At 44.7% G+C, this 72,089-nt stretch overlaps 2 protein-coding genes across 5 annotated transcripts; both read right to left on the bottom strand.

The window, feature by feature from the left end:
* Window positions 1-11,853: 11,853 nt before the first annotated feature.
* Window positions 11,854-47,838, bottom strand: LOC148139367 (uncharacterized). Of its 4 annotated transcripts, XR_015753535.1 has the most exons (6): window positions 47,609-47,838; window positions 46,922-47,071; window positions 29,699-29,933; window positions 26,075-26,272; window positions 14,275-14,436; window positions 11,854-12,554 (listed from the first exon to the last, which is right to left on the bottom strand). XR_015753535.1 is itself a non-coding variant. In XM_087980736.1 (4 exons), exons 1-3 carry the CDS (start codon window positions 47,832-47,834, stop codon window positions 29,701-29,703), a joined length of 609 nt encoding a protein of 202 aa, XP_087836862.1. In that variant the 5' UTR covers window positions 47,835-47,838; the 3' UTR covers window positions 13,050-14,436; window positions 29,678-29,700. The 4 variants fall into 4 exon arrangements, 2 of the variants coding, with proteins under 2 accessions (XP_087836862.1, XP_087836861.1); XR_015753534.1 differs by lacking the exon at window positions 11,854-12,554 and having other exon boundaries at window positions 13,050-14,436; XM_087980736.1 differs by lacking the exons at window positions 11,854-12,554; window positions 26,075-26,272 and having other exon boundaries at window positions 13,050-14,436; window positions 29,678-29,933.
* Window positions 47,839-62,902: 15,064 nt separating this feature from the next.
* LOC122544264 (uncharacterized) lies at window positions 62,903-68,547 on the bottom strand. Its single transcript, XM_087980728.1, has 3 exons — window positions 68,263-68,547; window positions 66,492-66,647; window positions 62,903-63,351 (listed from the first exon to the last, which is right to left on the bottom strand). Exons 1-3 carry the CDS (start codon window positions 68,504-68,506, stop codon window positions 62,903-62,905), a joined length of 849 nt encoding a protein of 282 aa, XP_087836854.1. The 5' UTR covers window positions 68,507-68,547.
* Between the last annotated feature and the right edge of the window lie 3,542 nt (window positions 68,548-72,089).

Raw genomic sequence — 72,089 nt, 5'->3', positions numbered from 1 at the left:
TAGCCCAAACCTTCTGTCACAAAATCTAACACACCATTTGTCTCTTGGGAATGTAAATTGAAGTGTTTGGAAAGCTGTGAATAGCTCAAGCCTGACTAATTTTTACATGTTATGAAGCATGTAAAAACTGAGGCAGTGAAAAAAATACCCTTATTTAGCATACTCCACAAGTTATTACTTTTAGAACCACACTTCAAATAAAATTTGGAGCTGTGTACTGGCTCTCACAAAATCAGCTCATTAGTCAAGACCACAAAGGTAATCAGGGATTTTCATCATGGAAAAATTCCTTAAACGAGCCTTAGAGAGGTTAATAAAATCAGAGGGCCCTGGATATGGTGAATGGCCAGGTCCTTTTCCCATGATAGAGGAGTCCAAAACAAGAAGACTTAGGTCTAAGATGGGTGGTGAAAGATATGAAAAGGATCTGATAGTTAACCGTTACACACCGCAGATGGTAAGTGTAAGGAATGAGCTGCCAGAGGAAGTGGTGGAAGCTTGTACAATTACAGCACTTAAAAGGCACCTGGATGGGGACATGATTCGGAAGAGTTTAAAGGGATATGGGCCGATTGTTGGCAAATGGGACTAGATTAGGTTAGGATGTTTGGTCGGCACAGACGAGTTGCAGTCAAGTGTTTGTTTCTGTGCTGTATGACTCCATGATACTAAAACATCTTTTTTTGTTCATTCATACCAAGTGGGTATTGTTGCCAGACTAGTATTCATTGTGCATCACTATTTGCCCTTGGAAAGCCAATTGTGAGCTACCTTCTTGAACTCTGCAGTAAATAAACTGTAGGTACATTCTCAGTGTAATTGGTGAAGAAGTTACAGGATTTTGACAGTGACAGGATGGCAATATATTTCCAAACCAGACTGGTGAGTGAATTGGAGGATTTTGCAAGTGGTGGTATTTCCGGCCATGTGGCACCACTGTCCTGCTGGATGGTTGTTATGGGTTTGGAAGGTATGGCTAAGGAAAAGAATTGGAATTGGAACTCCAGAAGGAGGGAAAGAAGGGATTGCTAAAGTAAGTTGGAACTTAAAATAACCGGAATTCCAAAGGGAAGAAAGAAAGGGAAGAAAAACAAAGGTCAGAAAGAGAGATGTGGAATTTTAGTTTGAAAATGTTACAGCTTAAGCTGAAGCAGAGGTTTGGGTAAATGTGAAAGAGGAACGTTCTAATCATAATCAGTCACAATATGTTTAAGGTAATATAGGCTTTGAAGAGAAGGATATAAGAAGGATATATATGGCAAAAGCAGATTGGAGTATGCAAAGTAAATTAACTGAGAAAGCAAAATAAATTTCTGCATCTCTGTCAGCAGAATACTCTGAGGATTCTGGTAAGGTGAAAAGGGCCATTTTACACACATATGAAAGGACTCCAGAAGCATACAGGCAGAGTGTTAAGAACTTACAGAAACAGCTGAGAAAACAAAATCCATCAGTAAGGGTTGATGTGACACTATAAGCAAGTGAACAGACAGCTGAAACTTTCCTGATAGGTGAAGATAATCCAGGTAGAATGTTTGGTATGATGTCCCCAGTTATAGCTCAAAGAGCAGATCCTGAATTCCATCCCTGACACGAGGTGCCACGGTGCACGGATTCTGCATCGTGCTTCCTGGTGAAGGGCGTCGTGAATGGTACAGTGCTGTAATTGGTGATTTTAGTGTTAAACCTACTGTATTATTTCATTAAAATACATGTTTTAAAATTTACTTTGACTGTACAATTGCTTTTGTGAGGCTAACTACTTGATTTTTACTGCTATTTTTGGCGATTTACCCCAACCTTGTATTTGCCATAGGTCTCGTCATTTCTGTTGTGTGATTTTCTATAACATGTGTCACACAGAAATGCAACCAACACATTATTGTAGACTACCTATACTCATGGGCTGAGGAGGACTATTACTTAAAACAAAAGGTACAAATGAACATATCTTTGCCACTATGTAAATGCCTACTCGGTTTCCAGAAGCTATTCATTAAAAACAATCTAAGTTAAAATGGTATTTGAAAGGGTCAGGCACCTTTTCACTCATTATGAATTTCACAATTTTTTCAAAATATCACAAACAGTTTAGAATTAAACAATTTAAATCTACTGCACATCAAAGTGCTTTGGAGGAGTATCGCCAGATTATCAAAGCCTTGATTAAAGCTTATTGTTATGAGTGTGCAAAGGATTAAGACAAAGTATTAGATTTTTTTTTCTTATTTGCAACCAGATTCTTTAAATAAGTCCACTGTCTTCAGGCCATTTGAGTGAATTTACAGCCATGAAATAAGAGGACAATTAAAACTGATTAGAGATAAATTGCCAAGTCAAGAAAATACGTCTTCAATGTTCTAGTACGTGGCTACATTTTTCATAAGATTAAAGGAGCATGTAGAGTTGCAGAAGAACATTTAATAATGTTCCAGAACAAAGTGAAAACGTGTGTGCAGGTAAACATGTAACAGCCAGAAATTTTAAAGCAGGAGATGAAGTTTTAGTATTGTTGCCTTTACAAGGTTAACCACTGAGAGCAAAGTTTAGTGGTCTCGACAAAGTTAAAAGGGTTAGTAAGGTGACATATTTAATTGATACTCCTAATGATAGGAAAAATAACTGATTGTATCATTTGAAAATGTTAAAACAGTACTATTGTGAAGACAATGAGAATGTGTAGGTGTGTCAAGTTGTAAATATAGCAGAGGAGGATATGAGAAAAAAACATGAGTGCCAAAGAGAACTGATAATTCCTCAAATCAATTTTTTTTACGGTTAGAATAACAAATTCAGAAATTTTTGAGAATTGAGACACTATTTTCATAACTGGAGAGAGAGACATTATAATTGCTCAAAAAAAAACAAAGAAGTTTGCAAAGATACACTTGGATATACCTCCCTTTCCGAACATAACATCAATAGATGTCACTTGGGCCTGATAAAACAAAGATCTTATTGGTTAGGCCCAAAGGGTTAGGCTAAAGTGATGAAGGGCTTGTGCCCGGAATGTCGACTCTCCTGCTCCGCGGACTCTCCCTGACCTGCTGTGCTTTTCCAGTGCCACACTTTTCAGCTCTGATTCTCCAGCAACTGCAGTCTTCACTTTCTCCAAAATTAAAAAGGGAAATTCAATACATATTGAAGAACCAATTGATTGAAACAAATCAGTGTTCTTATTTATTCATTTGTGGGACTAGGGCATCGCTGGCTGGCCAGCATTGATAGCCCACGCCTATTTGTCCTTGAGAAGGTAGTGGAGAGCTGCCTTCTTGAATAACTGCAGTCCATTTGCTGTGGGTTGACCCACAATGCCAAGAGGGGACATTCCAGGATTTTGATCCAATAACTGACAGTGGTGGTATATTTCCAAGTCAGGGTGGTGAGTGGCTTGGAGGGGAACTTGCAGGTGGTGGTGTTCCCAAGTACCTGCTGCTCTTGTCCTTCTAGGTGTAAGTGGTCATGGGTTTGGAAGGTGCTGTCTAAGGATCTTTGGTGAATTTCTGCAGTACGTCTTGTAGATAGTACACACTGCTGCTACTGAGTGTCAGTGGTGGAGGGATTGTATGTTTGTAGATGTGGTGCCAATCAAGCAATTTGCTTTGTCCTGGATGGTGTCAAGCTTCTTGAGTGATGTTGGAGCTGCACCCATCCAAGCAAGTGGGGAATACAGAGGAAGGAACCTCGATTATCGGATTATCTGAAGGACATTTCAAGGTCCCGATAGAAACATTACGTCAACCCTGATCTTATCTTTCGTTTCCAGGTACAATGATTAAAAACAAACTCAGCTCACTGAAATGTTGCTGAGAACAGTCCTGGACAGTCCAGGCACCGTCTCCAAATGACTGACCTCCCGCCCTCTCTCTCTTCCCCACACATTCCCTGGAGTTCTATACAGTGCAGAGGTGGAACTTGTCAAAAGATTGTGTGTGCATATGTGTGCTACTTGGAGACTTACCCCACAAAGGCAGCAGCAGTCTTATTGTTGGCGTCCAGTCCGGCTGCCCCAGAGGTTGGGAGGTGGGGGTGGGCAGGCAGAGTTAGGGCTGCATGGAGCGGATGGGGGTGGGGTCTCACGTGCCACGTGCTTTTGCCTAGTCTCCTGAATGGGGGGCAGACTTCACAGAAAACTCTGAGCCCCAGAGGAAATCAGGAAACCCCAGAGGTTTGAGCTATTGGGAGAGGCTGAATAGGCTGGGGCTGTTTTCCCAGGAGCGTCGGAGGCTGAGGGGCGACCTTGTAGAGGTTTGCAAAAGTGTGGGGGCATGTATAGGATAAATGGACCCCCCTGGGGTTGGGGAGTCCGGAACTGGAGGGTATGGGTTTGGGGTGAGAAGGGGAAAAAATATGAAGGAGACCTGGGAAGCTTTTTCACGCGGAGGGTGGTGTGTGTGTGTGGTGGGCTGCCGGGGGTGTGGGTGGAGACTGGTGCAATTGCAGCGTTTGGGGGGCATTTGGGTGGGGGGAGGTTGGAGGGCGGTGGGCTGGGTGCTGGCGGGTGGGTCTGGGTTGGGTTGGGATGTCTGGTCGGCGTGGACGGGTTGGACCCAGGGGTCAGTTTACATACTGTACATCTCTATGACTCTATCTACCTTGCTGGTTACATTCTCAAAGAATTCCAGCAAATTTGTCAATCATGACTTGCCCATCATGAAATTTTACTGACACTGGTGTTCAGTTCTTTCCTCCTTTATGATTTGACCCCAGCAGCATCCCTACTACAGAGGTGTAGTCTGTATATTCCCACTTTTTGCTTTATAGAATAAGGTGCCATATCAGGATGTTTGCAATCACTTGGTAATTTTTCATAATCCAGGAAATGTTAGAAAATCTTGAATAACGTATCCACAAGCTCTGCTGCCACCAATTTTAATACCCTTGGCTGCAGGCCGTCAAGCCTCGGAGACTGTCTGCCTTTAATATCATCAGTTTACTTAATACCTTCCCCCAAGTTCTTTTATTTTATCAGGTTCCTCTGCAGTGTTTGGAAAGAAATTATTATTTTCACTGTGAAACAGATACAAAATATTAGTTTAGTTCCTCTGCGTTTTCAATCATTATCTCACCATTTTCGACTGCTAAAGGGCCGACATTTACTTTCACTATTCTCTTCCTCATTATATATTTATAGAAGTTTATCATATTAGTGCTTATATTTCCTGCTACATTCCTTTTGAAGTTCACCTTAGCTCTTTGATTTTGTTTTTAGTAACCCTTTGCTAATGTTTAAAGTTCTCCTGAACCTCCAAAGTGTTACTAACTTTTACAATGTGAAATGCCTTGGTTTTTGCCTTTATGTTAACCTTGACTACTTTGTTAAGTCATGGATGATTTTTCACCTTTTTACAATTCCTCTTCCTTTCAGGAATATACTTTGATTGAGATGCATCAAATATTTCTCGAAGCATTTGCCATTGCTCTTCAACTCTCCTACTCTTTTGTAGAACATGGAACATAGATTTTTGCCCAGTCCACTCAGGCCACTTCCTTCCTCAGGCCTATAGAATTACTTTGCCTAAAACTGAAACTCACTTATGCAACTTTCCTTTCACTCTTTCAATCTGAATTTTAAACACTAGAATATTGTGGTCATCTTCCAAGAGGAAGACTACAAGACTGTCCTGATGAGAACTAGGGCAAGGTGGATCTCATTGACAATGAGATCCTTGATTGGGGTTGTTAACCTGACCCTATCAGGGAACCCTGGCTGACAGATCTAAATGGGACATTAGCACGATTGCTGTTTGCCAGTAGTCTGGGGGCTTCTAATTAAAAAAGTATCATCTTCTGAGTTCAGGGAACTGATTGCGGGTTGACTGGTCACAGCCAGTGAGTTACTGTTGTATTTGATAACTGATTCCTAAGCTAGCTGGTCACACAGACAGACAGTGAATACTGTTATATTTCAGTTCTCATTAGACAACTTGTATTTTTTCCTGTATTTTACTGGATGGTTGCAGCCTATGTTACTCTTTTTGCTCTTTGAGCAAGGACGATGATGGTTTTTATGGCAGGGCTTTGCCCTTGCACTATGGTTTGTAGTGTTTTCACCTTTTTGTGTGTGGACTGAGCTCCTGTGGGTTTAAAAAAAAAGCAAAACAAAATATATAAACAGGGGATACAGAAGGTCTTCTCAGTCGAGGGACTGACCTTGAGCTGTCTGGTCAGAGCCCATGTACTGTACGCATATAAATAAAAGGTTACTTGATGATGGGATACTTACCTCTGTGCAATTATTCCAAAGACCACTTATCAATTCTTCCTTGTTACATAATACCACATTTAAAGTAGCCAGTTCCCTGGTTGGCTCCATGACAAGTTGCTCCGGGAACAGTCCCTCATACATTCAATGGACCTTGCTCTGAGCCTTCCCTCGCCAAGTTGAATAATCTAATCAATGTTCATGTTCAAATCACCTATAATTACTGCTGAGCCCTTCTCACAATCCCTCATTATTGAAGAACATAGGAACATAAAAACTAGGAGCAGGTGTAGGCTATCTGGCCCTTCAAGCCTGCTACGCCATTCAATAAGACCACGAGGGATTAGCAGAGGGATTGAATTCAAGTGTTGTGAGGTGATGTTGCAGCTGTACAGGAACTTGGTAAGGCCACATTTGGAGTACTGTGTGCAGTTATGGTCGCCTCACTTTAGGAAAGATGTGGAAGCTTGGGAGAGGGTGCAGAGGAGATTTACCAGGATGTTGCCTGCAATGGAGAATAGGTCATACGAGGATAGGTTGAGTGTGCTAGGCCTTTTCTCATTGGAACGGCGAAGGATGAAGGGTGACTTGATAGAGGTTTATAAGATGATCAGGGGAATAGATAGAGTGGACAGTCAGAGACTTTTTCCCCGGTACAACAGAGTGTTACAAGGGGACATAAATTTAAGGTGGGGGGGGGGGGGGGAGGAGAGGAATGTCAGGGGTAGGTTCTTTACCCAGAGAGTGGTGGGGGCATGCAATGCGCTGCCTGTGGGAGTGGCAGCATAAGAATCATTGGTGACCTTTAAGCGGCAATTGGATAGGTACATGGATAGGTGCTTAAGCTAGGACAAATGTTCGGCACAACATCGTGGGCCGAAGGGCCTGTTCTGTGCTGTATTGTTCTATATTCTATGTTCTTATGAGGGGCATGGATAGGGTAAATAGACAAGATCTTTTCCCTGGGGTGGGGGAGTCCAGAACTAGAGGGTATAGGTTTAGGGTGAGAGGGAAAAGATACAAAAGGGAGCCGGAGGCAACCTTCTCACACAGAGGGTGGTGTGTGTATGGAATGAGCTGCCGGAGGAAGTGGTGGAGACTGGTACAATTACAGCATTTAAAAGGTATTTCGGTGGGTTTTTCAATAGTCTAAGAGGGATATGGGCCAAATGCTGGGAAATGGAACTAGATTAGGTTGGGATATTTGGTCAGCATGGACGAGTTGGACTGAAGGGTCTGTTTCCATGCTGTATATCTCGGACTACTTTCACAGGATGATGAGGCTGGAATGGAGAAGCCCATGGTTTCGTTTCCAATGAAGATACCACACACGATTAAGAAAAAAAAAATTGGCATTGTTAACAGCTGTTTGACACTTTGTCTGAAAGTGTCCACTTCAGATAAAAACATCAGTCATTTTTATAGACCATAGTCCTGAGATTTATTGATAAAACTAAAAATAAAACTCGAGATTGCTCAAATGAACCTTAGATTTGCCTCACTTGAGATTAAAATTACGCACCTTTCCAGGAAAGAAAATGTAATTACTGATGACTTATCCTGGATGTTAACTGTCATAAATTTACCAAGAAGGTTGAATAATGAATAAACATCTGGTGGGAAGAGAAATAAATATGAGTTTTGTATTTTTATTTGTCGTGTAAGTGTTACTAACCTTGTCATGAAATGCATTTTCTTTAAAAATGTTTTTGAGGGTGGAGGCACATTAGAACCAGAGCTAATTTTCCATTTTTATTTGATTATTTTAAAAAGTTTGAATTAAGAGCTGGAAATGACTGATGGACTTTGGGATACCTTGGTTTAAACAGAAAAAAGACCACAAAGTTTGTTTGTGAAGCCAGATCTGGAGGCTAATTGCAGACTGGGCTTTGATTTAAAAGCTTTGAACAGACACAGGTGACCCCCAACTGGGAAGAGGATGTGTTTCAACAAATCACAGAAATTGGCTACTAATGAGGTCAGCACCAGAGAGTTGGTTCCTGTACACGTGAAGGAGACTCCATGTTCATGTAAATGGCAGTTGTTGAATGGTGACTGAGGCCTTGGGGAGATTCAATCAGTCTATCAAGTTGAAACCAGAATTAAAAGTTGTTTTTAAACTATATTTTTTGAGAAATGGTTCTGATTGCTGTTGAGACAGCATGAAGATTTGAAAGTCTCCCTGGTTAATTGATACACCAGCTTTCAGAAGCTCAGAGGAAAGCGGAATTAATTTAATTTTGATTTATGTTACAATTACCTGAGTACAGCAAAGTTTTGTTTTGTGAGCAGTATAGGCAGATCATAACAAACAAGGACATACAGGTCATAGGGTGCTTAGTCAGAGCAAAGTTAAAAATCACACAACACCAGGTTACAGTCCAACAGGTTTATTTAGAGGCACTAGCTTTCGAAACACTGCTTCTTCATCAGGTGGTTGTGAAGCAGAATCCCAAGACAGAATTTATAGCAACAGCACTGTAGTGCTATGGAATTTAATATTGAACAAATGTAGGTTAGATTAGATTCCCAACAGTGTGGAAACATGCCCTTTGGCCCAACAACTCCACATCGACCCTCCGAAGAGTAACCCACCCAGACCTATTTCCCTCTGACTAATTCGCCTAACACTATGGGACAATTTAGCATGGCCAATCCACCCAAACCTGCACACCTTTGGACTGTGGGAGGAAACCCACGCATACCCGGGGAGAATGTGCAAACTCCACACAGTCGCCAGAGGCTGGAATCAAACCCGGTCCCTGGTGCTGGGAAGCAGCAGTACTAACCATTGAGCCACAATGCTGCCCTGTTAAGCTAAATTTGTTTAAGTCATTCATCTTTTAGAATGATGTTAGTTTCAGTTCCTTCATAGTAAATCCCAGAACTTCTTTTAAAATTACATTCTCAAGATAGCTTTTAACAATAGGTGCCATCTCACCTCAAATAATGCATTGAAGGTGAGAGGTTAAAGTCTGTCTGTGTCCCAGTGTTAGGTCAGACTGATTCTATTGCTAAAGTGGGATTTAGAGAATCTTAAAGAGATTTAAGCAGTTTTTGAGCAATATTAAACTAACCGATCTGACCAAAGAGCATACCCGTGAACTAACAACATTGATCAAGACTTTTGATCCAGTCCTTCAGAGTTCCCTACGCACCCTCATCCCATGTACTTCTCGCATAGGTGACTTCTACTGCCACACACCATGAAGTCCCATCATATCAGGCAACAAGACCCTGTGTGAGAACCTCTCTGACTGTGTCAAAGAAATCTTGAAACCTATTGTATAGGGGACCCCCAGCTTCTGTCACGGTACAACAGATTTCTTACAGAAACTCAGCACCCAGGGATCAGTTGAACCGGGAATATTCCTCATCACAATGGACGTTTCAGTACTCTACACCAGCATCCCCATGGCATCAGGGCAACAGCCTCAGTACACAACAACAACTGCCAATCTCTGAGCACCGTGCTAAAACTCATTCGTTTTATCCGCAACCACAACATTTTCACCTTTGACAACCAGTTCTTCATCCAAATGCACGGAACAGCCATGGGGACCAAATTTGCACTCCAATATGCCAACACTTCCACGCACAAGTTCGAAGAAGACTTGTTCTCTACATAGGACTTCCAACCAACACTGTACACCAGATATACTGATGACATTTTCTTCCTCTGGACCCATGGCAAGGAGTCACTGAAACGACTACACATTGATATTGTGGGAAAAGATCTGCCACCCAGCCTACCCACAGTAGGCCCACACAGAACTTGGGAAAGCAAACTTGGCTAAACCAAACCATAAACACCCAGAATGCCTCAGCAGGGACCAAACAGGCTGACAAGCGAAACCAGACAGAACTATAGTCACTCGCAGACAAGGGAATACACTTCCCAAAACTCACTAACAATACCCAGTCAACACAGCTGTCCCAAACCCCCAAAGGCAGTCTCATAACACAGCCACACCAAAGCCACACAAAGGACAGGTCAGACGAAGAGACATCAAAAGGACCTCGCTCCCAGGACAGGAACAATGGAAGCACCATACTGTTTCAAAAGAGACACTCTCACTGACCTGCAAAGAGAATTGGAATCTCCTGATCCCATCAAAACTCATCTATACTGTCAGAATGTTACATTGTATCGACAATCAGGACATTCTTCTGATAACTGGTTTTCAATCATCATTGTAACTGGATTACTTAATTTCCAAATACATTGTATTTTTCCCCACTTTAATTAACCTCATTGTACAAGATTCCTATAAAACCTGGCTTCTTTCTCAGCTCGAGGAAGAGAATTCTCGGCTATCTGGATAGACCGTCTGTGCTGTTTCAGCTTAATCAATTTCTCTTCCGCGATATCACTGTACTAATAAACTGTTTGTTAATTTCACTTTGAACTGTGCTTTGTGATCTCTAATTTATTGGGCTAATTTCTCTAACAAGTAGGGTTTCATCCCACCAAACTCACCATGGACTGCTCTTTAGTGAGGAATGTGACAGACATTTGGAAGTACTCAAGGATGCCCTCATAAGAACAGGATACTATGCTCAACTCATCCATCGCTAGTTCCAGTGTGCCACAGCAAGGAACCGTAATGACCTCCTCAGGAGACAGACACAAGCTGCAATCAATAGAGTGCCCTTTGTTGTCCAGTACTTCCCGGGAGCCGAAAACATATACCATGTTCTTTGCAGCCTGCAACACATTATCAATGAGGAGGAACACTTCGCCAAGATCTTCCCCATGACTCCACTTCTTGCCTTTAAAACAACCACCCAACCTCAAACAGATCATTGTTCACAGCAACCTGCCTGGCTTTCAGGACAATACCATACAACCTTGTCATAGCAGACGCTGCAATAAAGGTCAGAGTGTCGATACGGACACCACCATTACACGTGGGGACACCTCCCACCATGTACGTGGCAAGTACTCATGTGACTCAGCGAATGTTGACTATCTCATACACTGCTGTCATGGATGCCCTGAAGTATGGTACATTGTTTTGCGGTGTCCATTCATCCGTTGCCATAGCCTCTGCTCGGTCTCGCCAATCACCAATCAATCAGGTGTGCTCCCTCCCAGTCAGGGAACACTTCAGTGGCCAGGGGCATTCAACCTTGGACTTTCGGGTGACCATTCTCCAAGGTGGAGTTTGGGACAGGCAACAATGCAAAGTGGCCATTGCAGAGGCTGATAGCCACGTTCAGTACCAGTAAGGATGCCTCAACAAGGACCTTGGGTTCATGTCACACTACAGGTGCACCACTGCACTATACACTCTCACACACACTCACATAAATCCTCTCTCATATGCTCACAGATACATCTCCCACACACGCACGCTCTCACAGACTTATACCTCACATACACACTCACTCAGTCTCCCCTGCACACGTGTGCGCGTGCACACACACACACCTTTGTGGGGTAATTATGTACTTGCAGAATTAAATTTTATTTTGCTCAAAAATTGCATAAATTCATGTAAGATTCTTTAAATCCCACTATAAAAATAGAATCGGTCTGACCTAACACTGACACAGAAAGACTTTAACCTCACACCTTCAATGCATTATCTGAGCTAAGATGGTACCTATTGTTAAAGCTATCTTGAGAATGTAACTTTAAAAAATAATTTACATACGAAGGAGCTGAAACTAACATGATCATTCAAAAAGATGAACAGCTTAAGCTAGATTTGTTTAATATTACATTCCATGGTACTACAATCCTGTTGCTATAAAGTGTGCTATGATTCTGCTCCACAACCACCTGAGGAAGGAGCAGTGGTCCGAAAGCTAGTGCTTCCAGATAAACTTGTTGGACTATAACCTGGTGTTTTGCGATTTTTAACTTTGTCCACCCCAGTCCAACACCAGCACTTCCAAATCTAATCAGAGCAAGGAATTCAAAGTTACGGCTGCACATGAGGTGCGCAATGCAAGACCAACATTAATTTGAAATTAGAGAGGTCCATTCAGCAATCTAATAATAGCTGGGAAGAAGCTGTTCTTGAACCTGTTAGCGTGTGTTCAAGTTTCTGATCTTCTGCCTGATGGAAGAGTTTAGGAGAGAATATTGCCGGGTTGCGATGGGTCCTCGATGAGGATGGCAGCTTTTCTGCAGCAGCAGACCATGTAAGTGGAGTCCATGGATGACAGGTTGGTTTCCGTGATGGTCTAGGCTATGCACACCATCTTCTGTAGTTTCTTGTGGTCCTGAGCAGAGCAGTTGCCATACTAGTCTGTTATGCCCCCAGAAAGAATGTGGTGTATGGTGCATCTGTAAAAATTGGCGAGGGTCCTCCTGGACATGCTGAATTTCCTAGGCCGCCTGAGGAAGAAAAGGCGTTGTTGTGCTAAGCTGAGTTGAATATTTTTGCCTTTGCCTGGGTGAACTGAAGGGGACGCTGATCATTTTTCAGGCAAAACAAAGTCAGAAGTCACACAACACCAGGTTATAGTCCAACAGGTTTATGTGAAAGCACAAGTCAGGTGAAGTCACTTCACCTGACATAAAGAGCAGCGTTCCAAAAGCTTGTGATGTCAAATAAACCTTTTGAATGATAACCTGGTATTGTGTGACTTTTGATTTTCTCCACCCCCTTCCCCCCCCCCAAACTTCCAGTCCAACACCATTACCTCCACATCAGGGAAAACAGCCAAGGTGTCCACATTTAAGTTTATGAAATAACACATCATGAAAGCCATTTATATAATCTGAACAGTTTCATTATTTTCTTTTATTTATCTCTTAACTGTATTTGTTTGTCAGTCTTGTGTGATTGGGCTGAAAGCAAATTGCTCAGAATAAAAACACAGACATTAATCAACTTACTGTGCTGTTTAATTTTCTGCAATGTTAGTTTGTATTTAATAAATCGTTAAGTCTTATGTTTACAATACAAAACTGGCATCTGGAAATGAATTATTCATGGGCGGCACGGTGGCACAGTGGTTAGCACTGCTGCCTCGCAGCGCCAGAGACCCGGGTTCAATTCCCGACTCAGGCGACTGACTGTGTGGAGTTTGCACGTTCTCCCCGTGTCTGCGTGGGTTTCCTCCGGGTGCTCCGGTTTCCTCCCACAGTCCAAAGATGTGCAGGTTAGGTAAATTGGCCATACTAAATTGCCCGTAGTGTTAGGTAAGGGGTAAATGTAGGGGTATGGGTGGGTTTCGCTTCGGCGGGTCGGTGTGGACTTGTTGGGCCGAAGGGCCTGTTTCCACACTGTAATCTAATCTAATCTAAATCTAATCTAATCTAATCTAATCTAATCTAATCTAATCTAATCTAATCTAATCTATTCACAAAGCCTGGGATTGATTATTCAAAGGTCTGGTTGGGAAGCGTTGCAGTGACTATCTGGGAGTCTTCAACAGTTTAATGTTACAGAGGTAGGAAGGTTGCTTTGGTTCAGCTGCATGTCTCCTTGTCCTGACAGTAGCTGAGGAAGGCAGCTCACCACTACCTCTCCAGGGTATTTATGCACATTTAATAATTGAAGAGTGTGGTATTGAAAAAGCACATCAGGTCAGGCAGCATTCAAGGAACAGGAGTGTCGACATCAGGAATGATGAAAAGTTTATGCTTGAAACATCGACTCTCCTGTACCTTGGATGCTGCCTGACCTGATGTGCTTTTCCAGCACCACACTTTTTGACTCTGATCTCCAGCATCTGCAGTCCTCACTTTCTCCCATTTAAATAATGCTGGTCTTGTATAAAAGTATTTAAAATTCTTGAAGAGAATCAGAGCGACATCTAGAGCAACCTTTCAGAAAAATCCAATTTTTAACAGTTTTGCTGCTGGACGAGAGAAGACCGATCACGATCTGACAGTGAACAATAGGACAGCAGATGCTACAAGAATTACGTCATATCTAAATGAGCAAAATCAAAATATAAGCAATCGAATACAAGTTATCTTCAGTGCAGTATTTATGCTGAGGTATGGCTTGGATCATTAATGATTCTGATTTCCAATGGGATCCAACATACAAGTTTAAAGATCCATTTGCAATCATGTATACATTTATTAGATCTTAAAAAGTTACCTATATAAATTCCAAATCCCTTCCAGCATTGCAGCGATTGTCCTAATCAATGACAGACCAATGCGTGATGGTATACAATTAGTGAGCAAGAGGCAGTGTTGCAAACTTTCCAACAGGGGAAATTGCGTATCCTGTCAGGAGTCTCTTCTTGCATGGCATTTCCTGCATTGTGAAACACAGAAGAGTTCAGCTGCTTTTGCACATAGGACATTTGTTCCTTTAACAAGTAACAGTTCAGTGCAGAAAGATCATTGGAATTTGTGAAAGCTAATAAAATAACGTTCTAGGGAGACCATTTCCCCATTTCACCTCCAGACGGACCTTTCTTCACCAATTTCTATGCACACTGTTCCACACTGACTTTCGGCCCAGTAAACCCTCCAATATAACATTCTCTTCAAGTGTTGAAATTCATTTTGGCCTCTTCATTCCTAAATGTCTGTCATTCCACCATTAATTCCCTCTTTACCTCTCTCCTCCTTTAAGATGCTTCGTGCAATCTCTTTGATAAAAATGTTTTGTTCACTTTTCAGACTTCCTTAGGTGTCGAGAGCCTATTTGTGATTACAGCTCCAGTGAAATGTCTCAAAATGGTTTTACTATTACTAGCAGTGATTTATAAGCACAACTTGGTGCTTGCAGGGCCAATGCAAAGGTCTCTGCTCCCTCAAGTGGACCTTCAGCTTTCTCTCCAGCACAAGTATTTGGGAGATGGATGTTTTAAAGTAGCCCCTTACAATAGCTAAAAAAAAAAGACCCCAATTTACACACAGTCTGCAGCCTGCCCTGCACTTGGCTCTGGTCTCAGGAGCCTCCAGTCTGATGTCAGTGCTCAAACTGCTTCTTTCAAGATCTGTGTGCTCCAAAACCTGTTCACACCTCTTGCAAGATTTCCTCTCCAAAACAAAATCATCATGCAGGAACTTGCTTGCCTAGTCTTAGAGGATAACAAACTTCAAAAAGTATATGTCTCCAGAACTCTTACATAACATCACTGCCAATGCAGTTTTTAAAACAAGCATCAGCCTTCTTGATGCACATTGAGATGAAATTAACTGCACCTATCAATATTATTCTGCATCTAAATATTCTGGAAAGAGTCAGTTCCACACTCACTCATAACTATCCAAATGAAATTGTCAGACGACTAACTCACAGTGGGTATCTGAGCTACTTGTGGCTGGAGTTTTGGAAACAGTCCTCCACCAAAGCTTAGCACACTCTGATTCCACAGATCTCTTGCAGAGCCTTGACCAACAATACAAATGCTGATTGCCAGAGCTGGTGTCATCCATTCCATTTCCAACATCTACTAGCAAGACATTAATCGATACTTACTTCAGTCTACATAGTTTAATAACAACTTTGAAGAATGTTGAAATTTTGGAATTTTAAAATAAATTACAGATTGTTGTGAAATTGGTGTGTAAGACTAAAATGGGGAAAGAGTGTGTGGCCCCTTTAAGAGATGATGATCCCACCCCGCATGCTTAGCAATTTGAAAAAAAGGATGATTGAGCAGCAAAGTGTAGGTACACAGAGCACTCGAATTGAAATAGTATGGATCAAACAGCCAAGTAGCATTTTTACCAAGACAATAATGATTTCAAATTTAGCCAACCAACTTAAACCAAACCCATAGATACTAAAAACCGTTCAAATTTAAATCTGATGGTGTTGACAATCTTCAAACAATTCAATTGTAAAGAAAGTAATTGGTCATCAAGGGAATGGAGATGGGGCATTTTGGAAAATCGGTGCGAGCCAACTGCCAACTGAAGAGACAGCAACTTCCCGCTCTCAGAAAAAAGCATAAAAGCTACCATGGCACATTTAGCTTCTATTCCAGACTGCAGAAGTCACACAGAGAACAGTCCTGTCACAAAAATTTGTCAGAGACAGGCATTTCAGAAAGATCAGCAGAGACAGCGAGGAGCATTTCAGAAGACACATTCTGTGTGAAATTTGACAGACTGAGTTTTAATTTACTGTTTTCTAATTATTTGGATTTATGTAAAAGTGGGACTTGTGTTATTGAAATAGCATGCTTGTAGAATTTAGTTCAATTAGGGAATCTGTCGTCGTTAGGAGGAATTGTTCAGTTTGTTAGTAATTCTGTTAATTTGTTCACTATTGGAGTTAGATAAATAAATTGTTACTTGTTAATTGTAGAATGGGTGAAAGGAGTCCATTAAATTAAACACTCCTTTTTAATAGATTGAAGGATGAGAGGTAGATTACTGTATACCCCTTGTCACAGTTCTTTATCAGATTATGAAACAAGGTGAGCTTTGCTGTCTGTTTTAATTAGATTAGATTAGATTACATTACAGTGTGGAAACAGGCCCTTCGGCCCAACAAGTCCACACCGACCCGAAGCGCAACCCACCCGTACCCCTACATTTACCCCTTACCTAACACTACGGGCAATTTAGCATGGCCAATTCACCTGACCCTGCACATCTTTGGACTGTGGGAGGAAACCGGAGCACCCGGAGGAAACCCACGCAGACACGGGGAGAATGTCTGTGTGGAGTTTGCACAGTCGCCTGAGGTGGGAATTGAACCCGGGTCTCTGGCGCTGTGAGACAGCAGTGCTAACCACTGTGCCACCGTGCCGCCCGAAAGCAACGAACAGCTATTCCAAAAGGCACTTTCTTCCTTTTGTTGAAGAGGCAAATAATATTTTCCCTCCCTCATACTTTTATCACATGTCTCACTCAGAAGCGCAGAGTGAGCACAGACTGTGACACAAGTCAATATTGCCCCTCCCTGCCACCATCTCTGGCCGTTACATAGAAACACAATCCACCCCTTTCCCAGTTGCTATATAATGCAGCAAGATAGTGCCTGAAACCTCAGTACAGAGAGTCCCGACTGACGGACAGTACAAGGTGGTCAGAATACCTGTAGGGTATTCTCTAACCTCGGTGCCTGTCATTGGAACTTCCATCGTTAACATTCCCAAGGTCTGGTCCGAGCATGGAAAAGAAAGAAACTGGATAAAAGGTCTTACCAGACTGTATTTCCCATCATATCGCGGGGGGGGGGGGAGGGGGGGTGGGGGGGGCTGACCTCCCCTTCATAACAAGATTTACAGGGACAAACAATATATTGTAGCCAATCTGTACATAACAATCTCAATCTACACAATTTCCCAGTCAGAATATTACAACAACACACATGCATTAATGTGCAAATAGACAGCTCACTTTGGAACTCGTGTAAGAGGAGGTGATGGCCCAGTGCTATTATTCCTAGACTGTGAATCCAGAGACCCAGGTAAGGTTCTGGGGACCCAACTTTAAAATCCAGCAGATGGTTCAATTTGAATTCAATAAATATCTGGAATTTAGAGTCTAATGATGACTATGAAACCAATATTGACTGGTTTTTCCAACAATGTCCTTGTAGGAAAGGAAACTGCCATCCTTACCTGGTTTGCCCTAAGTGTGACCCCAGACCCGCAGCAATGTAGTTGATTCTTAACTGTCCTCTGAGCAATTAGGGATGAGCAACAAATGCTGTTCTAGCCAGTGATGCCCTCATCCCATTAATGAATTTAAAAAGGCACATCATTCACTGCACGAATGTAGATACTTCAGAGTCTTTTGTCTAAGCTTATTATAGTTTCAAACAATGCTGTGTTCTTGTCAAACTGTGAAACCAAACACATCAATCATTTCATGCATCTGTGTGAATCTTTCTTCAGTCATTTGTATTGCTTTGTCAAGATTGCAAATATAATTTCACTTTGAATTTCTCGTTCTGAGCTCTGAATGGAATCACAATGAATGTGATTCCAATGTAAAATGCTCCTTCTTTTCCCCAATATAAAAAATGGATCTAGTTCAAAGTGTGCTGATATTTTTAAATTCTCAACAAATTCATAGGCATACAAGTGTTTTCACATACCTGCCTCCACTCCTGCTTTCTCAATTTCATTCCAGTTGCTTATCCCAACACAACAAGAGAAACTATAACTTGAAATCAGAAACTCCTTCTTTTAAGGGCTCATTCATCTTTCATGAAGTATTGCCATATGCTCCTGTCAGAGCAATGTCATTGCTGACTTAAATTAGTGAATCACAGATATCATTGAGCTGATAATAAAGTTTCAAAGCATTAATACAATTTCTCTTTACACCTCCATCCCACACCAAGACGGCTTGAAAGCTCTTTGCTTCTTTCTCGAAAAGAGGCCCGAACAATCTCCATCCACCACCACTCTCCTCCGCCTGGCTGAACTTGTACTCTCTCTCTCAACAACTTCTCCTTCAACTCATCCTATTTTCTCCAAATCAAAGGTGTAGCAATGGATACCCGTATGGGTCCTAGCTATGCCTGCCTTTTCATGGGGTATGTGGAACATTTCTTGTTCCAGGCCTACCCGGGTCCCATCCCACAACTGCTTTATCGGGTCATTGATGACTATTTCCATGCGTCTTCATGCTCTCGTCCTGACCTGGAAAAATTCATAAACTTCGCTTCCAGTTTCCATCCCTCCATCACCTTCACCTGGTCCATCTCCAACACCCAATCCTGCTCCCATGCCCACATGTCTGTCCTTGGCTTGCTGCAATGTTCCAGTGAAGCTGAAGGCAAACTGGAGGAACAGCATCTCATCTTCTGACTAGGCATGTTACAGCCTGCTGGTCTCAACATTGAACTCAACAACTTCAGATGATTATCCTATCTTGACCCCTCTGTTTTCATCCTACTCCGTAATTTTATTTCATTATTTTATTTATCTTTTTAAAATTGTTTTTCACTATTCTGTACCTCTTATTTCTCGATTGTCTCTCTTTCTCTCACTCCCCACTCTCTCATCACCTTTTTCCTCTCCTCTTCCCCCTTTGCTACCCTTCTCCCCTGTTTTCCAATTTGCCTCTGCTTCACCCATCCCCCACATATTTTGTCACATAGCACTGGCTTCAGCCTTGGTCATTCCCAGCTCCTAATCTCCCTGTAATCTCTCTATGCACTGTCATTACCACCTCTTTATTGCTACCTTGGTTCTGGAGCCATGACTCACCTTTTATAAATACTATTTCTCCCTTTTTTTAGTTTTGACAAAGGGTCAGTTAGACTTGAAACGTCAGCTCTTTTCTCTCCTTACAGACGCTACCAACCTGCTGAGGTTTTCCAGCATTCTCTCTTTTGGTTTCAGATTCCAGCATCTGCAGTAATTTGCTTTTTTTTTTAATATGATTTCCTATCTTGTTTTATGTAATAACTTGATGCATTAGAACTTTTTAATGAAGCTCAGAAATGCATAAATACGTAGTAGATCAAAAAAACCCAGCAATGCCTCCAAGTGACACTGGAGCAAAGAATGTGCATTAAAAATAACATTTGATTAGTAACCAGTGGGTTGTCTGAAGCACATAATTAACTTGTAAGTATTTCTGTAGCTATGGTGACTGCTTTTAAAACAGTTTGGAGGGGTTTTTGTGCACCACTAATGGACTTTTGAACCATGAAGAGCAATTAAGCAAGGAACAGGATCTTTAGCCCTCGAAGCCTGCACTGACACATTTTGCTTTTCCATACTAAACTTATATGTTTATTTAGTTTTGTAACCTACCAAGATAATTATTCTAGCCTCAAAATTTGTGAATAGCTTCTGGAACATATTTTTTTCAAAGCTCAAGGGCAACACCCAAAGCTGAGAGAAGAAGTTAGTTTCATTTTTCTCTTTCAGTGGATCAGTCCTGTAAAGTCCTTGGAATAGGACAACTACACAGTTTGAACATAGAACGTTCCAGTGCAGTACAGACCCCTTGGCCCTCCATGTTACACCAACCTGTGAAATTAATCTGATGCCCATCTAACCTACACCATTCCATTATTATCCATATTTATGTCCAATGGCCATTTAAATGCCCTTAACATCGGCGAGTCTACTACTGTTGCAGGCAGGCCATTCTACGCCCCTATGACTCGGAGTAAAGAAACTAGAGTCAATGGGTCATAGAGATGTACAGCATGGAAACAGATCTTTCGGTCCAACTCGTCCATGCCGACCAATCTAGTCCCACTTGCCAGCATCCAGCCATTATCCCTCCAAACCCTTCCTATTCATATACTCATCCAAATGTCTGTTAAATGTTGCAAATGCACTAGCCTCCATCACTTCCTCAGTCCATACATATACTACCCTCTGCGTGAAAACGTTGTCCCTTAGGTCTCTTTTATATCTTTCCCCTCTCACCCTAAACCTATTACCCCTAGTTCTGGACTCCTCGGCTCCAGGGAAAAGACTTTGCCTATTTATTCTATCCATGCCCCTCAGAATTTTGTAAACCTCTATAAGGTCACCCCTCCGCCTCCAACGCTCCAGGGAAAACAGCCCCAGCCTGTTCAGCCTCTCCCTATAGCTCAAACCCTCCAACCCTGGCAACATCATTGTAAATCTTTTCTCAACCCTTTCAGGTTTCACAACATCTGAAAGGAGGGAGATCGGAATTGCACACAATATTCCAACAGTGGCCGAACCAATGTCCTGTACAGCCGCAACATGACCTCCCAACTCCTGTACTCAATACTCTGACCAATAAAAGAAAGCACACCAAACGCCTTCCTCACTATCCTATCTACCTGTGACTCCACTTTCAAGGAGCAATGAACCTGCACTCCAAGGTCTCTTTGTTCAGCAACACTCTTTAGGAGCTTACCATTCAGTGTATAAGTCCTGCTAAGATTTGCTTTCCCAAAATGCAGCACCTCGCATTTATCTGAATTAAACTCCATCTGCCACTTCTCAGCACATTGGCCCATCTGGTCCAGATCCTGTTGTAATCTGAGGTAACCCTCTTCGCTGTCCACTACACCTCCAATTTTGGTGTCATCTGCAAACTTAATAACTGTACCTCTTATGCTCGCATCCAAATCATTTGTGTAAATGACAAAAAAGAGAACCTAGCGCAGATCCTTGTGGCACTCCACTGGTCACAGGCCTCCAGTCTGCAAAACAACCCTCCACCACCACCTCTTCCACCTTTGAGCCAGGTCTGTAGCCAAATGGCTAGTTTTCCCTGTGTTCCATGAGATCTAACCTTGCTAATCAGTCTCCCATGGGGAACCTTGTCGAATACCTTACTGAAGTCCATATAGATCACATCTACTGCTCTGCCCTCATCAATCCTCTTTGCTACTTCTTCAAAAAACTCAATCAAGTTTGAGACACCTGATTTCCCACGCTCAAAGCCATGTTGACTATCCCGAATCAGTCCTTGTCTTTCCAAACACATGTATATCCTGTCCCTCAGGATTCCTTCCAACAACTTGCCCACCACAGAGGTCAGGCTCACCGGTCTATAGTTCCCTGGCTTGTCTTTACCGCCCTTCTTAAACAGTGGCACCATATTTGCCAACCTCCAGTCTTCCAGCATCTCACCTGTGACTATCGATGATACAAATATCTCAGCAAAAGGCCCAGCAATCACTTCTCTAGCTTCTCACAGAGTTCTCGGGTACACCTGATCAGGTCCTGGGAATTTATCCACTGTTACCTGTTTCAAGACAACCAGCACTTCCTTCTCTGTAATCTGGACATTTTGTGAGATGTCACCATCTATTTCCCTGCAGTCTATATCTTTAATATCATTTTCCACAGTAAATACTGATGCAAAATATTCATTTAGTATCTCCCCATTTTCTGTGGCTCCACACAAAAGCCGCCTTGCTGATCTTTGAGGGGCCCTATTCTCTCCCGAGTTACCCTTTTGTCCTTAATATATTTGTAAAAACCCTTTGGATCCTCCTTAATTCTATTTGCCAAAGCTATCTTATGTCCTCATTTTGTCCTCCTGATTTCCCTCTTAAGTGTACTCCTACTTCCTTTATACTCTTCTAAGCATTCACTCAATCTATCCTGCCTGTACCTGACATATGCTTCCTTCTTTTTCTTAACCAAACCCTCAATTTCTTTAGTCATCCAGCATTCCCTATACCTACCAGCCTTCCCTTTCATCCTAACAGGAATATACTTTCTCTGGAATCTTGTTCTCACATTTCTGAAGGCTTCCCATTTTCCAGCCGTCCCTTTACCTGCGAAAATCTGCCCCCAATCAGTTTTTGAAAGTTCTTGCCTAATACCATCAAAATTGTCCTTTCTCCAATTTAGAACTCCAACTTTTAGATCTGGTCTATACTTTTCCATCATTATTTTAAAACAAATAGAATTATGGTCTCTGGCCCCAAAGTGCTTCCCCACTGACACCTTAGTCACCTGCCCTGCCTTATTTCCCAAGAGTAGGTCAGGTTTTGCACCTTCTCTAGTAGGTACACTCACATACTGAATGAACACAATCAGAAAATTGTCTTGTCCGCATTTCAGAAATTTCTCTCCATCTAAACCTTTAACACTATGGCAGTCCCAGTCGATGTTTTGGAAAGTTAAAATCCCCTACCATAACCACCCTATTATTCTTACAGATAGCTGAGATTCCTTACAAGTTTGTTTCTCAATTTCCCTCTGACTATTCGGGGATCTATAATACAATCGCAATAAGGTGATCATCCCTTTCTTAGTTCCACCCAAATAACTTCCCTGGATGTATTTCCAGGAATATTCTCCCTCAGCACAGCTGTTATGCTATCCCTTATCAAAAATGCCACTCCCCCTCCTCTCCTGCCTCCCTTTCTATCCTTCCTGTAGCATTTGTATCCTGGAACATTAAGCTGCCAGTCCTGCCCATCCCTGCGCCATGTTTCTGTAATTGCTATGATATCCCAGTCCCATGTTCCTAACATGCCCTAAGTTCATCTGCCTTCCCTGTTAGGCCCCTTGCATTGAAAGAAATGCAGTTTAATTTATTCGTCCTACCTTGAACCTGCTTGCCCTGACTGTTTGACTCACTTCTGTTCTCAACTATACCAGTCTCAGATCAATCTTTTCCTCACTATCTCCCTGAGTCCCACCACCGCCCCCCCGCCCCCCCCCCCTCCCCACCTTCCTAGTTTAAATCCTCCCACGCAGTGCTAGCAAATCTCCCTGCCAGTATATTAGTCCCCTTCCAATTTAGGTGCAATCTGTCCTTCTTGGACAGGTCACTTCTACCCCAAAAGAGATTCCAATGATCCAAAAATGTGAATCCTTCTCCCATATACCAGCTCCTCAGCCATGCATTCATCTGCTCTATCCTCCTATTCCTGCCCTCACTAGCCCGTAGCACTGGGAGTAATCCAGATATTACTACCCTTGAGGACCTCCTTTTTAAATTTCTGCCTAACTCTCTGTAATCTCCCTTCAGAATCTCAACCTTTTCTCTTCCTATATCGTTGGACAATGACTTCTTGCTGGCCCCTCTCCGCCTTGAGAACATTCTGCACACTCAGACATTCTTGATCCTGACACCAGGGAAACAACACATCATTCTGCTTTTTCTCTGCTGGCCACAGAAATGTCTGTTTGTTCCTCGGACTACAGAATCCCCTAACACAGTTGATCTCTTGGAAGCCGACGTACCCCTCGTTGCATTAGAGCCAGTCTCAATACCAGAAACTTGGCTGTTTGTGCAACGTTCCCCTGAGAATCCACCACCCTCTACATTTTCCAAAACAGCATACCTGATTGAAATGGGTATATCCATAAAAGACTCCTGCCCTAGGTGCTGTCCACTCTCACCCTTCCTGGAGTTAACTCATCTATGTGACTGTATCTAAGACTTTTCCCCCTTCCTATAACTGCGATCCATCACATACAGTTGCTATTGCAAATTCCTCATCGCTTCTATCTGTCTCTCCAACCGATTCATTCCATCTGATGAGGTTCGCATCCAACAGCATTTATGCAGATATAATCTGCTATAACCCTTAAACTCTCTTTAAACTCCCACATCTGACAAGAAGTACATATCACTGCAAAGGCCATTTTTGCTCCTTCACAATCTACAGATCCAGAAAATAACACCGTCTTATTCCTCTACAAAACACTGTACCAGGTTAAATTAATAACTATGGCTTATATTTTAAGTTTAATCAAGAGACTTATCTCCAAAAACATATAATCAAGAAAGAACCCACTGTACTCACTATTGCAACCTTTCTCTTGGACAATGTTAACGTATCTGATTCTGTGTTGTGAAATTCGCCCACACAGGTTCCTCCAAGATTAGTTGTGAATTTCACTGTTTGTTCATTTTCCTAGACGCACTCTGATGTCCAGCGATACATGAATTCAAAAACAGCAAAGGCAGTAACTGTGCAAGTTCTCTCTCTCTCTCACTTTCCTGCGCTGTCCTCACCATGTGCTTCCTTTGTATGTTCTTCTCCCTTTTAAAACTGTTGTTGGTTTGACTTTTTTTCTCCAAAGTTCCAAAACAATGCAACAGCATATAAAACAGTAATTGCTGCTCCTAGAATTCGAGGAAAGCACTTCCAGCTCCTAAAATACCTCAAAAAAAGGAGCAACTACCCCTACTATCTGTCCTAAATCTATCACCCCTCCATTTAAAATATGCCCCCTCTTGTTAGCCGTCACCATTCAAGGAAAAAGGCTCTCCTGTCCACCCTATCTAACCCTCTGATTATCTTGTACGTGTCAATTAAGCCACCTCTCAATCTTCTTCTCTTGAACGAAAATAGCCTCAGTTCTCTCCACTTTTCCTCGCAAGACCTTCCTTCCATACCAGTCAACATCCTAGTAAATCTCCTACGAACCTGTTCCAAAGCTTTCACATCCTTCCTATAATGCGATGACCAGAACAGTACGCAATACCCCAGGTGCGGCCTTTCCAGTGTCTTGTATAACTGAAACATGACCTCATGGCTCCAAAACACCATCCCCATACCAATAAACACCAAGACAACATAAGAGGTGATCACTGTATCTGCGGGTTCGGTTGTCCGCATCCTGAACATATTACAGAGAACCTTCCAGAACCAGGGACCAAGGGCTGCCAGGGAGTTAAATCTCCCATTAAATGAACGGGTTTGCTACTATCTGTGGTTTTGGTCTTCCCCGATGATCTTGGAATGTATCCCCGCGGGTATGGGGGAGGGGTGGGGGTCTACTGTATTGAAAAATAAGGTCATAACTCCTCAACATCTTGACCAATGACTTTGATCTAGGATCTACAATCATTACTTTCCTCTTTACTCTAGTCAAAGTGTCTCCTATCATTTTGAAAATCTTGTGTATGCCTGTCTTGACCTTTGCTATTACAATGGAAACATGTCAAGTTTTTACAACCTCCCTTCATAGCAGGCACCTTCGTCCCAAGTAACATCCTGGGAAAGCTCCCCTAACCTGATTTTCTGAAGGATCAAAACCCAGCAAACTCCAGAATACATCAGCTGAAGCTTAGGTAATTATCTAGGAAGAGTTAGGTTGAAATACTCTATTCAAATGTGTGACAATGCTATCATTCTAACAAAGTTATTTTGTCCTTGGGGTTTTTTAAAGATGCATAAAGGCAGAGATGCCGAAACGTCTTGGTAATCGGTGTTGAACAGTGTTTCCAATTTAATTATTAAAGCAGTGACACAGGATTCATTTTATTTTATGCTGGAAAAATGCTAGCGTTTATGGCACCTACTACCTCAACATTTGGGAATAGATTAGTCAGCAAGGACGCGTTGGACTGAAGGGTCTGTTTCTGTGCTGTACATCTCTATGGCTCTGTGAGCCAAACTTAACAATGGTTTTTGTTTCTAGTTTGGTTTAGTTGTATTAGTCCCAGAATCTGCTGTAGTCCAAAGAAAGGTTCCAAGCTTCAGCAGATGTTTCTTGATTGGCTTCTCTCTCTGAATCTGAAATCTTTCCTGCCTGTAGGAACATGGGATTTGAATTTACCTTTTGCCAAAGGGTATTTCTGTGGGATGTGGGACTGGTCCTTATTTAGGTATCAAGTCGGTTGAGTTTTCCAATAGTTCAGATATTCTAAATTCGGTTTTCTTTTGCTTGTGTTTCAACTACAGCGTCAAAATAAATTGTTTTGCTGAAAGCCGAGTGAGTGATGAGCTGCATCATGAACACCCACTTCACGTCTGCCTTTAAAATAAGAAAAAAAAGTTAGGATCTAGGATACCTTCTTGGAATAATTTGTAGTGGGGGGGGGGGGGGGGGGGGTGGAGGGGAAAGAGGGTCTGGCCTGCTCCATAACAAATGCATTAAAATATCAAAAGAGAAGAGAGGCGGTGGATTGCCCCTCCCACTAACCCCTTTACCATGCTGCAGACATTCCACTGTCCCCTGACCATCCCCAATCCCTCTCTCCCGGCCTCTTTATCTACTCCCCAGCAAACCCAACCTGCTCTTCTCCAGCTCTCCCTTCACTCTTCAAACACTTCCCCCCCCCTCCCCCCCCTCCCCTTTTCCACCCCTTAGAAACGAAGGACATATTGTGAACTAGGTTACAGTGCATAGTTAGTGTTAGCCCCACACTAGAGATGTTGGGTTGAAAACTTGAATAGGTTAATTGAAGCTTAGCTGTCTGATTGTTCCAAAAAGAAGTTGGAAATACATGGTCTCTGGTGTATTATACAAAAGGTGCAAGTAGGCTGTTTTGGTGATTGTACCAAAATTGTTTTGTTTCTCTTCAAATTATAAAAGTGTGTTTTGGAATTATTCTTTTATGTACAAACCCCTGAATATCTATACTCAAGTAAAAACTGAAAGTACTGTAAATGCTGAAAATCCTAACCAAAAACAGAAACTGCTGGTAAAGCTCAGACCTTGTTCTGAGGAAGGGTCACTCAACCAAAAACATTAACTCTGATCTCTCTCCACAGATGCTGGCAGTTCTGCAGAGCTTTTTCAGCAATTTGTTTGTAAGTAGATGGTTTGATTTACTAACCAGCATACTAAAAGAGACGGCAGGAGAAATAGCACGTGCACCAGTAGTAATTTTCTAAAATTCGCTGGCAGTCCCAGCAAATTGGAAAACAGCAAATGTGACACCACTGTTTAAAAAGGGAGGTAGAAAAAAGATGGGGAATTATAGACCAGCTAGCTTAACCTCGACAGTGGGCAAGATGCTTGAGCCGACTATCAAGGAAGAAATAGAAGGGCATCTTGATAGAACTTGTCCTGTTGGGCAGAAGAAGCATGAGTTCATGAAGCACAAATCATGCTTAACAAATCTTTTGGAATTCTATGAAGACATTACGAGCAAGGTGGACAACAGAGACCCAGTGGATGTGGTGAACCTAGATTGCCAAAAGGTCTTCAACAAGGTGCTGCCTAAGAGGCTGCTGTGTAATATAAAGTATTAGTATGGATAGAGGATTGGTTGACTAACAGGAAGCAAAGAGTGAGGATAAATGAGTGCTATACTAGCGGGCAATCAGTGATTAGTAGTGTGACTCAGGGATCAGTGTTGGGACGGCACTTAATTTACAATTTATATAGATGTTCTGGAGTTGGGGACTATGTGTAGGAGGATGTCAAAGTTTGCAAATGACACTAAGATGAGTGGCAGAGCAAAGCGTGTAGAAGGCTGCGAAACTTTGCAAAAGGAACATCGATAGTTTTAAATGAGTGGGCAAAAGTCTGGGAGATGGAGTACAATTTTAATAAATGTGAAGTCATCCATTGTGGTAGGAGCAACAGTAAAAGGGACTATTACTTGAATGGTAAAAAGTTGCAGCATGCTGCTGTGCAGAGGGACCTGGCTGTCCTTGTGCATAAATCACAGAAGGTTGGTCTGCAGGTACAGCAAGTAATTAGGAAGGCACATGGAATTTTGTCCTTCATTGCTAAAGGGGTGAGTTTAAAAACCTGGAGGTTACGTTGCAGCAGTATAGCGTACTGGTGAGGCCACAGCTGGAGTACTGTGTGCAGTTTTGGTCTCCTAACTTGAGAAAGGATGCCCTGGCACTCAAGGGGGTGGAAAGGAAGTTCACTAGGTGGATTCTGGAGTTCAGGGGGTTGGCATATAGGAGAGACTGAGTAGATTGGGATTATTTTCATTGGAAATCAGGAGAATGAGGACGGATCTTCTTGAAACATAAAATTAAGGAGGGAATAGAGAAGATAGAAGTAGACAGTGTGTTTTCACTGGCAGGTGAAGGTAGGACAAGAGGGCATAGCCTCAAGATTGGAGGGAGCAGATTTCGGACAGAATTTGGAAGGAACTTCTTCACCCAGAGGGTTATTAATCTATGGAATTCCCTGCCCAGTGAAGCAGTTCAGGCTCCTCAGTAAATACTTTCAAGGTTAAGGTAGATAATTTTTTGAACAGTAAAGGAATTAAGGAATATAGGTGTGAGTGCGGGTAAGTGGATCTGAGTCTACAAAAGAGATCAGCCATGATGTTATTGAATGACGGAGCAGCTCAAAGGGCCAGATGGCCTACTCCTGCTCCTAGTTCTTATGTTCTTATGATTTAGTTTACTTCCTCATTTTTTATTCATAAATTTCTGTTTTATTGATAAGTAAGATCTGCAACTTTCTGTACTCAGTTCAATGAGAAATCACGTTTAAAATCAAAACAAATCAAAATATGGTCTATCAAGCCACAACCTAGACTGGATCAGACTCTTCTGGTAATAATGTCAGCTAGGATCACCAGAACAGGCAATAACATTTCTTCTAAATGGTGAACGATTGTGTCATCATACCAGCACTAGTAGTCTCCTTCAGTGCAACAAATCAGAAGATATATTTCTTTCTGCATACTGCCTCACAGTATGTGCAGCTATTCTCATAAATAAACAAAGATACATAGGCACTGGGGAAAATATCAGAGAGTTACAAGGTTAACACCTGCAGTGGGAGAGGTTACATCGAAGGAAATCTTGAACAGTTTGGTATTTCGTTTTTGAGGAAATATTCCAGAGATACAACCTCAAGGAGACATTGAACATTATGAAATTTAATGACAGGACAGAAAGAGAAGTTTCCATTTGCCTGAGAACAGCACACAACCATTCACTCCCTCCAAGCCTGTTCCACTATTAGATCATTGATGGTCTGTGACCTCACTCCATATACCTGCCTTTGGTGACATATCTTAATATCTTTGGTTCAGAAAAATCTAACAGTTGCAAATGTAAAATAAACTGATCTAGCTTCAATTACATTTGCACAGCCAGTTCTAAATCTCTAACACCCTTATTGCACAGTGTTTTCTAAGTTCATATTTAGACTTCCCAACCATTGAAAACAAGGTGAAATGAGAAAAACTCTTTTTCCCTTAATAATTGGAAACCTTCATTTAACTTGTAAACATTCCTTAACCTTGTAAATTGCATTGTGCAATGTCTCCTTAACCACTGAAGACTGTCCCAATAATTCCAACAGCGAGTTTAGGAGAAAAATAATATTTGCAGCATCTTATTGCCTTAGCAACCCAGTTCTGTAATTCTGTACAGTCCAATTATCTTCAGTGGAAATGTTAAACATTGCAAATGAAAATACTATCAATGATTGCTGTGCATCCCTGTAGCTGCTTACCTTGCATTTCATGATAGTTACCTTTACTCATGTTGTCCCTCATTGATGCTGTGAATGACTTTTCCCATTGCTTCGTGGTATCTGGAGCCCTTCTGAACTCTGTCACAGGATTGTTTTTCCCAGAGAATTCGTACAACCACACTTCTATCATCAAACACCCCTCCATGGTCGACATTTACTGGTTTATCACATTTACTCAAAACCTTTTCCAGCAGGATCACTGCACATATATCTTCTCTTTTTATCTTCTGTTCCACTATTTGAAGTTAATAGATTTGTATTAGTCACTTTGTCATTAATGTTTCAACAAAAATTGTTCCTTTGTTAAAACAGATTAATTTTAGAATGATAACAGACAGGAGGAAGCCATTCAGTTTATTTTGCCTGTGCTGACTCTCAGAGAGCTATCCAATGATGGAAAAAATGGTGGATAGGAGAGGATCACAGCTGTGAGAGCTGCTCTTGGTTTTGAAGTGTTTTAAGCACTCAGCTGGATTTATTCACTTCCTTGGGGCAGTAATTGTTATTTATTCTCAAGTTTTACATTTCTTTTAGAACCTCAAAAAGTAAAATATCAAAAACAAAGATACATTAAAAGGGAGGAAAGACAGAGTTTTGGTAGAGCAACACGGTCAGAAACTGAGGAATTGCACAATGTTCAGACATCGATTGTTCATGACGCGGCTAACAAGCGTAGCTTCACAGCTGTCAGACTAAGAAATTGGACAAGGGCTCTGGAATTTGGGTTTCACTAAAACAACAAACAAGCTACATGGTTTCATAGCTGACACAGAAGGTCTAATCTCCAGCTTCACTGCAGTAAAATCACTGCCTGAAATTACAGAAGAGGATGACTTATGGTTTTTGAGTGTGATCACCTGAAGTTTTCTAAAAACATAAGAATACATGAACTCAGTGATGGAGTAGGCTGTCTGGGCCTTCAAGCCTTCTCTGCCTTTCAAAAAGATCATGGCTGATCTATTCATGGCCTTAGTTCCACTTCCCATCCTCTCACTATAATCCTTAATTCCTTCACCGTTGAAAAAAATTATCTACCTTCGCTTTAAAAACATTTACTGAGAAAGTCTTAACTGCTTCACTGGGCAGGGAATTCTATAGATTTATAACCCTCTGGGTGAAGAAGTTCCTTCTCAATTCTGTCCAAAATCCGTTCCCCCTAATTTTGAGGCTATGCCCTCGTCCTAATTTCACCTGTCAATGGAAAGATCGTCTCTAGTTCTATCTGATCGATTCCCTTCATAATGTTGTATGTTTCAAGAAGATCCCTCTTCATTCTTTTGAATGCAAATGAATACAATCCCAGTTTACTCAGTATCTCCTCATAAGCCAACCCCTCAACTCCAGAATCAACCTAGTGGGCGGCATGGTGGCACATTGGTTATCACTGCTGCCTCACAGCGCTGGAGACCCGGGTTCAATTCCCGCCTCAGGCGACTGACTGTGTGGAGTTTGCACGTTCTCCCCGTGTCTGCGTGGGTTTCCTCCGGGTGCTCCGGTTTCCTCCCACAGTCCAAAGATGTGCAGGTCAGGTGAATTGGCCATGCTAAATTGCCCGTAGTGTTAGGTAAGGGGTAAATGTAGGGGTACGGGTGGGTTGCGCTTCGGCGGGTCGGTGTGGACTTGTTGGGCCGAAGGGCCTGTTTCCACACTGTAATGTAATGTAATGTAATCTAATCTAATCCTCTGTACACCCCTTCAGTGCCAGTACATCCTTTCTCAAGTTAGGAGACCAAAACTGCACACAGTATTCCAGCTGTGGCCTCACCAGTATGCTATACTGCTGCAACATAACCTCCCTGTTTTTAAACTCATCCCTTTAGCAATGAAGGACAAAATTCCATTTGCCTTCCTAATTACTTGCTGTACCTGCAGACCAACCTTCTGTGATTCATGCACAAGGACAGCCAGGTCCCTCTGTACAGCAGCATGCTGCAACTTTTTAACCATTCAAGTAATAGTCCTTTTTACTGTTGCTCCTACCACAATGGATGACTTCACATTTATTAAAATTGTACTCCATCTCCCAGACTTTTGCCCACTCATTTAAAACTATCGATGTTCCTTTTGCAAAGTTTCGCAGCCTTCTACACGCTTTGCTCTGCCACTCATCTTAGTGTCATCTGCAAATTTTGACATCCTCCTACACAGTCCCCAACTCCAGAAAAACACTCATTTATCCCCACTCTTTGCTTCCCGTTAGTTAATACTAATACATTGCTCATAATGCCTTGCATCTTTATCTTATGTGACAGTCTCTTGTGTGGCACCTTGTTCAAGGCCTTTTGGAAATCTAAATACACTATATCTACTGGGAACCTGTTGTCCCCCGTATTTGTGATGTCGTCATAGAATTTCAGTTGGTTAGTTCAGCATGACCTGCCTTTCATGAACCCATGCTGCATCTACCCAATGGGACAATTTCTATCCAGATGGCTTGCTTTTTCTTTCTTGATAACAGACTCAAACACCTTCGCCACTACAGAAATTAAGCTAACCATTCGATAATTCTCATCTTTTGCCTATCACCCTTTTTAAACAGTGGCGTCACATTTGCTGTTTTCAAATCACTAGAACTGTCTCAGAGTCCAGCGAATTTTGGAAAACTACCACAAGTGCCCTTACCATTTCTCCTGTCTTCCCTTTCAATAATCTGGGATACATTCCATCAGGGCCAGGAGACTTGTCTATCCTTTGATCCATTAGCTTGCCAAACACTATCTTTTCAGTAATAATAATTGCTTCCAGGTCATCACCTACCTTTGTCTCTTTGTCAATTACTAGCATGTTATGTATGTTCCCCACTGTAAAGACCAACACAAAATACCTATTCAATACCTCGGCCATTTAATCATATCACATGATTGAATGCTCCTTTCTCATCCTCTAAAGGACCAACCTTTACTTTAGAGCCGAAAATGTGTTGCTGGAAAAGCGCAGCAGGTCAGGCAGCATCCAGGGAACAGGAGAATCGACGTTTCGGGCATAAGCCCTTCTTCAGGAATGAGAAGAGCTTTCCTGAAGAAGGGCTTATGCCCGAAACGTCGATTCTCCTGTTCCCTGGATGCTGCCTGACCTGCTGCGCTTTTCCAGCAACACATTTTCGGCTCTGATCTCCAGCATCTGCAGACCTCACTTTCTCCTCAACCTTTACTTTAGCCACTCTTTCATTTTATATGTTTATAGAAACTCCTGCTATCTGTCTTTATATTCTGAGCTGGGTTTTTTCCCTCATAATTTATCTTACTTTTCTTTACTGCTCTTTTTGTGACTTTCTGTTGATCTTTAAAGCTTTTCCATTCTTCTAGTTTCCTGCTGATCTTGGCCACTGTGTGCGTTCTCTCTCAATTTGATAGTCTCCCTTATTTCCTTTCACACCCATAGCAGATTACCCCTTTGCTTTTCATTCTTCCTTTTCACTGGAATATACTTTGTCTGAGCACTTTGCAAAATTGATTTGAAAGTCCTCCACTGTTCGTCAACTGTCCCATGTTGTTTTCAGTCTACTTTATTCAACTCCTCCCTAATCCTATTGCAAACTTCCTTGTTTAAGCACAGGACCCTGGTACTGGATTTTATCTTCGCGTTCTCCATCTAGATTCTAAATTCAACCATACTGTGATCGCTCCTTCCAAGAGGTTCGCTAACTATGAAAATAATAATTAATTCTGTCTCATTACACAGGACCAGATCTAGGATAGCTTGCTCCCTCGTCAGTTCCATTACATGCTGTTCAAGAAAACTATCATGGATTCACTCAACGAACTCCTCCTCAACATTTCAACTCCCCCTCCCACTCTGCCGAGGACATGGAGGTCCTGGGCCTCCTTCACCACCCGACACCTAGAGGAAGAACGCCTCATCTTCTGCCTCAGAACACTTCAACCCCAGGGCATCAACGTGGACTTCAACAGTTCCCTCATTTCCCCTTCCCTCAGCTCAGCACTGTCCCCATGACTTGTCCTGACTTGCCTATCTTCTTTTCCATCTATCCACTCCACCCTTCCCCCCCCCCGACCTATCACCTTCATCCCCTCCCCCACTCACCTATTGTACTCTATGCTACTTTCTCCCCACCCCCACCCTCTTCTCACTTATCTATCCACGCTTCAGGCTCTCTGCCTGTATTCCTGATGAAGGGCTTTTGCCCGAAACGTCGATTTTATTGCTCCTCGGATGCTGCCTGAACTGCTGTGCTCTTCCAGCACCACTAATCCAGAATCTGGTTTCAGTATCTGCAGTCATTGTTTTTACCTCGTTGATTTTAACCCTACTGCGAATCCTCTTGCAAGGATGCCAGCCTTGAAGAAGTTTTCCTCCTTTCTCTACAAGAATCTCAGGGAGTACCTCTCCCACTGCAACTCCCAGGTCATTTCCTCTGCTCTGAAGCTCTTCAACCATGTCCTGAAACAAACTCGCTACCACAGCCACATTTGCTTCCTCAGTGCCTGCCTCCGTAACCAACTCATCCCACACAGACTCCAGACCACCTTTAAACCAGCAGAGTTCAGACCCGAACAGGACAAACAGTACAGACTACAGATTCAAAAACACCAGCAACGGTTCTCCTTCCAGATCCTCCGCTCCACACTTAAACTCTCTACACAGTCAGCCCTGCCTCAGCTGAGAGGGACACTCTCTCAGAATTGCAAAGGACCCACTCTGTACTACATCCTCAGGAGAATTCATACTCTCAACAAACAGTATTTCAACTCCATCTCAAACATCAAAAACTGTAAGTACAACAAACTTTTATCCACCCACCTCCATAACCAGCGCTCCTCAAACATTCCAGTAGATCCCCCGGTCTCTGGAACTGCTCGGACGCTATTAGACATGCGGCTGGTGCAGCTACCACCACCACGCTGATTGATGATGTCACTTCTGCCCCCATCATGGCCACTCCCACAGCCACTTCAACCCCTCACAATTCCTCATGCACCACACATGACATCACTTCCACCCCTCACATCATCGCTGATGTCACACGCTCAGTGGCTTCCGCCCCCCCCTCCCCACTGCTGTGTTTGCCACCACTTCTGCCCCCATGGCCACTCACCTGCATTCTGCTGACACGCCCCCCACAGACCCCACTGTCACCATCCCCGCCCCCCCAGACCCGGAGGGGAACACTACCCCCTGCTCATGACTCTACCCCCATTCTCCCCACCATCACACCAACTCCAGTTACCAGCTCCGGCCCCACTCCCAGCTCCACACCCACACCAGATCCCAGCTCCCAGCTCTATCGAGTTTTCACCATCCCTCCAGACCTTCCCCTCACTGAGGATGAACGATCAGTCCTCAGCAAAGGACTCACCTTCATCCCCCTCCGTCCACGCATCAATGAATTTAATACACGCCCTGACGTCGAACACTTCTTCCGCCGCCTCCACCTCCGAGCTGACTTTCACAATCAGGACTCCTGCCCACCTTCCGAGGACACCTTCGCCCACCTCCAATACACTGCATCCACCTGGACACCCCGCGTTGGCCTATTACCCGCCCTCGACCTCTACATTTCCAACTGCTGCCGGGACATCAACCGCCTCAACCTGTCTATCCCCCTCCCCCACTCCAACCTCTCACCCTCAACGCCCAGCCCTCCAATCCCTCTGCTCCAATCCCGACCTCACCATCAAGCCAGCAGATAAAGGGGGTGCAGTGGTAGTCTGACGCACTGACCTCTACATCGCTGAAGCCAAAATGCCAACTCGAGGACACCTTTTCCTACCGCCCCCCTGACCATGACCCCATCCCCCATCACCAAACCATCATCTCCCAGACCATACAGAACCTCATCACCTCAACCGTAGCTTCCAACCTCATAGTCCGGGAACCCCACACTGCCCGGTTCTACCTCCTTCCCAAGATCCACAAGCCTGACCACCCTGGCCGACCCATTGTCTCAGCATGCTCCTGCCCCACTGAATTCATTTCTACCTACCTCAACACTGTCCTATCCCCCCCTATTCCAGGAACTCCCCACATATGTTCGAGACACCACCCACGCCCTCCACCTCCTCCAAGACTTCCATTTGCCCGGCCCCCAACGCCTCATCTTCACCATGGATATCCAATCCCTCTACACCTTCATCTGCCATGACCAGGGCCTCCAAGCCCTCCGTTTCTTCCTCTCCCGACGTCCCCAACAGTACCCTTCCACTGACACTCTCATTTGTTTGGCCGAACTGGTCCTCACCCTTAACAATTTTTCCTTCGAATCTTCCCACTTCCACCAGACCAAAGGGGTAGCCGTGGGCACCCGTATGGGCCCCAGCTATGCCGGTCTCTTTGTTGGCTACGTAGAACAGTCGATTTTCCGTAATTACACTGGCACCACTCCCCACCTCTTCCTCCGCTACATTGATGACTGCATTGGCACCACTCGTTCTCCCGCGAGGAGGTTGAGCAATTCATCAACTTCACCAAAACATTCCACCCTGACCTTAAATTTACCTGGACCATCTCTGACACCTCCCTCCCCTTCCTGGACCTCTCCATCTCCATTAAGGGCGACCGACTTGATAACCGATATTTTTTACAAACCCACCGACTCCCACAGCTACCTGGATTACACCTCTTCCCACCCTACCTCCTGCAAAAATGCCATCCCGTTTTCCCAATTCCTCCGCCTCCGTCGTATCTGCTCCCAGGAGGACCAGTTCCATCACAGAACACACCAGATGGCCTCCTTCTTTAGAGACCACAATTTCCCTTCCCCGTGGTTAAAGATGCCCTCCAACGCATCTTGTCTAAATCCCGCACCTCCGCCCTCAGACCCCACCCCTCCAACCATAACAAGGACAGAACGCCCCGGTGCTCACCTTCCACCCTACCAACCTTCGCATAAACCAAATCATCCGCCGACATTTCCGCCACCTCCAAACAGACCCCTCCACCAGGGAGGTATTTCCCTCCCCACCCCTTTCCGCAAAGACCGTTTCCTCCATGACCACCTGGTCAGGTCCACCCCCCCGGTTCAACCCACCCTCCCATCCTGGCACCTTCCCCTGCCATCGCAGGAATTGCAAAACCTGCCCCCACACCTCCTCCCTCGCCTCCATCCAAGGCCCTAAAGGAGCCTTCCACATCCAAAGTTTTACTTGCACATCCACCAATATCATTTATTGTATCCGCTGCTCCCGATGCAGTCTCCTCTACATTGGGGAGACTGGATGCCTCCTAGCAGAGCGCTTTAGGGAACATCTCCGGGACACCCGCACCAATCAACCACACCGCTCTGTGGCCCAACATTTCAACTCTCCCTCCCACTCTGCCGAGGACATGGAGGTCCTGGGCCTCCTTCATTGCTGCTCCCTCACTACCCGATGCCTGGAGGAAGAACACCTCATCTTCCGCCTCGGAACACTTCAACCCCAGGGCATCAACGTGGACTTCAATATTTCCCTCATTTCCCCTTCCCCCAGCTCAGCACTGTCCCCATGACTTGTCATACCTGCCTATCTTCTTTTCCACCTATCCACTCCACCCTCCAACCCCCCCACCCCGACTTATCACCTTCATCCCCTCCCCCACTCACCTATTGTACTCTATACTACTTTCTCCCCACCCCCACCCTCCTCTCACTTATCTATCCACGCTTCAGGCTCTCCGCCTGTATTCCTGATGAAGGGCTTTTGCCCGAAACATCGATTTTACTGATCCTCAGATGCTGCCTGAACTGCTGTGCTCTTCCAGCACCACTAATCCAGAACTCCTCCTCAAGGCTACCCTGACCGAGCTGGTTCGACCAATCTCGATTAAAATCCCTCATGCTAATTGCTGTACTATTTTTACAAACATTAGTTATTTATTTGTTTATTGGCCACCCCAATGTGATGTTATTATTTGATGGCCAATCGAGTATGCCTATCAGTGACCTTTTCTTCTAAGAATTTCTAATTTCCATCCAAATGGCTTCAACCTTATTCTCCATCGAGCCTATATCATCTCTCAGCACCACCTTGTTGTCGGCCTTGAATATTAGAGCTATACATCCTTCCTGTCTGTCCTTTCGAATAATCTGATACCCCTGGGTCTTTAACTCCCAGTCGTGACCCTCCTGCAACCATGTCTCCACAATGTCTACTAAATCATATTCATTTGCGATGATTTGTGCTGTTAATGCATCTACCTGGTTACGAATGCCACGAGCATTCAAGTAAAGTGCCCTTTCACAAGATTTTGTACCCTTATTATGAATTCCAACAGCTCCAATAGTAATTTATCCCGAGTTAACCTTACTTTGATTTTAGGACTTACAAAACCTATAAATTGTAAAAATTTTTTTGTCAATCTATAATTGTGAGTAAGGGGAGGGCATTCTTTCTTATGTTTCTACTGTGATCTCTGTGATATACTGTGATTGACTTTTAATATTAAGGATTGGTATTAAGTCATTCCAGAGCACTAAGCATGTGCCAATGCTGCATTTTTGAACAAAATGTGTTGCGTTTCTTTTTAGGTAATTTCAGGGTTTGGAGATTGTTAAAGGGGCAGAAATGGCTTTTAGTAGGTGTTGTGCTCTTCTTGTCAGATGTGGGACATCAGAGAGCTTTTGAATGCTCCTGCAGACTATGTCTGCAGTAAGAATGGTTGGTTGTGAATCCTATCGGACTGCATGGATTGGTTAGAAATAATGAGGAATTGATAGGAGCCAGAGGTGCGATGGATGGCAGTTTCAGGAAGGAGTAAAAACCACAGATATAGTTGGATAGATGGGTTACCTCCAGGAAAGGTCGGAGAAGGAGGCAGATAGAAACTCCAGAAGGAGTCTCCTGTAGCTATCCCCATCTCCATTAGATATGCTGTTTTGGAAACTGTGGAGGAGATGGCAGGGCAGGAATGGCCACTGTAAGGGATTATAGCACTGACAGCCAGTGCTGATACCATGATTGACTCTACTGTAATGAGGACACCCTGTTGCCAAGGTCCAAGATGTTCTTGTGAGGGTGCAGAATATGTTGACAGAGGACAGTGACTAGCAGTGGGTTGTTGTGCATGTTGGGACCAATGACATAGGTCAGCAAAGGAATAAGAATTTGCAGAGAGAATGCAGTAAACTAGGCAAGACGTTAAAAAGTAGATCCTCAATGGTACTAATATCTGGACTATTACTGGGTGCTGTGCTAGGAAGAAAAGGAGGTTAGAAATGAATATATGCATGGCTGAGGAGCTGCTGCAATGATTCCCATTTTTGGGCATGTGGGATCTCTTCAGGGGTAGAAATGAAGTGTACAAGAGGGATCGGTTCCATCTGAATTGGAATGGGACTAGTGTCCTTGAGGGGGGAGATTTGCTAGTCTTATTCAGGAGGCTCTAAGGGGGTGGGAACCAAAATAATAGTAGAAAAGGCTCAGGCTGGTACAGTAGGTAAGGGGAGCAAGTTAAATAGTGAAGGTAGACAACAGCAGAGCACAGAATGAGGTAAGACTGATAAATTAAACTGCACTTACTTCAATGCAAGCGGCCTGACAGGTAAGTAAGATGAACTTTAGGGCATGGTTGGGAACATGGGTCTTGGATATCACAGCTATTTCAGAGATGTGGCTCAGGGATGGACAATATAATGATTGTAACAATGTCAGCCAAGTGGATCTCATAGAATTTGAGTTTCCTGACCGGGCCTGTGAACCATGGCTCGCTGCCTGGACCGGTTTATGGCCAGTTTGGCCACCTCTTCTCCCTCACCCACTGCCCGGACACACCTTGGTGTGCCCATTCGCCACCAGGCGGAGGGGATCCCCAGTGGAGGGCTCTCTACGTGGGGATCCTCCCCCTTTCTCTCGGGGATCTGGGGTGGAGGGTGCTGCATGCAGCGGTCCCCTGCAACCGCAGATTGCAGTGGTTCACAGACTCCGTGGACCATGTGTACATCTGGTGTGGCCGTTTGCATTCCCTTTTTGATTTTCTAAAAAAAAAGCCTCCTTCTGTGTTTTTGGTTGCACTTCAGTCCCATGTTCCTAATCTTTGGGCACCCAGTACGGAAGGGGGAGGGAAGGTCTGAGGACCTCCTCGTGGGTCTGCTCCTGAGCCTGGCCAAACTGGCCATAGACAGGTTCAGGCAGCGGGCCGTGGAGGGGGTTGTTAGGGCTAACTTCCGCGGTTGCTTTAGAGCCTGGGTGTCCCTGGAGAAGAACACATGGTGTCCACCAAACCCTTGAGCTGTTTTGGGAGAGGTGGGTGCCACAGGGAGTGGAATGTATTATTTCCCCCTCCAACTCTATTTTGATTTAATCCCTGCCCTCCCCTTCACTGTTTGATCACGCAGCATTACCCTTTGATGTGAAGGGCACTGCTTGTCACTGGCCACTTGGATGTTTCCTTTCCCCCTGGTGGTGGAAAATGAATAAAGATTGTACACCTTGTGTCTTTCAATGTGTCTCACACCGACACACACACAACATGGGTGCTGGGGGAAAATAAACACTACTACTGTTGGGCGGTATTGTGGGAGAAGAAAAGGAAAATAAGAAAAAAAAAAGATAAATAGGAGTATCAGAGGATCTGTTCACTGTGTGAGATGACTGAGAGAGAGCTAGACCAGTGTCAAGGCCTTTCCATTTACGTCAGGGAACAGATTCTGAGCTGCCTGCCCACACATCCAGTGTGCACTGTTGCTGTTGGTTTCTGTTTTTAGGGAACCTGATTTCTAAACTGGCTGATCTACACAGTCAGTCAGTATGTTTCAGGTACAACTCAATTCTCATTAGAGAATTGTTGTTTCATTGGCTGCTTATAGCCTGTGTGTTACTCTTTTCCTTTACTTTGAGAAAAGGACATATATTCTGAAAGATATATGAAATCTCCTTTTCTATCACAGTTGCCTCCAGACCGACTGAGCTTTTCCAGCAATTTCTGTTTTTGTTTCCGATTTACAATATACGCAGTTCTTTCGGTTTGATTTAGAAGGGTGTTGCCAGAATGGAGGGTTTGAGTTATAGGGAAAGGCCAAATAGCCGGAGGCATTTTCCCTGAAGCATCAGAAGCAGATGGGTGATGTTATAGAGGTTTGTAAAATCATGATGGGCATGGATAAGGTATTTGTCCAAGAGAGTCGGGTAGGCCAAAACTAAGGTGCAAAGGTTTAAGGTGAGAGATGAAAGATAAAATAAAGGATTTGAGGAGTAACTTTCTTTACACAGAAGATTGTGTGTCTGAGGGGAATGAGCTATCAGAAGAGGTGATGGTGATGGATACAATTACAATATTTAAGAGGCATATGGATGGGTATCTGAACAAGAAGGGTTTAGAAAGACATGAGCCAAATGCTGACAAATGGCACTATGTTAGATTGGGATGACTGGTTGATACAAATGAGCTAGACTGAAGGGTCTGTTTCCATGCTGTATGATTATATGTCTCTAATTATTCCACTCCATTTCTGCTGCTCTTTCTCTCCAGAGACCTGCAAATTTTGAATTTCAAGTATTTCTCTAATCACCCTTTTAAAAATTTCAACTGAATCAGCTTCCACCAACTTCTCATACAGTATGGTCCAAATACAACAACTCACTGTGTAAGTAAAACTCTCCATACAGAACATTACAGGACAGGAGGCTTCTATTTGGCTTATTATAGCTATGCCAAATCTTAGAACGATCCATCCAATTAGTTTCATCCTTGTAGAGTTATGACAAAAATACAGTGTTATAGAGTCATAGAAATGTACAGCATGTAAAAGAACCCTTCGGTCCAACTTGTCCATGCCGACCAGTCTTCCTAACCTAATCTGGTCCCATTTGCCAGCACTTGGCCAATATCCCTCGAAGACCTCTCTATTTATGTAGCCATTCAGGTGCCTTATAAATGTTGCAATTGTACTAGTTTCCACCACTTCCTCTGGCAGCTCATTCCATACACGCACCAGCCTCTGTGTGAAAAAGTTCCCCACCTATTCAGCTTATCCCTATAGCTCAAACCTTCCAAACCTGGCAATGTCTTTGCAAACCTTTTCTGAACTATTTAAAGATTCATAACATCTTTCCTGTAGGAGGGAGACCAGGATTGCACACAATACTCCAAAAGTGTCCTGTACAGCTGCAACATGACCTCCCAACTCCTGTACTCAATACTCTGACCAATAAAAGAAACCACACTAAATGCCTTCTTCATTATCCTATCTACCTGCGACTCTACTGTCAAAGAACGATGAAGCTGCACTCCAAGATCTCTTTGTTCAGCAACACTCCCCAGGACCTTACCGAGTGTATACGTACTGCTAAGATCTGCTTTCCCAAAATGCAGCACCTCACATTTATCTAAATTAAACTCCGTCTGCCACTTTTCAGACAGAGACAGAGGATGGAAGCTAGTGGAAAGATTAATTCTTTGTGGTATGATTTGAGTGTACGCTTGCTTCTCATGGATTGAATGTTTGTATGTTGTTCCCTGGAGCTCAAGATCTAGGAATGTTATGAATTTAGTTTGCATTTTGGGAATCTAAGATGATTTTAAAAGAAAAAGCCACTTGATAGAACAGTGATACTGGGCAAGTTAGCTGAGCGAGGATATCTCATAACTTTTTCCACATAGTTTAGACTAGTCCCTCGGTATGATGTAATGTTAAAAGGGAAGGTTATTTAGCCAAAGCAATTGGCCACATGCCTGGTTTGATTAGGATTCCCACTTTGATATGCACATAGCTTAATTAGCCACGCATACTCAGACCTGTCAATGAGTTTCTCTTACTCTGCAAGTTTCACCATTTTATTGCTGCTTAACTGATTAAGGACATGTGGTGTTTTTGTAATTTTAATACAAATTTCTCCATAAAATCAGCAATAAGGAGAGTAGCCTGAGAGAGTTCTTAGGGGTAAGAACTGGCATTGCTACTCTGCTAATGGTTTTAGAACCTTAGTTCAAGCCTGGCTTGTAGGTATGTTATATTGTAATATTGATGCCATTGGTAAATAAAGGTAATAATTTAAACTAAACTGCCTGCAAGAGTTTTATACTCTAGCCTACCACAAATTACATTATCCAGTACAAACCAAGAGAGGCCTACAGGTCGAGTACATCAGGGATTCCTTGAGTCGTCTCGGATAGGTACTTTAACATAACCAATCCTTGGCCCATCGGCCCAGCTGATCAAGATACTGTTGTACTCTGAGGTAACCTTCTTCGCTGTCCACTACACCTCCAATTTTGGTGTGATCTGCAAAAGTACGAATTATACCTCCTATGTTCACATTCAAATCATTTATATAAATTACAAAAAGCAGTGGACCCAGACCGATCCTTGTGGCACACCACTGGTCACAGGCCTTCAGTCTGAAAAGCAACCCTCCACCACCACCCTCTGCCTTCTATTTTTGAGTCAGTTCTGTATCCAAATGGCTAGTTCTCTCTGTATTCTGAGATCTAACCTTGCTAACCAGTCTACCATGAGGAACCTTGTCAAATATCTTACTGAAGTCTGTGAGGATCACATATCAGGGCCTATAGCCGAAGCAGTAATGCAGAGACTTGACTCCCATTTATCCAACCCAAACTTTGGGTCTGCTATGTAGATGACATCTCTGGCATCACAAAACAGAACAAATTAGAGGAAACATACAACACCATCAACAATATTCTGACAGGCATAAAATTCACAGAAGAGGAGAATGACAACAGACTCCCACTCTGAGACGTGACAGTTGAACGTACAGTTAACAGAGAGCTTCAAATCAGCGTCTACAGAAAAACAACAAACACAGATCAAATACTGGACTTCGGAAGCAATCATCCCAACACCCACAAATGGAGCTGCATCAAGATGTCATTTCAACAAGCAACATCACACCTCAGCACCCAAGAACTACAAACAGCAGAAGAAAATTACCTATACAATGTTTTCAAGGAAAATGGGTATCCAATAAACACAATCTGCCGATTCCTCAGAAACAAACCCAAACAAGCAAAACGCAACCAAAAACGATAGCTACATTACCTTACATCAAAGACGTGTAAGAAATTACTTCCAGGAATGGTTGCTGGATGTTCCAGGGTTTAGAGCATTTAAAAAGAATAGGGAGGGGGGGAAAAAAAGAGGAGGGGGTGTAGCACTACTAATCAGAGAGGTATCACAGCTACAGAAGCTTCCATTATCGAGGAAGATCTGCCTACCGAGTCAGTATGGGTGGAAATTAGGAACAGCAAGAGAGCAGTCACCTCGTTAGGGGTTTACTACAGGCCCTCCAAGAGCAGCAGGGAGATTGAAGAAAGCATAGGTTGGCAGATTTTGGAAAAGTGTGGACATAGTAGGGTTGTTGTAATGGATGACTTTAACTTTCCCAATATTGATTGGAACCTCCTTCGAGCAGAAGATTTGAATGGAGCTGTTTTTATAAGGTGTGTTCAGAAGGGTTTCCTAACTCAGTACGTTGACAGGCCGACGAGGGGAGAGGCCATTCTAGACTTGGTGCTTGGAAACAAACCGGGGCAGGTATCAGATCTTGCGGTGGAAGAGCATTTTGATGACCACAACTGCCTCACATTCTACATAGCTATGGAGAAGGAGAGGATTAGGCAAAATGGGAGGATATTGAATTGGGGAAGAGGAAACTATGATGCGATTAGACATGAGTTAGGAAGCAATTGTTCCATGGTAAAGGCACTATAGACATGTGGAGACTGTTTAAGGAACAGTTGTTGTGAGTGATGAATAAAAAGTCCCTCTGAGACAGGCAAGAAGGGGTAAGATAAAGGAACCTTGGATGACGAAAGCGGTGGAGCTTCTTGTCAAAAGGAAGATGATAGCTTACATAAGGTGGAGGGAGCTAGGCTCAAGCTCAGTTCTAGAGGATTTCAGGCAGGCGAGGAAGGAGCTCAAAAATGGTCTGAAGAGAGCCAGGAGGGGGCACGAGAAAGGCTTGGCAGAACGGATTAGGAAGAACACAAAGGCATTTTACACTTATCTGAGGAATAACAGAATAGTCAAAGAAAGAATAGGGCCGATCAGGGATAGCATGGGGAACTTGTGGTGGAGTCTGAGGAGATAGGGGAAGCCCTAAATGAGATTTTTGGTTCTGTCTTTACGAAAGAAACAAACTTTGTGGTGAATGAAACCTTTGAAGAGCAAGTTGGAATGGATAGAGATAGAGGAAGCTGATGTGCTGAAAATTTAGTCAAACATTAAGATTGACAAGTCGCCAGGCCCGGACCAGATTTGTCCTCGGCTGCTTTGGGAAATGAGAAATGCAATTGCTTCGCCACTTGCGAAGATCTTTGTATCCTCGCTTCCACTGGAGTCGTACCTGAGGACTGGAGAGAGGCAAATGTAATTCCTCTCTTCAAGAAAGGAAATAGGGAAATCCCTGGCAATTACAGACCAGTAAGTCTCACGCCTGTCGTCTGCAAGGCGTTAGAAAAGATTCCAAGGGATAGGATTTATGACCATCTGGAAGAGCATGGCTTGATTAAATGCAGTCAACACGGCTTTGAGAGGGGCAGGTCATGCCTCACAAACCTTAGAGTTCTTTGAGGATGTGACTAGAAAAGTTGATGACGGTTGAGCTGTGGATGTGGTGTATTTGGACTTCAGCAAGGCACTTGATAAGGTTCCCCATGGTAGACTCATTCAGAAGGTCAAGAGGAATGGGATACAGGGGAACTTAGCTGTCTGGATACAGAATTGGCTGACCAACAGAAGACAGCGAGTGGTAGAAGGAGGAAAAGATTCTGCCTGGAAGTCAGTGGTGAGTGGTGTTCCACAGGGCTCTGTCCTTGGGCCTCTACTATTTGTAATTTTTTTAATGACTTGGATGAGGGGATTGAAGGATGGGTCAGCAAGTTTGCAGACGACACAAAGGTTGGAGGTGTCGTTGACAGTATAGAGGGCTGTTGTAGGCTGCAGTGGGACATTGACAGGATGCAGAGATGTGCTGAGAGGTGGCAGATGGAGCTCAACCTGGATAAATGTGAGGTGATGCATTTTGGAAGGTGGAATTTGAAAGCTGAGTATAGGATTAAGGATAGGATTCTTGGCAGTGTGGAGGAACAGAGGGATCTTGGTGTGCAGGTACATAGATCCCTTAAAATGGCCACCCAAGTGGACAGGGTTGTAAAGAAAGCATATGGTGTTTTGGCTTTCATTAACAGGGGGATTGAGTTTAAGAGTCGTGAGATCTTGTTGAAGCTCTACAAAACTTTGGTTAGACCGCACTTGGAACACTGCGTCCAGTTTTCGTCGCCCTATTATAGGAAAGATGTGGATGCTTTGGAGAGGGTTCAGATTAGGTTTAACAGGACGCTGCCAGGACTGGAGGGCTCATCTTATGAAGAGAGGTTGACTGAGCTCAGACTTTTTTCATTGGAGAAAAGGAGGAGGAGAGGGGACCTAATTGAGGTATACAAGATAATGAGAGGCATAGGTAAGAGTCGATAGCCAGAGACTATTTCCCAGGGCAGAAATGGCTAACACGAGGGGTCATAGTTTTAAGCTGGTTGGAGGAAAGTATAGAGGGGATGTCAGAGGTGGGTTCTTTACACAGAGAGTTGTGAGAGCATGGAATGCGTTGCCAGCAGCAGTTGTGGAAGCAAGGTCATTGGGGACATTCAAGAGATTGTTGAACATGCATATGGTAACATATTTGAGGGTGCATACATGAGGATCAATGGTCAGCACAACATTGTGGCCTGAAGGGCCTGTTCTGTGCTGTACAGTTCTATGTTCTATACTTAGACCCCTTGGCATCATGGTAGCCTACAAGCTTACCAACACACTTAAACAGCAGCTAATGAACCCAAAGGATCCATTAGATACTACCAGCAAAACTAAATGGCATTTACAAAATACCATGCAAGAACTGTAAAAAAGACTATATTGGACAAACAAGCAGGAAACTCGCAACCAGGATACATGAACATCAACTAGCTAGTGGGACAGAATCATAGGACACACATTCTGTGTCCTATAATCCTGCCCCACTAGCTATCTGATGAAGGAGCAGCCCTCCAAAAACTTGTACTTCCGAATGAACTTGTTGGACTACAACCTGGTTTTGTGAGACTTTTAACTTAAAATCAATAAACACACGTTACCAACCCATCAACTTTCTTTAAGCACCGTTCAGACTTGATAATGTTACTTTCAAACGTTTGTCTATATACGACTCCTGTTCCCTCTATCCTTGCACCGCCGCTCAATTCGTGTCATTCTGAAATATTTCCGATTAGAGAAGGAACGCGCAGTGTAAACCCAAAGGAAGAGAGGCAAATAGATTCAGATAAAAATATTACTTTGAATTGAATGCAGGGCATTGCGGAGATCCTCAATTTCACGAGAAACTTTGTACACGAACAGAACACATGGCATCTTGAGATCCCCATCAGGTGCGGGACTGTCCATCAGAATAGTTTTGTGTACATTTCCTTGTCCGTAACATTCCACTGGTATAAAAGATAACTCATGCTGAGTCAGGCATTATGGCACATAACGGATAATTTATTTATTATCTGCAGCAACATGCTTCACCCTTGTACCTTGTCTCAATCAACGACCAGAGGTCTCCCTGCGCCCTCACATGCTTCTATTACCGAATAACTTCCTAGTCCGCCTTTTCTACCCTCTTCCTTAAACCCACTCCGAATAGTCTTACTACCCACTCCTCCCCTGCCACTCTCCCATTTTTCCTACTCCTTACACTCTGCACCTCCTCTTCCTGACTTCATCCCTCCCTCTCCATATGAGCCAGACCTCATCCCCCCTCCTAGAAGAAAGTGAGGTCTGCAGATGCTGGAGATCAGAGCTGAAAATGTGTTGCTGGAACAGCGCAGGTCAGGCAGCATCTAGGGAACAGGAGAATCGACGTTTCGGGCATTCCTGAAGAAGGGCTTATGCCCGAAACGTCGATTCTCCTGTTCCTTGGATGCTGCCTGACATGCTGCGCTGTTCCAGCAACACATTTTCAGCTCATCCCCTCCTACCTTTGTAACGCAGTCCAAGGATTGCTCTGCTGCAGCAGGAAGGAAGCAAGTTCACGACATGGACCTGGACCCAGATCGGAAGCAGATGACGGCTAAGGGTTTGGAGCCGGTTTCTGATTATCTTCAGCAGCCAGGTGCAGATGAGGATTCCGATCCTGATTACCTTCAGGATCAGGGTATGGATCCACACAACGAACTGAACCAAGTAATAAATTACCATTCCCATTCTTCCGAAGCAGATTTCTGGTCAGCATATAACTCCGTCTTCCCATTGGCTCCCAATGGAGTTGCTCTCTTTTCTCATTGGTCCCATTGTACAGCTCCCTTTGGTCCCGCCCACTTTACCCATTGGAGGACTGATAGGTCACTCAACGCTGCCCAATAAACTTGTTGAACTATAACCCGGTGTTGTGTGAGTTTTAACCGTAAACGTGTTGGATTGGAACCTGGTGTTGTGTGAGTTTTAACTTCGCCAAGACAAAACAAAATCTGCAGATGCTGGAATCCAAGGTAGACAGGCAGGAGGCTGGAAGAACTCAGCAAGGCAGGCAGCATCAGGAGGGACAGGCAGGAGGCTGGGGGAACACAGCAAGGCGGGCAGCACCAGGAGGGTCAGGCAGGAGGCTGGGGGAACACAGCAAGGCAGGCAGCATCAGGAGGGTCAGGCAGGAGGCTGGGGGAACACAGCAAGGCGGGCAGCATCAGGAGGGTCAGGCAGGAGGCTGGGGGAACACAGCAAGGCAGGCAGCATCAGGAGGGTCAGGCAGGAGGCTGGGGGAACACAGCAAGGCAGGCAGCATCAGGAGGGTCAGGCAGGAGGCTGGGGGAACACAGCAAGGCGGGCAGCATCAGGAGGGTCAGGCAGGAGGCTGGGGGAACACAGCAAGGCGGGCAGCATCAGGAGGGACAGGCAGGAGGCTGGGGGAACACAGCAAGGCAGGCAGCATCAGGAGGGACAGGCAGGAGGCTGGGGAACACAGCAAGGCAGGCAGCATCAGGAGGGTCAGGCAGGAGGCTGGGGGAACACAGCAAGGCAGGCAGCATCAGGAGGGACAGGCAGGAGGCTGGAGGGACACAGCAAGGCAGGCAGCATCAGGAGGGTCAGGCAGGAGGCTGGGGGAGCACAGCAAGGCAGGCAGCATCAGGAGGGACAGGCAGGAGGCTGGGGGAACACAGCAAGGCGGGCAGCATCAGGAGGGTCAGGCAGGAGGCTGGGGGAACACAGCAAGGCGGGCAGCATCAGGAGGGACAGGCAGGAGGCTGGGGGAACACAGCAAGGCAGGCAGCATCAGGAGGGTCAGGCAGGAGGCTGGGGGAACACAGCAAGGCGGGCAGCATCAGGAGGGTCAGGCAGGAGGCTGGGGGAACACAGCAAGGCGGGCAGCATCAGGAGGGTCAGGCAGGAGGCTGGGGGAACACAGCAAGGCGGGCAGCATCAGGAGGGACAGGCAGGAAGCTGGGGGAACACAGCAAGGCGGGCAGCATCAGGGGGGACAGGCAGGAGGCTGGGGGAACACAGCAAGGCGGGCAGCATCAGGAGGGTCAGGCAGGAGGCTGGGGGAACACAGCAAGGCAGGCAGCATCAGGAGGGTCAGGCAGGAAGCTGGGGGAACACAGCAAGGCGGGCAGCATCAGGAGGGTCAGGCAGGAGGCTGGGGGAACACAGCAAGGCAGGCAGCATCAGGAGGGTCAGGCAGGAGGCTGGGGGAACACAGCAAGGCAGGCAGCATCAGGAGGGTCAGGCAGGAGGCTGGGGGAACACAGCAAGGCAGGCAGCATCAGGGGGGGATAGGCAGGAGGAACACAGCAAGCCAGGCAGCATCAGGGGGGACAGGCAGGAGGGTGGGAGAACACAGCAAGCCAGGCAGCATCAGGAGGCTGGAAGAACTCAGCAAGCCAGGCAGCATCAGGAGGGACAGGCAGGAGGCTGTAGGAACACTTAGTGTTCTTGTTTTGGAGACTAAGTGTAGTGTTATGGCAGCGCAGGCAGCGGAATATTCCTCCTGCAGGATGTTTGAGGTAGGGGTGACCACCGATGCTCCTGCCGACTTCACCTGCAGGAAGTGCAGCCAGCGCCAGCTCCTCAAAGACCACGTTAGGGAACTGGAGCTGGAGTTGGATGAACTGAGGTTATTCGAGAGGCTCAGAGGGTGATAGAAGCTACAGGGACATAGTTACCCCAGAGAACAGAGGTAGCTGGGTAACAGTTAGAGGTGGGAAGGGGAGGAAGCAGGCAGTGCAGGGATCCCCTGTGGTCGTTCCCCTCAACAATAAGTATACCGCTTTGGATACTGTTGGGGGGGGACGGCCTAACAGGGGTAAGCTGCAGTGACCGGATCTCTGGCACGAGGTCTGGCTCTGAGGCCCAGAAGGGAAAGGGTGAGAGTAGGAGAGCGCTAGTTATAGGAGACTCTATAGTTAGAGGGACAGACAGGCGGTTCTGTGGACATGGGCGAGACTCTCGGATGGTTTGTTGCCTCCCGGGTGCCAGGATCCTTAAGGGGGAGGGTGTGCAGCCAGAAGTCGAGGTGCACATTGGCACGAACGACAGAGGTAGGAAGAGGGTTTGGGAAGTCATTCAGGAGCTCAGGGAGTTAGTCTGGAAGCTAAAAGCTAGGACGAACAGAGTCGTCATCTCTGGGTTGTTGCCGGTGCCTCGTGACAGTGAGGCAAGGAATAGGGAGAGAGTGCAGTTGAACATGTGGCTGCAAGAATGGTGTAGGAGGGAGGGCTTCAGGTGTTTGGACAATTGGACTGCATTCTGGGGAAGGTGGGACCTGTACAAGCAGGACGGGTTGCACCTGAACCAGAAGGGCACCAATATCCTGGAGGTAGGTTTGCTAGCACTCTTCGGGGGGGGGGGGGGTTTAAACTAATTTGGCAGGGGATAGGATCCGGACGTGTAGTCCAGCAAGTAGGTTAGCTGTTTTTCAGGATGTCTAAGAGTGTAGGGAGGCTGTGGAGAACGTAGCACTGACAGGGAATACTTGCGGACACAGATGGGCTCAAGTGTGTATACTTCAACGCAAGGAGTATCAGAAATAAGGTGGGTGAACTTAAGGCATGGATCGGTATTTGGGGCTACGATGTTGTGGCCATCACGGAAACGTGGATAGAAGAGGGACAGGAATGGTTGTTGGCGGTTCCTGGTTACAGATGTTTCAGTAAGATTAGAGGGTGTGGTAAAAAAGGAGGGCGGGTGGAGTTGCTAATTAGAAATGGTATAACGGCTGCAGAGGGGGATCTACCTTTGGAGATAGTATGGGCTGCAGTCAGAAATAGGAAAGCAGTCACCTTGTTGGGTGTTTACTATAGGCCCCCCAATAGTGGCAGAGATGTGGAGAAACAGATTGGGAAACAGATTTTGGAAAGGTGCAGAAGCCACAGGGTAGTAGTCATGGGCGATTTCAACTTCCCAAATATTGATTGGAAGCTCTTTAGATCAAGTAGATTGGACGGGACGGTGTTTGTGCAGTGTGTCCAGGAAGCTTTTCTAACTCAGTATATAGATTGTCCGACCAGAGGGGAGGTCATATTGGATTTGGTACTTCGTAACGAACTGAGACAAGTGATGGGCTTGTTAGTGGGTGAGCATTTTGGTGATGGTGACCACAATTCTGTGACTTTCACCTTGGTTATGGAGAGAGATAGGTGCGTGCAACAGGGCAGGTTTTACAATTGGGGGAAGGGTAAATACGATGCTGCAAGACAGGATCTGAGGAGCATAAATTGGGAGCATAGGCTGTCAGGGAAGGATGTCGTTGAACTTTTTCAAGGAACAGATACAACGTGTCCTTGATATGTATGTACCTGTCAGGCAGGAAAGAGATGATCGTGTGAGGGAACCTTGGTTGACGAGGGAGGTTGAATGTCTTGTAAGGAGGAAGGAGGAGGCTTACATAAGGTTGAGGAAACAAGGGTCAGACAGAGCGTTGGAGGGATACAGGATAGCCAGGAGGGAACTGAAGAAAGGGATTAGGAGAGCTAAGAGAGGGCATGAAAAATCTTTGGCGGGTAGGATCAAGGATAACCCCAAGGCATTTTATGCGTATGTGAGAAACATGAGAATGACGAGAACGAGGGTAGGTCCGATCAAGGACAGTACTGGGAGACTGCGTATTGAGTCAGAAGAGATAGGAGAGGTCTTGAATGAGTGCTTTTCTTCAGTATTTACAAATGAGAGGGACCGTATTGTTGAAGAGGAGAGTATGAAACGGACTGGTAAGCTAGAGGAGATACTTGTTAGGAAGAAAGATGCGTTGGGCATTTTGAAAAACTTGAGGATAGACAAGTCCCCCGGGCCTGACGGGATATATCCTAGGATTATGTGGGAATCAAGAGAGGAAATTGCAGAACCATTGGCAATCTTTTCGTATTCACTGTCAATGGAGGTGGTGGTAGGGGACTGGAGAGTGGCGAATGTTTTGCCCCTGTTCAAAAAAGGGAATAGGGATAAACCCGGGAATTACAGGCCAGTTAGTCTTACTTCAGTGGTAGGCAAAGTAATGGAAAGGGTACTGAGGGATAGAATTTATGAGTATCTGGAAAGACACTGCTTGATTAGGGACAGCCAGCACGGATTTGTGAGGGGTAGGTCTTGCCTTACAAGTCTTATTGAATTCTTTGAGGTGACCAAGCATGTGGATGAGGGTAGAGCAGTGGATGTAGTGTACATGGATTTTAGTAAGGCATTTGATAAGGTTCCCCATGGTAGGCTTATGCGGAACGTCAGGAGACATGGGATAATGGGAGGTCTGGCCAGTTGGATAGAGAACTGGCTAACCGGTCGAAGTCAGAGAATGGTGGTAGATGGTAAATATTCAGCCTGGAGCCCAGTTACAAGTGGAGTTCCGCAGGGATCAGTTCTGGGTCCTCTGCTGTTTGTAATTTTTATTAATGACTTGGAAGAGGGAGTCGAAGGGTGGGTCAGTAAATTTGCAGACGATATGAAGATTGGTGGAGTTGTGGATAGTGAGGAGGGCTGTTGTCGGCTGCAAAGGGACTTAGATATGATGTAGAGCTGGGCTGAGAAGTGGCAGATGGAGTTCAACCCTGTCGAGTGTGAGGTTGTCCATTTTGGAAGGACAAAAAAAGAATGCGGAATACAGGGTTAACGGTAGGGTTCTTAGTAAGGTGGAGGAGCAGAGGAATCTTGGGGCCTATGTTCATAGATCTTTGAAAGTTGCCACTCAGGTGGATAGAGCTTGTAAGAAGGCCTATGGTGTATTAGCGTTCATTAGCAGAGGGATTGAATTCAAGAGTCGTGAAGTGATGTTGCAGCTGTACAGGACCTTGGTAAGGCCTCATTTGGAGTACTGTGTGCAGTTCTGGTCGCCTCATTTTAGGAAAGATGTGGAAGCTTTGGAGAGGGTGCAGAGGAGATTTACCAGGATGTTGCCTGGAATGGAGAATAGGTCATACGAGGATAAGTTGAGAGTGCTAGGCCTTTTCTCATTGGAACAGCGAAGGATGAGGGGTGACTTGATAGAGGTTTATAAGATGATCAGGGGAATAGATAGAGTAGACAGTCAGAGACTTTTTCCCCGGGTACAACAAGGGGACATAAATTTAAGGTGAAGGGTGGAAGGAATGGGGGGATGTCAGGGGTAGGTTCTTTACCCAGAGAGTGGTGGGGGCATGGAATATGCTGCCTGTGGGAGTGGCAGAGTCAGAATCATTGGTGACCTTTAAGTGGCAATTGGATAGGTACATGGATAGGTGCTTAAGCTAGGACAAATGTTCGGCACAACATCGTGGGCCGAAGGGCCTGTTCTGTGCTGTATTGTTCTATGTTCTATGTTCTAACACAGCAAGCTAGGCAGCATCAGGAGGGACAGGCAGGAGGCTGGGAGAACACAGCAAGCTAGGCAGCACCAGGAGGTGGAGAAATTTCAGGTATAACTCTTCTTCAGGACTAGAAGTAGGATCAGACACTGGCAGAATGCTAAGGTAGTGATTGCTGAACCCAGCTACTGAGTACATGTGGGTTGGTCGAAGAGAGTAAGGAATCTGGTTGGAAGCTAGAAGAAAGAGTCTGTTGTGGAATGGAGGGGACGGGAGGTGAAAGCTGGAAAGGGATTCAGGGAATGGGAAAGCAGGTTATTTGAAAATGGAGGCTCAATAGGGTCAGAGATGTACAGCATGGAAACAGACCCTTCAGTCCAACCTGTCCATGCCGACCAGATATCCCAACCCAAACTAGTCCAACCTGTCAGCACCCGGCCCATATCCTTCCAAACCCTTCCTATTCATATTCCCATCCAAATGCCTCCACCACATCCTCTGGCAGCTCATTCCATACATGTACCACCCTCTGCATGAAAAAGTTGCCTCTGAGGCATCTTTTATATCTTTCCACTCTCACCCTAAACCTATGCCCTCTAGTTCTGGACTCCTCAATCCCAGGGAAAAGACTTTGTCTATTTATCCTATCCAAGCCCCTCATAATTTTGTAAACCTCTATAAGGTTATCCCAGAGCCTCCGATGCTCCAGGGAAAACAGCTCCAGCCTGTTCAGCCTCTCCCACTATCTCAAACCCTCCAACCCTGGCAACTTCCTTGTAAATCTTTTCTGAACCCTTTCAAGTTTCACAACATCTTTCCAATCGGAAGGAGACTAAAATTGCACACAATATTCCAACAGTGGCCTAACCAATGTCCTGTACAGCCGCAACATGACCTCCCAACTCCTGTACTCAATACTCTGACCAATAAAGGAAAGCATACCAAACGTCTTCTTCACTATCCTATCTACCTGCGACTCCACTTTCAAGGAGCTATGAACCTGCACTCCACAGTCTCTTTGTTCAGCAACACTCCCTAGGACCTTACCATTCAGTGTATAAGTCCTGCTAAGATTTGCTTTCCAAAAATGCAGCACCTCGCATTTATCTGAATTAAACTCCATCTGCCACTTCCCAGCCCATTGGCCCATCTGGTGCAGATCCTGTTGTAATCGGAGGTAACCCTCTTCGCTGTCCACGACCCATCCAATTTTGGTGTCATCTGCAAACTTACTAACTGTACCTCTTCTGCTTGCATCCAAATTATTTATGTAAAGACAAAGTAGAGAACCCAGCACTGATCCTTGTGGCACTCCACAGGTCATAGGCCTCCAGTCTGAAAAACCCTCTGACTTCCACCTTTGAGCCAGTTCTGTATCCAAATGACTAGTTCTCCCTGTATTCCATGAGATCTAACCTTGCTAATCAGTCTCCCATGGTGAACCTTGTCAAACCCCTTACTGAAGTCCATATAGATCACATCTACCACTCTGCCCTCATAAATCTTCTTTGTTACTTCTTCAAAAACTCAATGAAGTTTGTGAGACATGATTTCCCACGCACAAAGCCATGTTGACTATCCCGAATCGGTCCTTACCTTTCCAAATACATGTACATCCTGCCCCTCAGGACTCCCTCCAACAACTCCACTGAGGTCAGGCTCACTGGTCTATAGTTCCCTGGCTTGTCTTTACCGCCCTTCTTAAACAGTGGCAGCACGTTTGCCAACCTCCAGTCTTCTGGCACCTCACCTGTGACTATCGACGATACAAATAGCTCAGCAAGAGGCCCAGCAATCACTTCTCTAGCTTCCCACAGAGTTCTCAGGTACACCTGATCAAGTCCTGGGGATTTAGCCACCTTTAACCGTTTCAAAACATCCAGCACTTCCTCCTCTGTAATCTGGACATTTTGCAAGATGTCATCATCTATTTCCCGACAGTCTATATCTTCCATATACTTTTCCACAGTAAATACTGATGCAAAATCTTCATTTAGTATCTCCCCCCATTTTCTGTGGCTCCACACAAAGGCCGCCTTGCTGATCTTTGAGGGACCCTATTCTCTCCCTAGTTACCCTTTTGTCTTTAATATATTTGTAAAAAAACCTTTGGATTCTCCTTAATTCTATTTGCCAAAACTATCTCATGTCCCCGTTTTGCCCTCCTGATTTCCCTCTTAAGTATACTCCTACTTTCTTTATACTCTAAGGGTTCACTCGATCTATCATGTCTATACCTGACATATGGTTCCTTCCTTTTCTTAACCAAACACTCAATTTCTTTAGCCATCCAGCATTCCCTATACCTACCAGCCTTCCCTTTCACCCTGACAGGAATATACATTCTCTGGGTTCTTGTTATCTCATTTCTGAAGGCTTCCCATTTTCCAGTCGTCCCTTTGTGGGCGGCACGGTGGCACAGTTGTTAGCACTGTTGCCTCACAGCGCCGGAGACCCGGGTTCAATTCCCGCCTCAGGCGACTGACTGTGTGGAGTTTGCACGTTCTCCCAGTGTCTGCGTGGGTTTCCTCCGGGTGCTCCGGTTTCCTCCCACAGTCCAAAGATGTGCAGGTTAGGTGAATTGGCCATGCTAAATTGCCCGTAGTGTTAGGTAAGGGGTAAATGTAGGCGTACGGGTGGGTTGCGCTTCGGCGGGTCGGTGTGGACTTGTTGGGCCGAAGGGCCTGTTTCCACACTATAATGTAATCTAATCTAAAAATCTAATCTTTACCTGCGAACATCTGCCTCCAATCAGCTTTTGAAAGTTCTTGCCTAATACCATCAAAATTGGCCTTTCTCCAATTTAGAACTTCAACTTTTAGATCTGGTCTATCCTTTTTCATCACTATTTTAAAACGAATAGAATTATGGTTACTGGCCCCAAAGTGTTCCCCCACTGACACCTCAGTCACCTGCTCTGCCTTATTTCCCAAGAGTAGGTCAAGTTTTGCACCTTCTCTCGTAGGTACATCCACATACTGAATCAGAAAATTGTTTTGTACACACTTAAGACATTCCTCTCCATCTAAACCTTTAACACTCTGGCAGTCCCAGTTGATGTTTGTAAAGTTAAAATCCCCTACCATAACCACCCTATTATTGTTACAGATAGCTGAGATCTCCTTACAAGTTTGTTTCTCAATTTCCCTCTGACTATTGGAGGGTGTATAATACAATCCCAATAAGGTGATCATCCCTTTCTTATTTCTCAGTTCCACCCAAATAACGTCCCGGGATGTATTTCCGGGAATATCCTCCCTCAGCACAGCTGTAATGCTATCCCTTATCAAAAACGCCATTCCCCCTCCTCTCTTGCCTCCCTTTCTATCCTTCCTGTAGCATTTGTATCCTGGAACATTAAGCTGCCAGTCCTGCCTATCCCTGAGCCATGTTTCCATAATTGTTATGATATCCTAGTCCCATGTTCCTATCCATGCCCTGAGTTCATCTGCCTTCCCTGTTAGGCCCCTTGCTTGAAATAAATGCAGTTTAATTTATTTGTCCTACATTGTCCCTGCCTGCCCTGACTGTTTGACTCACTTCTGTTCTCAGCTGTACCCGTCTCAGATCAATCTCTGTCCTCACTATCTCCCTGAGTCCCACTCCCCCCCCCCCCCCCCCCTCCCCACCTTCCTCGTTTAAATCCTCCCAAGCAGTGCTAGCAAATTTCCCTGTCAGTATATTAGTCCCCTTCCAATTTAGGTGCAATCTGTCCTTCTTGTACAGGTCATTTCTACCCCAAAAGAGATTCCAATGATCCAAAAATGTGAATCCTTCTCCCATACACCAGCTCCTCAGCCATGCATTCATCTGCTCTATCCTCCTATTCCTGCCCTCACTAGCTCGTAGCACTGGGAGTAATCCAGATATTACTACTCTTGAGGACCTCCTTTTTAAATTTCTGCCTAACTCTCTGTAATCTTCCTTCAGAATCTCAACCTTTTCCCTTCCTATGTTGTTCGCTCCAATGTGGACAATGACCTCCTGCTGGCCCCTCTCCCCCAGTGAGAACATTCTGCACCCTCTCTGAGACATCCTTGATCCTGGCACCAGGGAAACAACACACCATTCTGCTTGTCCTCTGCTGGCCACAGAAATGTCTGTCTTGGTAGACAAGCAGGAGACTGGGGGGACACAGTGGGCCAGGGAGCTTGAGGAAGTGGAGAAGTCGACATTTCAAGAAAACCCCTCTTCAGGAATGTCTGTCTGTACCTCTGACTACAGAATCCCCTAATACAATTGATCTCTTGGAAGGCGATGTACCCCTCGTTGCATTAGTCTCAATACGAGAAACTTGTCTTTTTGTGCTACATTCCCCTGAGAATCCATTATCCCCTAGTATTTCCAAAACAACATACCTGATTGAAATAGGTATATCCACAAAGGACTCCTGCACTAGCTGCCTACCTCTCTTACCCTTCCTGGAGATAACCCATCTATGTGACTATATCTGAGACTTTCCCCCTTCCTATAACTACGATCCATCACATACTGTTGCTGTTGCAAATTCCTCATCGCTTTTATCTGTCTCTCTAACCGATCCACTCGATCTGATAAGATTTGCATCCAACAGCATTTATGGCAGATATAATCCACAGTAACTCTTAAACCTCTTTAAACTCCCACATTTGACAAGAAGTACATATCACTGCAAAGGCCATTTTTGCTCCTTCATAATCTACAGACCCAGAAAATAACACCGTCTTATTCCTTTTCCTTCCAGCTACTCGAATCCTTCCTCCCATCAACCAACACGGTCGTACCCAGTAGCTGAGTTCACCGATCACTACCTCACTGCTGTGCCCCCTGCCCACCCAGATCCCTTCCCTCCCCCCACCACCCCACTTCATCTGCAGTTCCACCTACCCTACCTTCATTCCTGAAGAGGGGTTTTCTTGAAATGTCGACTTCTCCACTTCCTCAAGCTCCCTGGCCCGCTGTGTTCCCCCAGTCTCCTGCTTGTCTACCAAGATTGATAGGCAGATTGGCCTCTTGATGGAGCAGACAAACCTTGACACCAGCCGCTGATTCGTGCAGTACAAGCAAATTCCTGATTGGCCAAGTGTTTTGTCAACCATACCATGATAGGATGGGGCTTCCTCTGCCTGCCAGTTTAGATGTGGGAGTGAAAAAAGAAAGTGAGGACTGCAGATGCTGGAGATCAGAGCTGAAAATGTATTGCTGGAAAAGCGCAGCAGGTCAGGCAGCATCCAAGGGACGGGAGAATCGACGTTTCGGGCATAAGCCCTTCTTCAGGAATGAGGAAAGTGTGTCCAGCAGGCTAAGATAAAAGGTAGGGAGGAGGGACTTGGGGGAGGGGCGTTGTAAATGCGATAGGTGGAGGGAGGTCAAGGTGAGGGTAATAGGCCGGAGTGGGGTGGGGGCGGAGAGGTCAGGAAGGCGGTGCTGAGTTCGAGGGATTTCACTGAGACAAGGTGGGGGGGAGGGGAAGTGAAGAAACTGGAGTAATCTGAGTTCATCCCTTGTGGTTGGAGGGTTCCCAGGCGGAAGATGGGGCACTCTTTCTCCAACCGTTGTGTTGCCATGGTCTGGCGATGAAGGAGTCCAAGGATCTGCATGTCCTTGGTGGAGTGGGAGGGGGAGTTGAAGTGTTGAGCCACGGGGTGGTTGGGTTGGTTGGTCCCGGTGTCCCAGAGGTGTTCACTGAAACGTTCTGCAAGTAGGCGGCCTGTCTCCCCAATATAGAGGAGGCCACATCGGATGCAGTGGATGCAATAGATGATGTGTGTGGAGGTGCAGGTGAATTTGTGGCAGATACGGAAGTGTCCCTTGGGGCCTTGGAGGGAAGTAAGGTGGGGGGGGGGGGGGGGGGGGGGGGGAGAGAGGTGTGGGCGCAAATTTTGCATTTCTTGTGGTTGCAGGGGAAGGTGCCAGAAGTGGAGGTTGGGTTGGTGGGGGGGTGTGTGGACCTGACGAGGGAGTCACGGAGGGAGTGGTCTTTTCGGAATGCTGATAGGGGAGGGGAAGGAAATATATCCCTGGTGGTGGGGTCCGTTTGGAGGTGACGGAAATGACGGCGGATGATACACTGTACATGGAGGTTGGTGGGGTGGTAGGTGAGGACCAGTGGGGTTCTGTCCTGGTGGCGGTTGGAGGGGCGGGGCTCAAGGGCAGAGGAGCGGGAAGTGGAAGAGATGCGGTGGAGGGTATCGTCGACCACGTCTGGGGGGAAATTGCGGTCTTTGAAGAAGGAGGCCATCTGGGTTGTACGGTTTTGGAACTGGTCCTCCTGGGAGCAGATGCGGCGGAGAAGAAGAAATTGGGAATATGGGATGGCGTTTTTACAGGGAGCAGGGAGGAGGTGTAGTCTAGGTAGCTGTGGGAGTCGGTCGGTTTATAGTAAATGTCCGTGTTGATTCGGTCACTCGAGATAGAAATGGAAAGGTCCAGGAAGGGGAGGGAAGAGTCTGAGACGGTCCAGGTGAATTTGAGGTCGGGGTGGAAGGTGTTGGTAAAGTGGATGAACTGTTCAACCTCCTCGTGGGAGCACGAGGCAGCGCTGATACAGTTATCGATGTAGCGGAGGAAAAGGTGGGGAGTGGTGCCAGTGTAGCTGCGGAAGATAGACTGTTCCACATATCCTACGAAGAGGCAGGTATAGCTGGGTCCCATGCGGGTGCCCATGGCTACTCCTTTGTTTCCAAACCAGTCTAATCTCCAACATCTGCAGTACCCACTTCCACCTACAATTTTGGTTACCCTTCTATAGCTAAGATATTGTTAAACTGGAGGGTGCAAAAAAAATTCCAAGGATATTACTGGAACTAGAGGGTTTGAATTGTTGGAAAAGGCTGAATAGTCTGGGGCTTTTTCCCTGCAGCATCAGATGCTGAAAGGTGACCGTATACAAGTTTATAAAATCATAAGGAACATGGATAGGGTGAATAGTCAAGGTCTTTTTCGAAGGTGGGGAAACTCAAAACTAGAAGGAAAGGTTTAAGATGAGAGGGGAAAGATTTGAAAAGGACCCGAGAGTTAACCTTTTCACACAGAGGGTAGTGTGCGTACGGAACAAGCTGCCAGAGGCAGTGGAAGCAGGTATAATTACAATTTTCAAAAGGCATCTGTATAGGTATATGAATAGTACAGGTTAAGAGGGATACGTGATAAATGCTGGCGAATGTAACTATGTCAGATTGGGATGTCTGGTCAACATGGACAAATTGGACCAACGGGTCTCTTTCTGTGCTGTATGAGTCAGCTATATACCAAGCTGATTAGCATATGTCACATCTGTGAACATATGTAAATTTCCAACAGTAAAGGGAAGAGGAAGTCAGGAGGTGAAAGAGGAAGAAGTGTGATGTTGGAAGACTTAGTGCCCTTACCCAAGCTGTTTCAATACAGCTGTAAGTACCTACTCAAAAAGATTGAGATTATTCAAATATTCCTATCCAAACAAAAATAGCACAATTGAATAAGAATTGGCCAAAAATCTAACCGGACCAACTATTTAAACATACCATTTAGATAAAAACGAAATGAATTCAGCATTTTGTTTTTTATAATTACCCTTTCGCAGTATTTTTATTACCCATTCTTAATTGTACTTGAGAATGTAGTGGCTACCTAAGTTCTTAAATGACTGCAGCAACTTCCAGTATTTTAGCTCAGCAACAGTAAAGGAACACCAATATATCATTCCAAGAAAGTGCTGTCAATGAGAGTTCTGTACAGCATCTTGTTCATTTGCACAAACGGCTACTACTATGTGCTGGTGGTGCAGGGAGTGAATGTCGATGGTGTCGGATGTGGGCCAATCAAGCAGCTGCTTTATCTTTGATGCTCAAGTGTTGCTGGAACTACACTACATGCAGGCAAGTGGGGAATATTCCCACACACTTCAAATATGCAACTTGCAAATGGTTGACAGACATTAATATCACAGCTTAACTGAGAAGAGTGATAATAAACATTTCACATCATTGTACAAGTCACTACAAATTGCATAAATGTTTAAAGTCTAAAATTAGACAATCGAGATGACCAAATGCCTGCCTGATTGCTATTCAGAATAGCAATTTACACAAGGTGCCTTTAGGAACAGAAAAAAAAGTTTATTGTAATTTTAACAAGAGTAGTGGAAATCAATTATTATTTAAAATTGAAACATACTCCTGCAAAACCTAAAAATCAGACATCGAATCATGATTAAGACAGACAAAAGACAAAGTTCAACACAGACTCAATGGGTGGAAACGAAATTTTCAAATGGGGTGAAGTCCTGGAGGAATTTCCTCTTGTGGAGGTAACTAAAATTAACACACAGTTGAAGAAGAGGTCTCTGTTTTAAAAGGGAGATCATAAGAATTTTCTTCTCAGAGGATCTCTTGTGTGGAATTCTCTTCTCCAGAAAGATAGTAGAGGCTGGGACTTAGCCTTAAATTGATATTGAGTTAGAGAAGAGTCGAGACACATGGGGTGTCAGTAGGAAAGTGGTGCTGAGATCACAATCAGATTAGCCTTAAAAAGACTCAAAGGGCCAAAATATCTAGAGCTGTTCCAAAGTCATCTGTTCCTTCAGTACCATAACATCAGAATGGCAGAGAAATGTATGAATTTCTGATCAAGGAGGAGCTGAAACTAATAGGACCCTCGAATCAGAAAGACAGGCACACATTCAGCAAAGAACAACAATGGGGTGGGAAGAGCAGAAAGTTTATAAAAGTAGAAAAACACCAGCTGTGATTGTGAAGGGTACAACTGAAAGGAGAATGGTTTCCAGGATAACATTCATCTCATATTAAATTTCCTTTAATACATTATATATTCTGCTTCAATTTCAATTATCCTGCCCTTGCATTTATCAAGGCATTCTGCAATTCTTTCCATTACAACTATGCAACACACCTGCAAATAAAGAAGAGACAGCAATGGCCTAGTGGTATTATTTCTACGCTTTAATCCAGAGAATCAGGCAATGTTCTGGCTAATGGTGTAATTGCATTCAATTTTAAAGATCTGGAATTAAGAGTCCTATGATGACCATGACACTACTGTTGATTTTTGTAAATACAGGGCAACCCCCAAATCCGCAGATGTGTTTTCCACTGTTTCAGTTACCCGCGTTTTACTGCGGTCTGAACATATTTTAGGGAATATTCCAGAACCAGGGACCGGGGGTTGCCATGAGTGGGTTTGCTCCTATCCATGGTTTCAGGTTTCTGTGGTAGGTCCTGGAACGTACTCTCCCGTGGGTACAGGGGGGACTACTGTACCTACTTAGTTCACACACATCCTTTTTAAGAGATGGATACTGCTATCCTTACCTGGTCTGGCCCACAGCAATGTGGTTGATTCTTAATTGCCCACTGGGCAATTAGAGAGGGCAATAATGCCCACATCCCATGAATGAAAAAGGAATATAACCATAGAACGGTGTCCCTGCTAAAAAGAAAATCTCCTTGTTTCTCACATGCCACCATCACATTTTCCTTTTGGGAAAGAAAGAACAATGTCTTCAGCCAAATAAATTACATGAATTTATAACTACATATGGAGATGATCAAAATCAAGTAGCTGGTGAGCAAAACCGTCAGATCTTAAGGCAGTAAAATGTAAAGGGAGGGGAAACATACCAGAACCAACAGACAGTTTGCAATAGACTTTTTGTACTAAAATCTCAAAGAACAGGATAAGCCCTAGACACAGCCCAAACTTCCAAACATAGCGCCAAAGTCTGGCCATGGTCTCGGACCTTGACTTCTCGATTCCTGGATTGATTTTCTCCCTGATTGTCCGAATCGCCTCAGGACACCTGAACCCAGGCTGAGAACCACATGTTTCTTTCCAAAGAACTCGAAAAACTTTGGTATTTTCATGAAATACATCCAGGTCTGTTATCATCTCTTCACCCAAATCTTTGGATTCCCCAGAAATCTTCTCAAGCAGAAATGCAACAAAAATGTCTTCCTTTTGCGTTGTCTCATTTTCCAAATCTTGAACCAAAAGAATAAGTTGAATGCTTATTTGCAGTTCTGGAGCATTTTTATTGGAAGCTCACAGACAAATACATGTATATTTGTATACCAGCAACTCATTTTCAGCTACATGGTAATAGATACTATTTCATATAAACTGATAGATGCAGTACTGTGCTTGGTCAGATGGTCCATCCTCTCTCACCTTGTGGGTACCTTGTCTATGTGAGGGACCCAATAGTAGTTTAAATGGACTCCTATTAATGTGTACTCCTCTCATACTGCTGTTACAACAATTTGCATTTATACTCCATTGTTCAGATACAAAATGATAAGCAAATGAAATCAGGCACTCGGCCATATCAGGAAACATTATTCCTACTGACCTAAAGAGGAAGCTGTGTCTAAAGATAGTGAGAAAAGTGGAAATATTTAAATGGTCTCACAGCTTTTGAGAAGGTGGATGTGCAGAGATTTAAGGCAACAATCAGCCATAATTTTATTGAATGATAGAGCAAGCTTGAGGGGCTGTATGGTCTATTCCTGCTCCACATTTCAATTCTTAAGAGTCATAGAGCTGTCTCACACGGAAACAGACCCTTCGGTCCAACTTGTCCATGCCAACCAGATTAATGCTGAATTAATCTAGTCCCATTTGTCAGCATTTGGACCATAATCCTCTAAACTCTTCCTATTCATACACCAACCCAAATGCCCTTTAAATGTTGTCCCAGTCTCCAGCATTCCTCTGGCAACTCATTCCATACATGCACCGCTCTGTGTGGAAAAAGTTGCTCCTCAGATCCCTTTTGAATCTTTTCCCTCTCACCTTAAAACTAAAGCCTGTAGTTTTGAACACCCCTACCCCAGGAAAAACAGCTTGGCTATTCATCCTACCTATGCCCCTCATGATTTTGTAAACCTCTATAAAGTCACCCCTCAGCCTCCCGATGCTCAGGGAAAATAGCCCCAATCTATTCGACCTGTCCCTTCAGCTCACTTCTTTGTAAATCTTTTTCAGAACCCTGTCAAGTGTCATAACATCCTTCCTGTAGTAGGGAGACCAGAATTGAACACAGTATTTCAAAAGTATCCGAAGTAATATCCTGTACAGGTTGTTCTGCTATAACGTGCATTTTGTTAATGCGAATTCGCAATAACACAATTGATGGATTGGAGACACTTTTTCTATAGCATGAACTTTTAAAGCGTTTATTGGTTATAATGCGATTCCTGCCCCATTAGTTTTAATAATTGGGCTTTAGGCGATTTTCTTATAACACGGAGTTGCATGACAATAGAATTACGACGTCATAGCAGAACTGACTATGCAGCCAAAACATAGCCTCCTAACTTCTATACACTGACCAATAAAGGCAAACATACCAAATGCCTTCTTCACTCTCATGTTTACCTGGGAATCCACTTTCAAGGAACTATGAACCTGCACTCCAAGGTCTCTTTGTTCACCAACAACCCCAAGACCATACCATTAAATGCCTAAGTCCTGCCCTGATTTGCCTTTCCAAACTACAGGACCTCACATTTATCTAAGTTAAGCTCTATCTGCCACTCTTCAGTCCACTGGCTTACCTGATCAATGTCCCATTGAAGACTGAGGTAACCTTCACTGTCCACAACATCTCCAATTTTAGTATCATCTGCAAACATACTAACTACATCTCCTATGTTCACATCCAAATCATTTACATAAATGACAAAAAGCAATGAACCCAGCACTAATCCTTGTGGCACACCATTAGTCACAGGCCTCTAGTCTGAAAAGCAACCCTTCACCACCACTTTCTGTCTTCTACCTTCATGCAAGTTTCGTCTCTTTGTATTCCATGTAATCTAACTTTGTTAGCCAATCCAACTAGAGGAACACCCCACTGAAGTCCATATAGATCATATGCTCTGCCCTCATCAGTTCTCTTAATTGCATGTAACTGTTTTGTGTTTGCAAATGTCAGTGTAGTTATTAATTAGATAAAAATTCTCTCAAACTTTTGGATTAGATTTTGGTCTCCCCACCTCCAAAATTGAAGCATGCTTCTACTTAGGTTTAGGCCCATGACCAGAAGGAATATTAGCACAACGAACCTGGTCACTGAGGAATGAAAAAAGTTCATGTTGGTGAGTATGGGGAAAAGAAAAATCAAATTGTCTGTATCTTGAGGATGTATTTTGTAGATTTTAGAGCAAGCAGGAAAATTAACAAAATTTGTTATCTTTGGTACTTTCACTGGAAGTGTAGACTTATTGTGTTTTATTCCATATTATGTTATGCAGCAAGGTTGAGAGCATATTTCCCAATACAAGGTAGTCAGTTTTCCTGTTTAAACAAATGTATTTTAAAAGTTTCAACATATCTATTAATTACAAAGAACTTGTTTATACAGGTAACCAAATTACTCACTGACACCTGCAGACTACATCCAAGTGTTATATGGTTAATATTATAACGCTGACCTTGCTAACATTGATCTCACCTGGTACACGCCTATGCAATGGAGCCTGTGTGCAATGTAACCTGGACACCTCAAAGTCTTTTTGATCTGTACATCTTGCTTAGTATGATCTGCCTGTACTGCTCATAAATGAAGCTTTTCACTGCACTTTAGTACATGTGACAATAAATAAATCAATCAGATAAACTCTCTCATTAGAAAGAGATCACAGGTGAGCAGGAGAGGGTGAAAAGAAGCATCCTTCATGGTAACCTCATCCAGTGTGGGAAATAAACTTGTGCTGTGCCTTCACTCTGTACTGTGAAGTTCATTTAGCTGGTGTGCAATGTAGACAGCAGCCTATGACTCATTAGGACTATGGAGACTTTACCCTTTATTTAACCAACTCAGTGAAGGGAGGTCATAACACTTATTTTACCTTATAACTGGCTATATGTACTTTTTATGTACAGTCTTATTACTGCATTCCCAATATCACAACTGCAGGTTCATTGGATGGAAAACACTTTAAGACGCCCTGGGATTATAAAAGTCACAATCTAGATGTATATCGTCAAAACAAATCTGCTACAGGATCTCACACAATCTCTTAGTCATAAGTAAGGAGGGAGGAAACAGAATACACAAGAACAACAAAACAAATTCCCAGTCACAGAAAACGGATAATCCAAAAATGATGTTTCTTACTTGTGATCCATTCTAGAGCATTTCGAAGGTCTTCATTTGTACGAGACACTTTGTAGACGAACAAAATGCAAGGACTCCCTGCCCCTCCTTCACATTTTGAAATCTTTAAATTTTTCAGAATATCTTCATGTACTTTTCCTTGACCATAACATTTCACTGATACAAAACAGAATGTGTGTTAAAACATTTATAAGTTCACAAAATACTTTACTAAGAATCTGGTCCTCAGCATTCAGTCTAGTTGTGTTCGTCCTTAAACAACAGCCTAACATAGAACGTTACAGCGCAGTACAGGCCTTTCAGTCCTCGATGTTGCGCCGACCTGTGAAATTAATCTGATGCCCACCTAACCTATGCCATTCCACTATTATCCATATGTATGCCCAATGCCCATTTAAATGCCTTTAGCATCGGTGAGTCTCCTACTGTTCCATGACCCTACTACTCTCTGAGTAAAGAAACTACCCCTGATATCTGTCCTATATCTATCATCCCTCAATTTAAAGCTACGTCTCCTCGTGTTAGCCATCACCATCCAAGGAAAAAGGCTCTCACTGTCCACCCTACCTAACCCTCTATCTTATACGTCGCGATTAAGCCACTTCTCAACCTTCTTCTCTCCAATGAAATCAGTCTCAGTTCCCTCTGCCTTTCTTTGTAAGGCCTTCCTTCCATACCAGTCAACATCCTAATAAATCTCCACTGAACCCATTCCAAAGCTTCCACATCCTTCTTATAATGCGGTGAGCAGAACCGTACACAATACTCCAGGTGCAGCCTTTCCAGTGACTTGAACAGCTGAAGCATGACCTCATGGCTCTAAAACTCAATCCCTCTACCAATAAACACCAAGACGCCATATACCTTCTTAACAACCTTATCAACCTGGGTGGCAACTTGCAGGGATTTATGCACCTGAACACCAAGATCTGTGTTCATCTACACTGTCAAGAATTTACCATTAGCCCAGTACTCTGCATTCCTGTTATTTCTTCCAAAGTGAACTACCTCACACTTTTCCGCACTAAACTCCATTTGCCATCTCTCCGCTCAGCTCTACGTCTTCCCTGTGTCCTGGTATAACCCAGGACATCCTTTGGCACTATCCACAACTCGGCCTACCTTGCTGTCATCAGCAAACTTACTAACCCATCCTTCTATACCCACATCCAGATCATTTATGAAAATGACAAACGTTATGGGCCCCAAAACAGATCCTTGCAGCACATCACTGGTAAGTGAGCTCCTGGATAAAACATTTCCCACCAACCTCTACCCTGTCTTCTTTCAGCGAGCTAATGCCGGATCCAAATCACTAAATCACCTTCATCCCAAAACTCCATATTTTGTGCAATAGCCTACCATGTGGAACATCCTTACTGAAGGCACCAAGCCTCAATGTCCTTTTCAACAGGAAATACCAACGCAAAATTTTCATTTAGTATCTGTCCCATCTCCTGCTGCTCCAAACAAAATTCTGTTTTTTTTTTGTTTGTGTTTTAACTGCAGTGTTTAAATAAATTATTTTGGCTTAAAGCTGAGTGATTTGACGAGCTGCACAACACCTGAACACCCACTTCACATCTGGCTTTAAAATAAGAGAGTGGGTCTGGTCTGGTCTGGTCTGGTCCATAACAAATGCATTAAAATACCAAAAGAGAAGAGAGCAGGCGGACTGCCACTGCCTCTACCCATTCCCTCCTCTCTCCCAATCTTTCTTCCTACTCCCCAGCAAACCCGACCCGCTCTTCTCCAATTGTCCTGCCTTTACCTCTCCTCCTCTTTCCCCGTTTTGTTCCAACTTCCGGGAGCCCGACCGTTAACGGCCGCTTCTGCCCTTTACCTTTGAAACTGACGCTCGCGCTCGGGCCCGCCAGTGAAAGGCGCACGCGCCGGAACCGCTCCGAGACCCAGCGCCAGAGCCAGGGCCAGGGCCGGAGGTAAAGCACGGCTGGGACCGCGAGCAGGACAGCGGCGCACTTCCAGCCGCGTGCACGGTTCAGCGGCGGCAGCATCTTCCCCGGGAAGGGGGTTGATCCCGATCCCGATCCCGATCCCGATCCTGATCCTACTCCCGTTCTGGACTCGGAACGCTCGGCCGCTGGGGCGTGGGCCAGGGAGAGAGGGGCGTGGTCATTGGCAAGCGACTTCCCCTGGCCCACCCCCACGGCCGATGTGCACCAGCTCCTTCGTGGTGGTGTGTGTGTGTGTCTGTCTGTCTGTCTCTGTCTGACTGACTGACTGAGAAGGTATCAACAAGGACTGCAGATGCTGGAAACCAGAGTCTAGATCAGAGAGTGGTGCCGGAAAAGCACAGCAGGTCAGGCAGCATCCGAGGAGCAGGAACATCGACGTTTCGGGCAGCAGCCCTTCATCAGGAATAGACGCAGGGTGGAGAGATAAGTCAGATGGAGATGGAAGAAAGTAGCATAGAGTACAATAGGTGAGTGGGGGTGGGGATGGAGGTGATAGGTCAGGGAGGGGGGTGGGGGAAGGTGGCAAAGAGTACAATAGGTGAGTGGGGGTGGGGATGGAGGTGATAGGTCAGGGAGGGGGGTGGGGGAAGGTGGCAAAGAGTACAATAGGTGAGTGGGGGTGGGGATGGAGGTGATAGGTCAGGAAGGGGGGTGGGGGAAGGTGGCAAAGAGTACAATAGGTGAGTGGGGGAGGGGATGGAGGTGATAGGTCAGGGAGGGGGGTGGGGGAAGGTGGCAAAGAGTACAATAGGTGAGTGGGGGAGGGGATGGAGGTGATAGGTCAGGGAGGGGGGTGGGGGAAGGTGGCAAAGAGTACAATAGGTGAGTGGGGGAGGGGATGGAGGTGATAGGTCAGGGAGGGGGGTGGGGGAAGGTGGCAAAGAGTACAGTAGGTGAGTGAGGGTGGGAATAGAGGTGAATACGGGATAGTTTTTTCAGGAGGTAGGGCAGGAAAAGATGTAATCCAGGTAGCTGTGGGGTGTGTCCGAACCAGCTCCTTCATGGAGGATGTGGGTGAGCGACGTGTATTTATGAACCTGCCCCTTCATGGGGAACGTTTGGGGGGGGCGTGGGGGAGGTATGTCTGAACCAGTCCCTTCATGGGGAATATGTGGGGGGGAGGGAGGGTGTACCTGAAATGGGAGGGAGGGAACGTCTCTATGAACCAACCCCTTCACTGGGGATGTGGGTGGAGTGGTGTGAAAATAAACCAGCCCCTTCATGATTTGCAGGAGCTGATGTTGGACTGGGACTGACTAAGTTAAAACTCACACAACACCAGGTTATAGTCCAACATGTTTATTTGGAAGCTCTAGCTTTTGGAATGCTGCTCCTTTATCAGGCACAACCACTTGGTGTTGTGTGATTTTTAACTTGGTCCACCCCTTCCTGGTGGGACTGAGTGGTCTATCTGAACCAGGCCTTTCATGGTGGGGTTGGTGGGCGGGAGCTCTATGTGAACCAGTCCCTTATTGGGAGAGAGGGGGTTCACCTGAATCAGCCCCTTCAGGGTGGGTGAGATTGGTGGGGTGATCTATCTGAACCAACATCTTCATGGTGGGGGGGAAGGGATGGAGTAGGAGGATCCATCTGAACCAGCCCCTTCACACTGGGGCTGGGAGGGGGTCTCGCTGAACCGGTGTGTGAGGGTGAGGGAGATTTTAATCCACACCAAGCAGAGAAGTTGGTCATTAGGCCCATCATCTCTCTGCCAGCCCCAGTCTGGAACAGCAATTCACTACCTCATTTAAGAACTAGAGCAGGAGTAGGTCATTGAGCCCTTCAAGAGAAAGTAAGGACTGCAGATGCTGGAGATCAGAGTCAAGAGTGTGGTGCTGGAAGAGCACAAAAGGTCAGGCAGCATCCGAGGAGCAAAAGTATCAATGTTTGGACAAAAGCCCTTCATCAGGAGCGGCACGGTGGCTCCTTGGTTAGCGCTGCTGCCTCACAGCGTCGAGGACCTGGGTTTGATTCCTGCCTCAGACGACTGTGGAGTTTGCACATTCTCCCTGTGTCTGTGTGGGTTTCCTCAGGGTGCTCCGGTTTCCTCCCACTATCCAAAGATGTGCAGGTCAGGTGAATTGGCCATGCTAAAGTACCCGTAGTGTTAGGTCTGGGGTAAATCTAAGATAGGAGAATGGGTCTGGGTGGGTTACTCTTCAGAGGGTCAGTGTGGACTTGTTGGGCCAAAGGGTCTGTTTCCATACTGGAGGGAATCTAATCAGGAATCAGAAATCTCGGATGTTGCCTGATCTGCTGCGCTTTTACAGCACCAGACACTTGACCTGACGCCCTCAAAATGCTTTGACATTTCAAATGATCATGGATGATCTCACCTCAGCCAAATATCACTTACTGCCCACTCCCTGTAATGAGTCATCCAGTCATAAAGATATATAGTATGGAAACAAACCCTTCAGCCCAACTCATCTGTACCAATCAGATATCCTAAATTAATCTAGTCCCATTTGCCAGCATTTGGCTCTTGCTATTCATGTACCCATCCAGATGCCTTTTAAACAGTACTGTGTGCAGTTTTGGTCTCCTTACTTGACAAAGGAGGGGGTGCAGAGGAGGTTCACTGGGTTGATTCCAGAGTTGAGGGGGTTCGCTTATGAGAAGAGCTTGAGTAGATCGGGATTATATTCATTAAGGGGGGATCTTAAAGAAGCATTTAAAATTATGAAAGGAATAGATATGATAGAACTAGATTTAGGACTGAATTAAGAAGGAACTTATTCACCCAGAGGATTGTAAATCTAAGGAATTCCTTGCCCAGGGAAGTAGTTGATGCTACTTCAGTAAAAGTTTTTAAAGCTAAGGTAGATATGTTTTTGAACAACGAAGGAATTAAGGGATATGGTGAGAGTACGGGTAAGCGGAGCTGAATCCACAAAAAGATCAGCCAAAGGAAGGATCTGAAGAGAGAGCTAAGAGCAGCAAGGAGGGGACATGAAAAGTCCTTAGTTGGTAGGATTAGGGAAAACCCAAAGGCTTCCCATAGGTATGTCAGGAATAAAAGAATGACTAGGGTAAGAATAGGTCCAGTCAAGGATAGTAGTGGGAAGTTGCATGTGGAGGCTGAAGAGATTGGGGAGATAATGAATACTTTTCGTCAGTATTCACTCAGGAACAGGACATTGTTGCCGATGTGAATACTGAGTCACAATTAATTAGAATGGACGCCTTTGAGGTATGTAGGGAAGAGGTGTTGGAAATTCGGGAAAGGGTGAAAATAGATAAGTCCCCTGGGCCTGATGGCATTTATCCTAGGATTCTCTGGGAAGCAAGGGAGGAGATTCCAGAGCCATTGGCCTTGATTTTTATGTGCTCGTTGTCTACAGGAATAGTGCCAGAAGACTGGAGGGTAGCAAATGTGGTTCCCTTGTTCAAGAAGGGGAGTAGGGATAACCCTAGTAACTATAGGCCGGTGAGTCTCACTTCTGTTGTGGGCAAAGTCTTAGAGAGAATTGTAAGGGATAGGATTTATGAACATCGGGATAGGATTTATGAACATCTGAATAGGAATAATGTGATCAAGGATAGTCAGCATGGTTTTGTGAAGGGCAGGTCGTGCCTCACAAACCTTATTGAATTCTTCGAGAAGGTGACTAAGGAGGTG

The sequence above is a fragment of the Chiloscyllium plagiosum genome, unplaced genomic scaffold (genome assembly GCF_037043375.1).
Source record: "Chiloscyllium plagiosum isolate Xiang-an unplaced genomic scaffold, Cpla_swu_hap1 HiC_scaffold_38, whole genome shotgun sequence".
Taxonomy (NCBI): Eukaryota; Metazoa; Chordata; class Chondrichthyes; order Orectolobiformes; family Hemiscylliidae; genus Chiloscyllium; species Chiloscyllium plagiosum.
The sequence above is the reverse complement of the archived record's forward strand: the minus strand, read 5'-3'. Positions and strand labels throughout refer to the sequence as shown.

Bases quoted from the DNA above. Each gene is read 5' to 3' on its own strand.
- LOC148139367 (XM_087980736.1), bottom strand. From the start codon at position 47,834: ATGGGAATGGTAATTTATTACTTGGTTCAGTTCGTTGTGTGGATCCAT. The intron at 47,072-47,608 runs GTAGGAGGGGAT...CTTTTATACCAG, and splicing joins CCTTGGACTGCGTTACAAAG to TGGAATGTTACGGACAAGGA. The intron at 29,934-46,921 runs GTAATATTTTTA...AACTTCAAATAG, and splicing joins TGCCCTGCATTCAATTCAAA to TGGAACAGAAGATAAAAAGA.
- LOC122544264 (XM_087980728.1), bottom strand. From the start codon at position 68,506: ATGCTGCCGCCGCTGAACCGTGCACGCGGCTGGAAGTGCGCCGCTGTC. The intron at 66,648-68,262 runs GTAAAGGCAGGA...GTTTTGTATCAG, and splicing joins ACGGGGAAAGAGGAGGAGAG to TGAAATGTTATGGTCAAGGA. The intron at 63,352-66,491 runs GTAAGAAACATC...TTTTGGTTCAAG, and splicing joins TGCTCTAGAATGGATCACAA to ATTTGGAAAATGAGACAACG.